Source organism: Chenopodium album, chromosome 23 (genome assembly GCF_948465745.1).
Source record: "Chenopodium album chromosome 23, dcCheAlbu1.1, whole genome shotgun sequence".
Lineage (NCBI taxonomy): Eukaryota > Viridiplantae > Streptophyta > Magnoliopsida > Caryophyllales > Amaranthaceae > Chenopodium > Chenopodium album.
In genome coordinates, this window is record NC_137856.1 from 35,346,296 (window position 1) to 35,408,607 (window position 62,312).

The window sequence follows — 62,312 nt, forward strand, 5'->3', positions numbered from 1 at the left end:
ACTGATCAGTATAGTCATTGTGGTACAACTGATCAGCAAGTTACTATCTGCTACATGTGCTGAGTTTGCAGCTTTGTAAATAATCAATTAAAGACACAAGTACAAGTCAATTATGTGAAGACAGTCAAACTGTGTTATTGAGATCTTCTGAAATAAATTATACAAGTACAATCAAATGTTTTCCATACATATTGGAGAGTCTGTCACACTATCTGTCACCATAATGGCGTCTAGCAAAAAACCTTTCAGGGTTAGGTCCTATGATAACACAGGATTAAAAATAAGAATTATTTCAGAGATGATGTGACACTGTTATATTTGTGTTGATTGCTAATTTTCATTGTTTGTTTACTTATTCAGGACAGCATCATTACAACCTCTACAATCTCAGACTATGATTTGGGAGGCGAAGGGGATCTTTTCAAAGCACCTGAGCCCATAATTGAAGAGCCAATTGGGAGCCTCGATCCTATGACAGCAGCTATTGCTATGATCTCTTCAGTGGAAGATTCTGGGCTCAAAGTTAGTGACATGGAATCCCTGCAAAATGAGCAACTTTTATGTGACGTGTTCGATGGATGCCAAAATGAACTGTTGGCGAAAACTACGTCTATGGAAACTGCTGTCTCTGATGTTCTGGACATCAAATTTCCTCTCATGATGACAAATGAGGTCCAAACTGAAGAAAACAAATCACTTCCTGCTTTGCCCTTTTCAAAAAGTGGTAGCTCGGGGTCTTTAAACTCGATGGAATGGGTAAGTAGCACCACAATCAGGCCGAATTTCTTAGATTTTCCTGAACTGGATTTTGGAGCTGCTTATGGGATGAGGAGGGCATTCAGTGAAGGAGACATAAAGGTTAGGTTGAGAAGTCTTCTAAATATTCCCTCAATTTGCTTTCCCTGTAATCCCATGAAACTCTCTATTGAGAAACCTGTTAAATCATACATGAACAAGAGATATTTCTCACTATTTGCTGATCTGATTAGCATGCTTTCTTTGAATCTCTTTTGATTGCATACGGGAACTTGGCTAAGTTAGTGTAAGAAAAAGATATGCTAGATGATTTATTGTGGTAAATGCGTGAATCATGTTCTGTATTGAGCAAGGAGCATATACAAGCTTTCAGACCATATAGAAACTAAGAAATGTTTAGATGTTTCTCGCCATTTCCACAGGATGGGGCTAGGTGATTGATTCTCGGTTTTTATGACAGACTCTAGCTAATGGGAATGTTAGTCTCATCCAATCTCCACTCCAGCGGCCACTGCTGATTGGCAGTTGCACTTCTGAAGATCGCCTGCAGAAGCTTTCCAGATACAGAAACAAGAGGTCAAGGAGGAACTTTGGCCGGAAAATCAAGGTAAATTGGTGATCATTATGGGTTTTTCTTGGCAAGCTTAAGATTTGCATTTTTCTTTTGAGAATATGAGTCTTATACGGTATACCTGCTTCAGTATGCCTGCAGGAAGGCTCTAGCTGACAGTCAGCCAAGGATTCGTGGAAGATTTGCAAAGACTGAAGATGCTGATTGCAAGAAGCAATGAGTAAAAGGACATCAGATCTTAACGAGCAAATGTAGGAAAGAACATAGAGATAGACGACTTTTGGAAAATAACAGCCTTAGTATCGTTAGTGGTCTAAAGGCATAGCATCTATGAAGTATATGATACACCTATATATCAGGGTTTGCCTAATAAGTGTTAGACCACTAACCCTTGGAAAAAAGAAAAGGAAAGTAGTAGGTAATCGTTTAATTGTTGTGATAAATTCCTTTCTAGTTTTAGCATAATTAGCTGCTTAGCTTAGATTTGTACATAGGGAATGAAATAAGGTTTATGATGCTAATACCCTGTTACTATCAGCGTGTATCCGTGAATGGAAATGTCTGTTGTTACTAGTTCTTTCCCGTTACTGCTGTTGGTTCTTTTTGCGAAACATATATTTGTGATCACAGGCGCAATAACCGGGGCTAATATAGGTATGTTTGCTATGCTATCAAAAAATTGACAGGAGCAACTTGGAATCTTGAAACCTCAGCAAAATGGGAGGTTTTTGGCTAGGTTAATATATACAGTACATATAGAATAGAACAGACAAAAGTATGCATTAGGTTGAGACTAAGTCAAGTGGGTCAGTTGATGCTTATGTTTCTCAACAATTATTGGTGAATGATTTGTTAAAGACAAGGTGTTAATTAAGACTAAAAAATCAGAAGGAAAGAAGGTTTTGTTTGCTACTTGGTAGTGTTGGTGCTCTGAATGCAACAGAAATAGACCTTTAATTCAGATTTTGTGTTTACTCCGTATATTTTGAGCCACTAACTAGTACAGGCTATTTGCTGGAATATTATGCAGAATCTTAACATGAAAATACTATCCATTTACTTGTCAAAACGCTAGGATTTACCATTTCTTCAGAAATTTGTATGTTTTTGGTCCTGTAAATTTGTACAATGCCAGCATGCCAAGTATATATATCCACGTAAGGAAAGCCGAGTATCCATACGACTTTACGAGTACTTAAGGTGAGAGTAAGTATCAATAAGGCACCAACAACAATACCAGAGCTATAATCTAATTCAAATTTCAAAGTGTGTAAGAAAACCAATATTGATATAATGAACTCTAATCAACTGATTGGATATTCATGTATCTTAAACGTTTCATTATCACTCAAGAAGCTCAATGAATTGTTTACCTTGAATACAACACTTCAATATAATTTGTATAAATATAGTTCAAAATATATATGTTTTACAGTTCATAATTCATACAATTCCAGCTTATTTGAAATATAATAGGAGGGTTACATTTTAGGGAAAAAAAATTATTTCAATTCCAAGCTAACAACATTTGCTAGATCGTAAGCAGGATGAATCTTGACATTGCCTGGTTTCTGTCAACCTTTATCACAATTCTTCATTAGGAAGTAGAAACTAGCAAACCATGTAAAATGTCCATTTTAACTAGAGGTGTCAATTTGGGTCATTGGTTGGGTTCAGGTCGAGTTTAGTTGGGTTGAGTCATTTTGGATTTAAGTAATGCTAAATTAAAATGCCTTTGTTGATCATTTTTAAGATAGGACCACTTTGGGTGGAATCCCAAATGTTTCGGATCGCGTTAGAACTTGCAAGAATATGTTGGTCTAACAAAGAACTTCTCTATAAATTGGTCTAATCAAAGATTAAGCTTTATAGTTCAGTAAAAGAGTCATCATCATGTAGCCTTGCCAAACATATAACCAACCATATACTTTGCAACTTGTACTTTTATAGTTCAACATGGCAAAAGAGTCTGCTTCTCTAATTATGCAATTTCTTCTTCATTGTCTTCATCACAGGCTCATGGCCTTCTAAACTTCAAGAACCATCTCTTCCATTCCCCATCTTCTCCATGCGCCGAGGCTGCGACATCCTTTTCTTCCTCATCTCCACCTTACCAAACCTGTTGTAAACTTCACAACTAGACACGGTTTTTCAGACCAACTACAGAACAAGAGCAAGTGCCTTCAAAGTACGATGTTGACACTGAATTTGATCTACACTTTTTGAAGCCAATAATTCTTATGGCTCTATGTTGACACTGAATCAAATTGACGGGAGTTTTACATCAATCAAAGGCAAAGCCAAGATCGCGACAAGGTCTAAGACACTCGACGAAAAGGCAGAAGGTGAGATTCTAGGCAGACGAGTCCTCCACCACTTTTAAGCTAAGTAATCCAGCCATACACGGTTGTCCCATGTTAATTAATCTAGCAATTAATGGAAATATCATTGGAATTAGTAGGGTACAAAAAAGGTTAAATGAATTACGACTATATTAAGAAGTAACGCTACCCTACAAATTCATTCAAACCCACAACTATACTCGTACAAGGCAGCATTCAAGTATTGACCAAACTTAGAATCACACGGACCACCATAAGTATTGTTGCGTTTGCAGCTTGCTCTCTACCCCTTGTCCTCCATAGGACAGAGCTGAGGAACCCGGAAAAAAGGCCGTAAGTCTCATACTCATATCATCAGATGTCGAATTTTAATGGAAGATCAGTCTAGATCGGTCTGCCTGCCTCTTCTCCGGTACACCGGAGTTTTCCGATACCAAAATAATTTATACTATATGATCGAAGCTAAAATTATACCAAAGCCTAATTAAAGTTGTACAAGCTTAAACACGAGAAAGTCAAAATTATCACCTAAAGAATAACATATTAGTGCTGAAGGGTGTCTTTTTGGTAGACTTTTCCATTGTTTTCTTGCTTTCATCATCATTTTGGGATACTCTTTAGCCCTTTGACAATTTTTTTTAACATCCAACTATTTGTTTATCTCATTCAAGTATTCAACCATTATCATCCCCCAGCAAAACTTGTTATCGCGAATTCAGTTACTACTTGACATTAATGTCACAAATTCCAAAATCCAAGAATAAAACTCCAAAACCATGAAAAATGGATGTTTAAATGAAATTAAAAAAATAAAATAAGGATAGATAATCTCAACCACCTTACCCAAAAAAAAAAAAAAAAAAAAAAAAAAAAAAAACCCAAACACCGCGAAATTGCTTGTTTACATCAGGTTAAAACTGAGAGAATTGGTATAGAAATTCTTAACCACCATTCTTCGAACAAACCATGTTTGATTGAACAAAAGCTTAGTAAAATCCATTTTATAACCCAAATTATTTGTTGCCTTGATCCCCCACCAAATAACAAAAATTACTGTAGCAAATTATTTAAGCTACAAACTAAAAACTACGAATAATTAAAACCGTACTATTTTTAGAATCGTGAACATAAACTATATAAACAACCACGAACTTGCCACCTTCATTGCATAAACAGAAAATAACGTTAGAATAGAATAAAATAAAAATAGAAACCTCTTGCCATTAAAACTGCAGCTTAAGGCCAGTAACAAATTTACAACCATGGAAAAACCAAAATCGAAAACAGCTAACATCATCGTATGAGTATCAATCCTTCAATCTTCGAACCACCATTAGTTTCAACATGCCAACAACAATCGGACTGATCGAAATTGTGTTACATTACGAATTAACCTCGAACTAATGCTAAAAGCTCGATATAATGCACACATAAACATTACTCCGTATATATTATACATAGTCCCGTAAGTTTTTCTTTCATTCTTTCATGGCAGCCATGAAATTGGTTACTTTTGTACCTAGGATTCATATAACATTAAATTTAACCGTATCATTAAATTCACACTATATTATATAGTTACATAAATTTAAGACTACTCATGAGTGTCACAAACAAGAAATAATTTCATTCCTCAAATTCCAAAGTTTTTGGAACCAAAAATTTAACTCAGTCACCTTCATCCATTGTTACATTTGCTGAAGAATTACAACAAACTAAGAAATAAAAATTAGTTAATTTATAAAATTAATTGATTAGAAATTAAAAAAAATAAAGGAAAATTAGAGTAACGAGTTGGTTTTTTCTTTTCACGGAGGATAACGCCGACCCATCTTTCTCTCTTTACTTTCTCTCTCCTCTCAGTAGTCAATCCCCATTCTTTCTCTCTCTACTTTCTCTCTCTAAAACTGATGAACATTTTTCGATTGATTTTCATTTTTAATTTTAGGGATTTTTAATTGTCTCTGTTTACATCAAAATCAGCGAACCCCCATAAAATTAGATCCCTTTTCTCTTTGTCTCTGTTTAATTCAACTTTTTCTGAAAAAAATTTCCCCCAATTTCCCGCCTAATTCTGGTTCTTCTTCAAATTCCCAGAAATTGAAGAACCCTAATTGGCATTTTCTCTCTGTTCTACTGGTTTTTGTAATTTTTTTTATTTGTGATTGAGTGGTGTGTTAATTGCTCCTCTGTTGCAGCATCGGCGGGATTTTTTTTTGGGGTGAGATTTGATATGTTAGGGTTTGTTAATTAGGGTTTCGAATTCGAAGATTGGTTGTTTTCGGATTCGAAATTCTGGGTTTGGGTTTGATAGTTGAGATGATTATCAAACGGAGCTTGAAATCGACAATGCCTACCCTAAAACGGTGTCGTGTTATTCAACCTTCGAAAACTGAGGATGAAGATAGCAATGATAGGAAGAAGCGCAAATCCAAGAGCTATAATGGCAGCAATAACAATGGAAGCAATAGTAGTAACAGTAATAATAATGGTGGGAATTACTTCCCTTTGAGTCTTCTCGGTGAAGTTGCCGCTGGTGTCATTCCTTTCAGTGGATTTCATCGGATTTTCTCTGATAACAATAACAATAATGCCGATTTCCGGGGTTTCGCTGCGTCTTGGTGCAGCGAGGTTTCGTGCTCCCCTGCCGAGGAGGAGGATGAGGATGAGGATGAGGACGAAGATGATGATGATGAGGAGGAGGATGAGAGGAGGGGGAGTATGAGTAAGGTGAAGACTCGGCATGTCGCCGAGGTGGCGAAGGAGAGTCCGAGACCGCCATTAGTGAGGACCTCGAGGGGCCGAGCTCAGGTACTTCCTTCTAGATTTAATGATTCAATTCTAGATGATTGGAAGAAGGAGAAGACTAGTAAGAATAATAGTAATGCTGCTAGTTATAGAGAATGTAATGGTGATTTTGATTATGATACTAATAATGATGATGAAGATGATTATGTTGGTGTTAGGAAGAATGAGAAATTTGGGGTTAAAGCTCAAAAGGGAAAGTTGTGTGGGAGTAAGAATAGGGGTAATGTGCATAAATATGAAGATGATACTTGTGGCGTTTCGACGTCCACTGAGGAGTGTGGATATGGTAATGGTTTCTATGATGATGAGGGGGAAGATTATGGGTGGAGAGGTGGGAGGTCGACGAATCATGATGTGAGGAGGTACTCGAATTCTCGGAGTACTCTAACGTCGATTCGTGATAGAGGGCATTGGATGGAATATGAGAAATCTGCTGTTGGTTTTCATGGTAATAATGGCAGGTTGATGAGGGATCATAGAAGAGAAAATGGTGTGATGGGTATGGATGAATTTGTTCCAGGTGATATAGTGTGGGTAAAATCGGGGAAAAATGATCCAGCTTGGCCAGCAATAGTTATTAATCCAGCATCGCAAGCTCCACGACAGGTTTTGGAATTCCGTGTTCCTAGAGCAGTTTGTGTGATGTTTTTTGGTTACTCACAAAATCGGAAGCAAAGGGTAATGATGAATTATCTGTTTGTTATTAATGATATTGATAATTTTGTTTTAGATGCATTTATGATTGGAATCTAATAAACTACCTTGCTATGCAGGATTATGCTTGGGTAAAGCGTGAAAGGCTTTTTTCATTTGCAGATAATGTGGACAGGTAATGCTCCTTGACTTCTGTTTTTGTGTAAATCTGAATTTTTTCGTGCTTGCATGTCTGCTGATATTGGGTTCTCTTTTGATGAATTTAGGTTCCAGGAGCAAGCCTGCCTGAATGGTTGCGAGCCCAGCAACTTTCACAGGGCGCTAGAGGAGGCTTTTCTGGCAGAAAATGGATTTATGGAAACATTTATGCAGGAGATTAACATGGCAGCTGGAAGCGGTACTTGCATGAATTCCATTTCTAGAAGGGCACAGGGGGGTTTGGGCACTGGTTCAAAGCAATACCAGGAAATGCACCATTATAGCCAGGTTAGTCTATATCTTTCTTTGACTCTGATTTTTGATGATATCTTTATCTGCATATGTAGTGCTGTCTAGCAACCTGGGAGTTATAACTTATAAGTCATGCTTCAGGAATCTGGGATCGTGGAATGTAAGGAAGGCATACTCACTGAGTGTGGTTTGGTTATCTCTTAGTTTGATAATTAGTGAGATTTTTTCTCTTCTTATTTTGTGAATGAACAATATAGATGGTTCCTACATTCCACATACTCACTAAGCGTGGTTTGGTTATCTCTTAGTTTGATAATTAGTGAGATTTTTTCTCTTCTAATTTTGTGAATGAACAATATAGATGGTTCCTACATTCCACATACTCACTAAGCGTGGTTTAATTATCTCTTAGTTTGATAATTAGTGAGATTTTTTCTCTTCTAATTTTGTGAATGAACAATATGTATGGTTCCTTCTGGGACTTAAACTAAGATCCTGTATACACACTTTTCAAAGAATAATTTCATTATGACAAGCCTTGTGATGTCCTAGGCACCCTGGCTTAGTCCTTTTTGAAGGATAGTATCTTGCCCTGACTGGTTTAAAGAGATGGCTCACACTGAAGTACTACTATTGAACATGCTATTACTTTTGTGGAAGTTCTGTGCAATGAGCCATCTCTTTTTTCTTTTTAAGTACTTGACTATGCTTACTATTACATACAAGTGATAATATACAGTCAAAGTTTTGTGAGTTTGACCTTTAAAAGAGAAATGGTGCAACTAATTAGTAACGGAGGTACTATATACATAGTACAATATTAGGCCAAAGAGATTTTTAGTGGATTAAAGGGTTGATCTTAGTCCTCTATTCTCACTAGCAGTGTTGGGTGTGATTTCTTCTCTTTGCAAATCCTAAGTGAAAGGGGTAGAATTAAGAAAAGTAACCACACAAGCCCTGATTGAGGAGGGAGTAATTATTTGTGGGCATAGGGTGTGGTGGAGGTGCCGAACAAATTATGCAGTATTCACACTCAGGATGGGCATAGTGAGCTCACTTCATAGTGATTGAAAAAAATTCTGGGAACAGAAGTTGTTGAAGTTTTAACTAATTTGTCTGCGTGTTTGAGGGGCTGAGCCATTTTTGTTTCATTAGTTTCAACCAAAATGTTTTCGACCTCTAAGTTTAAACTTTTTCAATGCTGCAGAATGGCTTTAAGAAAGCAAAAGACACACCATCCTGTGCAGGATGTGGTGCTGGCCTTCCACTTAAGATGAAGAAGGCAGGAAAGGCTTCAGGTTCTGAAGGCCACTTCTATTGTACAGCTTGTGCTAAGGTTGGTAGAAAATGCAAATATCTTTCATTTTACAAGCTCTGTTCTTTTTCTATCAAGCTTTTATTTTACCGGAACAAACCCAGTTTGTTCTGATGGCCTTCTCGCCTGATCCTCTTTGTTTATGTGATTGTGTGTGTAAAGGTATGCAGGTGACATTTGTTGTATATGCTTGTCTAATTGATTAATTTTTCCTTCCTATTTCAGTCACTAAGATTGAAACAATACTGTGGTATTTGCAAAAAGATTGGAAATTACTCAGACAGTGGGAAATGGGTAAGACTACCTACATCTTGACAGTGTATGCGTTTTTCATGTTTGAGATCATTAAAGCAATCTTGCTATCAAGTTAATTTGTTTTTGGACGATTTTAATCATCAGGTGAGATGTGATGGTTGTAAAGTTTGGGTTCACGCAGAATGTGACAGAATCTCAAGCAACCTTTTCAAGGTTTCTTTTCCTTGCTGAGCTACATTGAATTTCTAGTTATTAAATAGAAGGTTTAATGTTTACTCTTGATGATGGCAGGATCTTGGGGCGACCGATTACTACTGCCCTGATTGCAAAGTGAAGTTCAACTTTGAGTTGTCAGATTCTGAAAATCAAATTCGAGTCAAGTTAGTATTTTTCTTGTTAAGCATAATTATTTAATTTGAATTTTTTCCCATGTATAAAAGAAATTACTTCCTAGAATGATTTTCCCTTTCTTTCAAGGGCTCTTTCTTGGGCAAAAAAGTTTAACGGCAAGTGCTCTTCTGTTCTTCAACGCAGGTGCTATAAAAATAATGATCAGGTCAAGCTGCCAGACAAGGTCAATGTTGTTTGCTCTGGCATGGAAGGCGTATATTTTCCTAGCTTCCATTTGTGAGTACTCTTTTTATGGCATGGAATTTTGAGAAGTGTTCTATCTCTTACAGATATTGCTCTGGAAAATGTTCTAGTTTCCTTGTTTTCATATGGTTTTTGATTGTATGTTGTGGTTATTGTTATGATGATCTACCCATTAATCATAAGATATGATAAAACCCGTGAACCATCTCTTGACCATAATAATCCACTTGGTAGGTCTGAAGAGTGAAATACCGCATGGTTAATGACCTTTTGTTCCTTAACATGCACTTATTTATTTTCTCAAATTGGGCTGGTCATGGGAATGCTCAGGTGCTTCTTGATGTGGACTCTAGCTATGACTTTAAGCTCAAATTCCATTGTTATGTTGTGAGTTGTGACAGTGGCAGATGGCGCTGTACTATGTTGGTTGATCTTGATGCGTTCTGACATGTTTGTTAATTGTTTACATACTTTCATTATTTCAATTTGATTTCTCTATTTACTTTTGTCTGGGAGAATAAGAATGGTTGTTGAATGTAGCATAATAAATGATGAAAGTGGGTCGTGAGATAAAATAGGACATGGCTTTGGAATGGATGAAGAAAAGGAATTGATCTGATGGAGGGGGATAAAGTGACTTTAACCTAAAATGATAATGAGACTTCGTCTAGGACATCCTTAATAGAACTACAGAAGTTTAATAGTATGAATTATTATAGTAAGGGAGTTTTTTTGTTTATTTGTGTGTCTGTGGTGAACTTGGATATAGCTGAAGCCTGTACTGCTGTATATCATGTAGAAAATATCACTGCAAGATCAAATTACCACATGTTTTAACTGAGTGAAATAGACTTTGTAATTAAAAAAGTTTCAAAATCCTGAACTCAATAACCTATACCACTAGTCCACAACTTCATTATGCATTGTATCCAACATCTCATGTTCCTTTGATTTGCATAGTTAAATTTATGGACTACATAAAATCTATTGATGAGAACATTTTAGTGATTTTCTATACCTCTACCTTTGTTTAGAGTTGTGTGCAAATGCGGATTCTGTGGGTCAGAGAAGCAGCAACTTAGTGAGTGGGAAAGGCATACTGGTTCGAAAGTGAAGAACTGGAAGACGAGTATTAGGGTCAAAGATTCGATGCTGACACTGGAGCAATGGGTATGTACTTCAGCACTTTATATGCAACATTTATAAGTTTTTAGTCCTTTTGCCCACGTTGCAGAAATGTTGCTAATGTGTAAAGTAGCTTGTACCAGCAATAAACTTGCAATCCGCTATCTTGCGCCAAAAGTTCTGTATTATGTTAGCTTGAAGGCTTTGTTACCATTACAAGTGCTTATTATGGCATGGAGGCTCATTTTCAAATGTTTGGAATATTAACATCTATCTGTCTCTTTCAGCTGCTCGCAAGAGCACTATAACTACTATAGCCTGTAGTTTAATCACTTAATGACTTATCCATCTACTTGGCAGCTGTAATTTAATAAGTCACTGTTGTTGATTACATATATTGATATACTAAAACTTGTTTTTTCCTTCTGTTTCTTCAGATGTTGCAGATGGCAGAATTTCATGCACAAGCTGCTGCTTCTGCTAAGCCTCCTAAAAAACCTTCGCTAAAGGTTCGAAAGCAGAAATTGCTATCTTTTTTGCAAGGTAATTGATAATAATAGGATACCAATCAATCGATCAATCAAAGCTTTACACCCATAATCGGGGGATAATAATAGAATATGTTTGCTATTATACATGGATAGAAATAATGTATCTATTTTGATGTTGACTGCGTTTTTTTTGCATTTACAGAAAAATACGAACCTGTTTATGCTAAATGGACCACCGAAAGATGTGCTGTCTGCAGATGGGTTGAGGATTGGGATTATAACAAGATTATTATTTGTAATAGGTACTTTGCCTGAAATCTGTTTGCCTGGGTCGTTTACATTGTCTAGCAAGGATAATGGCGGGGGCTGTGTACACTTTAGCCTTCTGAATATTGAGATATTCCCTTGTTAACGATTTTATAAAATTAAATCATTTTAAATTTAATCATGTTTAGATGCCAAATTGCTGTCCATCAAGAGTGCTATGGAGCTAGAAATGTTCGAGATTTAACATCATGGGTATGCAGAGCATGTGAGACACCGGAAATTGAACGCGAGTGTTGCCTTTGTCCTGTAAAAGGTATGCTAGCACTTATTTCAGACTGAATGTTGAAGGGAGACGATGCCTTTTTGCATTAAGTGTTATTTTTGTTGGGTCATTGTTTGTTTCTGATTTAGGCATTGGTGATTGTGGAAGCATGTGATCAGGATTGATCTGTACTGATTGGCTATCTTTTTGAATTGGTTTCACAGTTTAGCTTTCCTTTTATGAGTGTCTTGTTCATTATTTTGGAGAGGTGGCCTTGCTTTGACTGAACTATAGCATGTCAGCCTCATTGATGGGGATCCAATTCACATCACTCATATATTGAACTCTTCCCCCCCCCCCCCCCCCCCCCCCCCCCCCTCCCTCTGCCCCCTTTCTGTTCTTTTCCTATTGAATACTTATTCAGAATAAGTTCATTCTTGGCCGTGGACTTGTGTTTTGGAGTCAAGCTCACGGAATGACTTGTCTCTTATACAGGAGGTGCATTGAAGCCTACTGATATTGACACATTATGGGTTCATGTTACTTGTGCCTGGTTTAGGCCTGAAGTTTCCTTTGCAAGTGATGAAGAGATGGAGCCTGCTATGGGAATATTGAGCATTCCATCAAGCACTTTTGTAAAGGTATCTCATGAATTTATGGTGCCATTAATCTCGTATTATCTTTTAAATGAAATGCCTTAAAGGTCAATTACTGGCATTTAACACTATATTCATGTAATCTGGAAGCACTTAGAGGGTCTTTTTTTTTACTTTTTATTTTTTTGTTCATGTAATATGGCTCATATACAGTATTCACCTTTCTGTTTTCATGAGCTGCAGGTGTGTATAATTTGTAAGCAGATACATGGTGCCTGTACTCAGTGTTGTAAATGTTCAACTTACTACCATGCCATGTGCGCATCGAGAGCTGGCTACCGCATGGAGGTACTGGATTATTTTCTTTTATCGCTACTACATCACTTGTTAGCAATTTTGTTATGAGGTTGTAGAATGGTCTTAGAATGAGAATACTTTTGAACTAAATGTGCAATTTTTTGGTGCGCACACACACACACACACACACACACACACACATATATAGTGTAGTTAATAGTATGCAACTGCTTTATCACTTAAAGATTAATGAAATTGTGTAATTGGCGTCATCTCTCTCTGTTTTTTTTTTTTTTTTTTTTTTTTTTTTTTTTTTTTTGTATGTGAGTGAGTGTGTGTGTGTGTTTGTGCGCTCATCATCTTGTCTCCATTCAACCGCCTTTCGAATTGTTTACTTTTTGGTATTTCATTCATATACCCTGATGAACTCTGTCCATTAATTTTTTTTTTTTTTTTTTTTTTTTTTTTTTTTTTTTTTTTTTTTGGGTGAAGGAGTTGTAGTTATTTTAGTTAGTATTAACAAATGAGTGGCATTTTTTTTCCATATTACCAAAAGTTTTCTTTACATTAGTGTTTTTTTTTACATGTCAGCTTATGTGTTGAGTGTTTTATTTTGGGTTATTTTTAATAATGGTACTAAATTTGCCAATACCTTTTAATTGCAGCTTCATTGCTTGGAGAAGAGTGGGAAACAGATTACTAAGATGGTTTCATACTGTGCTTACCACAGGTATTTGATAAAATAAAAGGGGAAAAATGGAAAGAGGAAGTAAGAGAATCATATTGCCTTTTGGACTAATTCTGTATATAATTGATGCAGGGCTCCTAATCCGGACACTGTTTTGGTTGTACAAACGCCGACAGGGGTTTTCTCCACCAAAAGTTTACTTCAGAGTAAAAAACGGTCTGGTTCAAGGTTAATATCATCTACGAAGTCAGAACCTGAAGAGGCTCCAACACAGGTCAGTGAAGCTGATCCAGACTCTGCAGCACGATGCCGAATATACCAGCGTTCCAAAAACAAGAACTGTAAGGTAGGCTTGAATTGTGTCAAACTACCACAGACAAATGCCTACTATCTCTTTTGGTTTAATTAAATTATATAAGTTTAATTGCAGTACAATTGCAAAAGACTTGTAAGTATCTTATGTTGTGATTTTGTGCTAACTAGAGGGCAGAAGAAGAAGCTGTTGCTCACAAAGTTAGGATGCCTTGTCATCATTCTTTGCGAGAGATGGAACGCGTGAATGCATTTAAAGTAAGCATTGTACTTCTTTAATATATTCCCATTGATGTTTGATTGTATACCCTATCTTTATGTGGGCCTGAGACAATTCTGAGTTAGGCAAATTTTCATTTCCAATTTTGCAGGTGGTAGAATATCCCAAGACATTTTCAACTTTTAGAGAGCGGCTATACCATTTACAGGTGAGGCTCATATTGTCAACTAATAGCTATTGGCTATAGTTTCTTAAACTTGATTGAGTTGATTCTGAAGCTTAGCATTTGCACTGAGTGCAGAAAACTGAGAATGATCGAGTTTGCTTTGGTAGATCTGGAATACATGGGTGGGGGCTCTTTGCTCGCCGTGACATTCAGGAAGGAGAGATGGTCAGTTATTTTTGTTTAGTTGCATAGAATGGTGAACTGCTCTTTGGTGGTTTCTGCCCTTTAATATACTATGCTATCAAATTTTGAAGCTGCCATAGTTTTCTGTCACTGCTAAGTACAATATCTGTGTTTTCAAATACCCTCCATGTTCCTCACACCTTAAGTTACATATTCGTGACTTATTAAAATTGGTGCAGCCTATGCATTATCATCTTTGTTGGAGGAGTTATATAAATTGTTATGATATGCATGTGCATCTGCTTTTTGAAAATAAAAGCATAAAGTATGACACTCAGAACCAATTTCTCTAGTTCTAAATCTCCACATGAATCTTTTGGAAATATGCTTCTAAAATCACATTGAGTTTATCATTTTGATTGTACATTATGCATCAGATATTTTGGGAGGACATGTAGGATATAGTAATCAATCTGCATTTCTCCCTTCATGAAATAATTGTGGGCTTGTTTCTTCAGAAATAGATTGTCTGACATGCACTTCTCAGGTTCTTGAATATCGTGGAGAGCAAGTGAGGCGCAGTGTTGCAGATTTGAGGGAGGCTCGTTATCGGATAGAAGGAAAAGATTGCTATGTGAGTTGCTTGTGGTCTAGTATTTTGGTGCACTAAAACTCAGTTTCAATTTGACAATAAAATTTTTGTTTTGTATTAAAGTGACAAACAATTTCTTCACCAAATTATCTCGTGCTTCTTAATCATGTAGAAGTAAAGTCTCCACCAAATTATCTTGCGCATTTTAATTATGTACAAGTAGTTGGTGTCAATATGTTTCCTAATTATTATGAGAACAGCTGTTGCATTCACAGTTGCAAATTTGCAGATAATTAAACCTTATTAGATGTATGCCTGAAACCTTATCATAGCCACCTGAATTATGACTTAACATTATATGTGGATCTTACAGGGTAGTATAATGGGGGACGGTGAACAAAAGGACATTGGATGTAAATAAAAAATAAAATTGATATTAATTATTCTTTTTAGTGTGGCCTTACTTGACTTGATTTGATACTACTTAACATGTTTTTAGAGTTTTTCTTTTCTTAAATGGAACATGGGAATAAACTTGCAATTTGTACTTCTGGATTTTATTAACATGTTTGTACTTAACATGAATTGTTCTGAGTTTTCTGACAATCAATACAGTAGGAGCTGATTTGTATCAATATTTCTGAAACAGCTGTTTAAAATCAGTGAAGAAGTAGTTGTGGATGCTACAGACAAGGGAAACATAGCTCGCCTAATCAATCACTCGGTAAGTTATTTTTACACAGTTACTGTATTGCTTCCATCCCTTGTTTATACCTCAGCAAAGTTCTCTCTCCTTTTCCGTAACTTATGTGGGGTATGAGTTATGACCGTATGACCTATTTATTGGGAATTTGGGACTTCCTGCTTTTATAGAATGATATATCTTGTAAGCAAATTCTATGGAGCTGGGAAGGACCTATATAAAGTTTAAGAGGAACAAGTTTAATTTCTCCTTTAAAAAAAAAATAAATAAATAAATTATTGCTTACTGAAGTATTGTTTCGTCTATAATTGCAGTGCATGCCAAACTGCTATGCAAGAATTATGAGTGTAGGTGATGATGAGAGTCGAATTGTTCTTATTGCCAAAATGACTGTTCCAGCTGGTGACGAGCTAACGTACCTCTCTTTCTCTTCCCCCTTTGCACGCACTTGCGTATTATTAGTTTTCACTTTGTCATGTCTCTGCATATTTTTATTTATCTTGGAATGTTCATATGGCAGGTATGATTACTTGTTCGATCCCGACGAGCCTGATGAATTTAAGGTGCCCTGTTTATGTAAAGCTCCAAACTGTAGAAAGTTCATGAATTAGGCTACAGCATACACATTGTTTCTCCTCGCGGAGTTCTAACCTGCTCGTCTTCATCACCTGGATTTTTAGGCTTAACCTATTTGTAACCCCTTTTTGGCCTCTTACCAAATGTGTATAATCTCTTCTTTGTTTTAATAAAAGTGCCCCTTGAAAGAAAAAAAGAAAAGAAAAGAAATGGAACAAAAAGAAAGTATATGTAGTGTGTTTATTAGGTAGGTAGTCTTGATGTATATGGTTAGTGCACATTTTTTTTGTCTTAATTTTGTTGTTAAAGCATTTTCCTTATGCAAATAGCTTAAATGTAATAGTTGGCTTCAGAGCCTTCAGTTCTCTTTGTTTCCTCAATACAGTTATACATGTGATGATCTTTGAAAAAATGATAATCTATTTCTGTATTTCCCAGCTTCATCGTTCGGAATACTAGATTTTAGTTTTTGTCGGATCCGGAGGTCACTCTTGAGCTATTATGAAGCAATTCTATGTCTATATTATAAAGTGCAGGTTTCAGAAAGAATTACAGATTAAACCATTAACTTTTTACAACAGCAGTTAGAACCTACATTCCAGCATGGTTCTTTAGAGTAGCAAAAACTTACAAAGCTGAAGATGCTAACAAATAAGCAAATACTTATCAGCAATTATGCTTGCATTTTTTCATGGATTGCTTAGCAAAAGTTGAAGATGGCTTGGTCATATTATAGTCAAAGGATTTTCATAGATTGAAGTCGAAGTAGTTGGTTCGTTGGCTCACACAATTTGTCATCGCGCTTGGTTGAAAAGCTAGTGGTGCGAAGCTACCGTGTGCTGGATTATGACTGGACGCCTCTAAATCAGAATCCGGGCCAAAAGCGACGCATGCGCAATTTCTACCGAGCGGCAGGTTGAATCCTTTGCAAACGACTTAAATACGCGACGGAGTATTGTAAGTGGCAAAGTGGTCTTGCTACACGATCCACTGAGATTCAGCCCTATGTTGTTTCGATCCGTTCCTCCCCCCCACCCTATTCCCTAAAAACACCTATATTTTGGAAAACGAGGTTAGCGATGCATCTCGTATGCTAAAAAATGCTAAGTACGGGATTAAGACAAGTCACAAAGCCTAAGTGTTGGGATGTTGGATGGTACAAGGGGCCGTGTGGCATGTTCACAAGACAATTGCACCCAAGGACAAGGCATATCAGGTACTAGGCACTATTTACGACTCCAAGGCCCTTAAGACATGATGATTAAGGATGAATTACATGGTACAAGGCATGTCCACGATGCATAATCTCGCCAATTGAAAAAATGATATACGAAAGCAAAATATGAGTGCTATAATACACGAAATCAGAGCGATTTAGGAGGTGTCGGGACCCGGTGTTGGAATTTCACGGAACATTACGAGATTCCTCACGAGGTCATATAATATTGTTTCGACCCATATCTGACCATTATTCGGCTACGAACAGGCCTCGTGAAAGCTTAATGGCAATACAATAGACATGTACAAAAACGGGTAAATTGACCGTTTTAAGGCAAATTGGATGGTTCCACCCACCCAATTGGACTCCCGGAGGGTGTTAGGGACCATAGTAAACATCTGGGCAATTTTTATTTTTGGGCGAAAAAAGGTCAAAAAATTCCAAAATTGAAGGTTATAATCTACGCTTTTTTAAGAATTTTTGAGGTTACGGGACCCGGTGGCGAAAAGTCTTGAGACCCTAGGGGATACATCTTAGGGTCATATAATACAGTCTGGAACCATTTATGACCATTATATAATATCATAAATGTCCGTGGTAGGCTTGAGCTCACGAAATCGGTGCAAGTTGTGGACTGGTAAATTGACCGTTTTAAGGCAAATAGGATGGTTCCATCCACCCAATTGGATTCCCGGAGGGTATTAGGGACCATGGTAAACATGTGGGAAATTTTTATTTCCGAGCGAAAAAATGTCAAAAAATTCCAAAATTGAAGGCTATTATCCACGTTTTTTTAGGAATTTTTGAGGTTATGGGACCCGGTGGCGAAAAGGCTTGAGACCCTAGGGGATATTTCTTAGGGTACTATAATATCGTTTGGAACCATTTATGACCATTATATAATGTCATAAATGTCCGAGGTAGGCTTGAGCTCACGAAATCGGTGCAAGTTGTGAACGGGTAAATTGACCGTTTTAAGACAAATTGGATGGTTTCATGCACCCAATTGGATTCCCAGAGGGTGTTAGGGACCACAGTAAACATCTGGACAATATTTATTTTCGGGCGAAAAAAAGGTCAAAAATTCCAAAATTGAAGGCTATAATTCACACTTTTTGAGGTTACGGGACCCGATAGAGAAAAGTCTTGAGGCCCTAGGGGACACATCTTAGAGTCATATAATGCTGTTTGGAACAATATATGACCATTACATGTTGTCATAAATGTCCATGGTAGGCTGGAGTTCACGAAATCGGTGCAAGTTGCGAATGGGTAAATTGACCGTTTTAAGGAAAATTGAATGGTTCCACCCACCCAATTGGACTCCCGGAGTGTGTTAGGGACCATGGTAAACAGGTGGGCAATTTCTATATCCGAGCGAAAAAAGTTCAAAAAATTCCAAAATAAAGTTCAAAAAATTCCAAAATTGAAGGCTATTATCCATGTTTTTTGAAGAATTTTTGAGCTTACGGGACCCAATGTCGAAAAGTCTTGAGACCCTATAGGATACATCTTAGGGTCGTATAATATCGTTTGGAACTATTTATGACCATTATATAATCATAAATGTCCGTGGTAGGCTTGAGCTCACGAAGTCAGTGCAAGTTGTGAACGGGTATATTGGCCGTTTTAAGGCAAATTGGATGATTCCACTCACCCAATTGGACTCCTAGAGGGTGTTAGGGACCATGGTAAACATCTAGGAAATTTTTATTTCCGGGCAAAAAAAGTTCAAAAAATTCCAAAATTGAAGGCTATTATCCACATTTTTTTAGGAATTTTTGAGGTTACGGGACCTGGTGGCGAAAAGTCTTAAGACCTTAGGGGATACTTCTTAGGGTAATATAATATCGTTTGGAACCATTTATGACCATTATATAATGTCATTAATGTCCGAGGTAGGCTTGAGCACGAAATCGATGCAAGTTGTGAACGGGTAAATTGACCGTTTTAAGGCAAATTAGATTGTTCCATGCACCCAATTAGATTCCCAGAGGGTGTTAAGGACCATGGTAAACATTTGAGCAATTTTTATTTCCGGATGAAAAAGGTCAAAATTTTCCAAAATTGAAGGTGGAATTTTGAGGAATTTTTGAGGTTTCGGGACCCGGTGGCGAAAAGTCTTGAGGCCCAAAGATGCCGTTTGGAACCATATATGACTATTATATGTTGTCATAAATGTCCATGGTAGGCTAGAGTTTAGAAATCGGTGCAAGTTACAAACGGGTAAATTGACCATCTAAAGGCATATTGGATGGTTGCACCTACCCAAATAGACTCCCAGGGTGTATTAGGGTTCATGGTAAGCATCTCGACAATTTTTGTTTCCATGACAAAATAAGTGGAAAATTGTCCAAAATTGAAGGCTAATACACTATTTCGGATCAATTTTTGACTTTTTTCGGAAAATGAACTTAATGTGTTGGATTACTCATGGGGTCATATAAAGAGGTTTGAAACCATAAGACACAGATAAAGATGTCTATAAATTACCAAGAATAAGTTTTGACTCTATTTTGAAATTCATGAAATATAGTGATGCAATATAAGTGTAATAATGTGATATGTGACTTGAGTATAGTGATGTCAAATATTTATAATGATGTTATATAATTAAATTAAAGTGATGTGAGTTAGCTATAATGATGTCATAAAGGTAAGTATATTGATGTCAAATACGTAGTAAGTACATTGAAGTGATGTGTCTTGACTATAATGATGTCATGAAAGTATATATGAACTGATGCAACTTGACTATAATGATGGCATGAAAGTAAATTTTTAATGATGTAATATCATAATATGATGTGACTTGACAAGTGTGATGTCATAAAGGTATAATTATGCTACATAAGTAATGTAATATGAGTAAAATAGTGATGTGATGTTTAAGGGTAATAGTAATGTGATTTGGCACTAGTAATGAAAATGAACACATTATATGATACTCCCTCCGTCCCCTTTTGATAGTCTCTTAATGGGCAAATTTTAGTCCTAAAACGTTCACCCCATTTGCTTTTTCCAACAACCATTAATATTAATTTTTTTAACCAAAATTCCCTCCAATTTGCAACAATATTTGTGCAAATTTAAATTTCCCGTGTATATTTTGTTTTCCTATGTACTTTTATTACTTTCTCTCTCTACTTTTTTGCATACTTTTTCAATGTACTTTTATTATTCTTATTTGTGTTTCTTAATTCCCGTGAAAAATGCCCAAAAGGGACTATCAAAAGGGGACGGAGGGAGTATGATGTTCCAATTGACAATAGTGACTATTCATTGTTACTATTCACATGTGTATTGATTGATATGATGTGTTATGTGTTATGTTAATTGATATTTTTGAACAAACTATTCATATTTGTAATGTAAGTATCATATCTTATCTCATGTAAACAACCACCAACAACCCAAACTGTCTCCCAATCACCCTGTTTTGGGGTCAATCACCATAATCTCGGTCCTAGTTGAGAACCTCGAAAAAAACACAATAAGGGAAATATGGGATGTAAAAAGTGTAAAAACCCACCCCCCCTCTTATTTCCCACATTTTCCCCATCTTTTGGACTGTTTCATCAAATTTTCGTATTTTTCCAATTACAGTCTTTTTTCCTGTATTTTCCCTTTTTGGAGCCCACAAAAAATATTTTTTGGGAAAATAAAAGTGTCAAAATGTAGATTAATACCCATTCTTTGTATTCCACCAAAAAAGGGGTGTTATTATCACATTTTCACAAGTTTTGATCCATTATTGTGTTACTGTTAGTCGGGTGTTCACTTACGTACATTTTACAAGAGTCACAATATAAAGCTCTATAAGGGAAGGTAGGCAACTCAATGTTGAAAAGCACTATACGTCTTGGTAGACGGCAACAAATTAACTCTCTTCGGTCAAAATAAGTTTATGTAACTTGCCTCTCTGAATCAGAACAATTGCCGAGTAAAACAAACCAACCCTTTTGAATATCCTACCAATATAATCTCCTCTTTTTCATCAACATCAAATTCAACATCTAAACTTAACCAATTTGTTTTTATTTCTAGTAAAACCTGCAACACATCATAATAATGATGATTAAGGTAAAAATTGTCACCAGATGGTATGAAGAGGGATTCAATGGCTGGACCTGGGTATGAAAGGGGTATTTTGGTGTAATTAAGGATGGAAATTCCATTGTTTGGAGACTACTTTGAATTGGGTTAAGGGTTTGATGGATAAATATGGAAGAATGTGTTGAACTATGTGATCATTTGGATAAACATCTTATCTTCTAGTTTTGTTGCTACCCATATCTCTAACCTTGTAGAGTTGTATCATTTGACCTGATGGTATGATATCTTACTTTTAAGTACTCAAGTCAGTGACTGTAGTGTGAAAAGGACAGAAAAGTTGGACCAAGTTGTCCACATTGGTGTTGAGACCAAGGTTAATTCCTCTGTTTTTTTTACTTGACATGTACTCTGTAAATTTTTACTTGAAATGTACTCTGTAATTGTGTAGGTTGATGTGGACCCTTGATCAATACGGAGTACTAGATTATCTATTATCATCCCCATCACCATCACCAAGTATACTGTAAAATATTACTTCATACTTCATATTCTGTATATATTTGATAGTTGAAATATATATACTACTTGTACATACATTAAAACAATTGTAACAAGTAACTATTTTTTTTTTTTAATCTTTGTTTTAATCACTTACAATGCTCAAAGTGAAGTAAGTGAAAAATATAAATAGAAAATTATTGGTATTTAACAAATCCAAAGGGAAAGTCTAATACTTGTCTGAAATAATCTCTTAAAATTTGCCCAAATATTTCTTTTTATGCCACCCGGTTGCAATGATCATTGAGCGACAAAGAAGCCTCAGACTGGATTAATACCATGTCTACATATAAGCGACGGATTAATTGCCAATAAGGTACAGATCAATATTATTTCTAAATGCAGTTAATTATTTGAAACTGGAATAATGATTAGATGGAACAAGTTGTAAACAAAGACTTTCATAGTTCAAAACAGATGTCAGTTGCGCCATTGAGCTTCACATCTCCACAGACACCGCCACGGTTGTAATTGTCAAACTATCTTCTGCCAAAATAATTCATGCTACCTGCAATCCTGCATCACCGAATAGGAACCTGGTTAGAGACAAATCTAAAGATTTACGATCTCAGTGGTAAAGTTGCATAAACTGTGGAAGAAACAAACCCTGCAGTTGACAAGTGTGTAACAACATATTTCTCATACCAAAACCAAAAAATTTGTAAGCTAAATCAAAGACAACATATCAAGGAAGATGCACATTGGAAACAGAACGTCAAACATTTTACAACAGCAGTTAAACCTAATAGCATTTCTTCATGGATCACATAGCTTAGCAAAAGTTTACAAAAGCTTTGTCAATATAACTGCAAAAACAGTTTCATAGATCAAAGTAAAGGTTGTAGGTTGCATCTTCAAGTTTCATGTCTTGGTGGACAGCATGTCAATAGGTTTATACAACCTGCCTAACTGAATTATCAGAACTGCTGTTAGAAACCAAATTGTAACAGTCAAGCTTCGAAAATTCAATACTAGATGAGGCATGTTGAGACTTGAAATAAGGGTAACTAGTGAAAAATTCTGACAGTACTGCTTCCAATAACTGCAATTGAGTCGCATCTATTACTATATTTGATAAGAGTAGCATCTTAGCAGTAGCGTTAATGCGTTATAGGAGACACTTGACTAATTCTATTCTTCCTGATAAACAATAAGAGACTAAAATTTAGCATTCTGTACTTGACAGTCAGAAACTAAAATGCAGGGCAATTAAGTGCTCGAACAAAGTTGATCAAACAAGTGGAAGAAGGCATCTTTTAAGCCTAACAAGCATATACCACGTATTCAACCATGAAATCAAAGTGGCAAATATACATCCATTGTCATATTTAAACAGCTTGATTTTAACTTTCAAGAATACAAAAGACAATGGATTTAAATTAAAAAGTACCTCTCCTATTATATTCATCGAATCTGTAGTAGGATATAATACCCCCTACCGAGTTAAACAAAAGGGACACTACCGAGTTAGAGACAAGAAAATAACTTTTACGATCAAAACCACTTTTTTTCCCCTGCACAATTCATAATCCATTGCTTCAAACTTGACGCCGCAAGTAGTAATTTTAGATATCTTCGCATCCTTTCAAAATTCAAATAGAGACCTTTGGAATTAGCAATGACATTCTCATCGTAGAGTTGATGACAAGACCTAACCCTATATGAATCCTGATCACCTTCTAGTAGAACCCTCACAAGACTCGTATTTGAATCATGCCTAATTTCGATGAGATATAATACCCCCTATGGCCCTTGATAAAAGTTTACACAAAATTAATTTGCTGAAATAGAGCTACATATCCCATAATTAGTTATTTGGCTATCCAAGAGTTACCTAATCTGAACAGAATAACTACTCACTCAAATATAATTCGACCCAAATGTACTTAAACCAAATAGCTCAAATCACTCCAAATAACAAGTCACAGCCATAAAAGCTTATACTGTTCAAAAATATATGCATAAGACACATCATGGTCTGTAACAAGTAATAAACAAAATTACTCCATGCAACTCAAACCATAACAATTTAGAACATCATTTAAACACATACATTCATTGATTTCATTCCATCATGGATCATTGATTAACATAAAGTTAAATAGCTGAAAACAGATATTAGTCTTAACAAATAAGTTATACACTTTTAACATATTTAAAGCAAGAAGTCAGAGAGGATGTTCTTAACATAACAAAGAGTCTCATAGTCCAAATCAGAGGTCAGTTACGCTATTAAGCTTCACATCTCCACAGACACCGCCACAGCACAAAAGCAAAACCGAAAAAGTCATAAGCTAAATTGAGACAATGAGCTAAAGGAAGCAGGTAAAACAGAACAAATAAAAGGCAAAGGCATAGAGGGTACCTGTTCTAAAGCATTGGGCAACTCCACACTCCACAGGAGGAAGAGGTGAAATTTGACTCGGAACATAACTCGCCATATAAGTGCTTCCCAGGTTTTCATTAGTTTCAAATGTCACAATTGATTTCTTTGAACTCGAAACAACCAAGCATGGCACCCAGCAACGAGGATAAACAACAAATATCTTGCCAGCCTCTGTCAACCCGATCAAATCATCAAACACAGTCTCTCTCAAATCAGAATACAAACCCTTAACCACCCTTCCCGGTCGTTTCACAATGTGTATCACCAAATCATCATCAGAGTTACGAACGCCAATGGATAAGCACCCTCCCATGACACATAAGGCAGCATTCTCGGGTGCTCGAATAGCCAAATCAGTGAACATAGCAAAAGTCTCAAGACCCAAATCAAAAGAAACTATTTGTACATCCCCATTATCATTATCATTTGCCTTTCTCCAATACAAAGTCTCATTAACCAAACTTGATCGACCCACTAATCTACATTCACCAACAGGTCCAACACCAAATTCAATCCTACTCCAACTATTAGTCCTTAATGAAAACACATAAACCGAATCGATCTTGGCTCGAGACCGGAACTGAGCGATTCTAACCACCTTATAATCATCAATAGAAGATACATAACCAAACCCCCAACAAATATCCCTAGAATTTTGCTCCAAAAATTCAAAGTAATATATATAAAATTGATTAATTTCAGGGTTCCATAAAATGAAATATTTTCCATTCATTTCACCTAAACAAATCAACCCATTACATGATCCTGCCAATCCAATACTTTCCCTCCTACCAACACGAAAACCAGCATTTAATTCAACCAAATTATATTGACTAGTACGAACATATTCAACCTCAACATCATCTTTATCATGATTATTGCATGTATAAAGGTAAAATGTTTTCCCAGATTGAATAAAGAGAGTTTCAATTGGAGTAAAAGGGTCACTATATATTGATTGTTTGATACAATCAAGAAAGAAATTGACATTGAAATTCCATTGCTTTGAAATTAGCTTACATCGGATTAACGGTTTGGAGGGAAGCCGCGTAAGAATGTGTTGAGTTATGATTTCATCAAGAAGTTGTATTTCTTCAACATCTTCTCTTCTTTTCTTGCTGTTGTTGTTCTTATCGCTTTCTTCCATTTCTCTCACTGTTTCTGTTCACTTTCAAGAATGAGGTCTCTTTAACCCGATTGACAAAACTGCTTTTTTATATTTCCAACGTAACGGTGATAAATTTTGTTTCGATAAAAAAATACTCCCCCGTCCCCTTTTGATAGTCCTGGATCAATTTTAGTCCCAAAATGTTCACCCTATTTGTTTTTTCCAACAACCATTAATATTAATTTTTTTATCAAAATTTCCTCCAATTTGCAACAATACTTGTGCAAATTAAAATTTTCCATGTAAATTTTGTTTTTTTTTTTTAAAATCCATTGGAAATAGTGTAATTAGTCAATTTAATAAATATGAAAGTAGGTAGGAAAATGTAGGATTGATTTACCGTTTTCAAACTTCTATTTATGTTGAAAAAAACAATCACGATGTTACAATTAGTTTTGGCAGGAATTTTTTGTATAAGAGGTTGACCTGTGGATAATAATGATAACAGCGGGAATTATTTTAGTTATAGTTACAGATGGTGTATGTTGGAAAGCCTACCATAATCTAAATGATAGAGTTGATCACTAGTCATAAGTAGACAAACCGGCCCAACCCAAATCTTTTGCCCATATTAGGCCAACTTTTTTTGGCCTAGGCACATCCCTTAATCACCTTGCCCTTTCATCTCATAGACTCAAAACACACCAAGTCTTCCATTTCAAATTCTAATTGCAAAACAATCATTTGTTTTGCTCACATAGCCACAAAGGAGTTAAATTTCCTAGTGAACTTCTAGGAAAATGACATCCTGTTGTTTGGTTGAAACTAAAAGAAGCAAGAGTAAAATGCAAGCTTAGCATCTGAGCTCACAAAAAGTCAAGCATATAACCGATAAAAACAATCGCATTATAAAGTCTAGTAATGCCATGGAATTTCAAATGACAGGTTAATTAGGTGCTCTAGTTAAGATCATAGAAGAAGGATACACATGAAATACCATGGATATTCAAACATTCTGAATTTATTAGAATTCTACATCAATAGTTAAATGTACATCCCCTTAACGATCAAAGCGTCAAAGCGTACCGTTGAGTGGCATAAATAAACGGAGAAGCATTGGCGCATAGGGCCTATGTGCCAATGAAACAGATAGGATGACATATTTGTAAATAATGGGAACATGAAAAAAAAACGGTGGTGTAAAATTTGATGGCAAAATGTACCACTACATGTATATCTGTATAATGGTACATAAACTACATAGAAAAAGCTACATGAGCCAAAACAAAGAGGTTCTAACCATCAGAGTTATATGTAAATATAACAAGTCAAAAGGATCAACAAAATTTTCAAAAAATCATAGGGTACCAAAAATATTTACACAGGTTGATGATATTATTCCAGTTAAAACTTCCACATCTAAGGATATTGATAGCATAACTCGTTGAGTTTCTCATATCGGCTACAAACAATCTTCTATCAAAAGGAATTCATGCACCTGCTTCACAAAATTAGAAAAATCTGCTATTAGAAATATTCAGTGAAACTTGAAACGATGCTGCTGTATACTCCATAGTAATATTCACAATACACAGTTGGTGAAGAAATATCAACTATGGGACACTAAATTCAGCAATGAATAAGCTTTGTTTCGTGGCCAAGAACCAAAAAAGGTTTACATTACGCGTCAAGATACAGAACTGATAAAGCATAGTAGTAAATTACTTCTTACTAAATGGCAAGGATAGATATAGATGTTACCTGGCCTGATGCATTGGGTATCTCTTTAGAAGGATGAGGAGAAATTTGACTCGTAACATCACTCTCTATTCGAGTTCTTCCTTGATATCTAAACTTCACAAGTGATTCTCTTGAACTTAGACCAACCAAGCTTAGATCAACCAAGCCTGGCACGTTGGGACTAGTATGAGTTACAAGAATCTTATTGGTCATTGTGAATCCAATCAAGTCATAAATCCGTCCCAAGTCACATTTCAGACGAACTGAATGCACCCTTCCTGGACCTCTCACAATGTCTATCACCCACTCATTTTGAGACCTAAAAACACACTTAGCCAGGCACCCTCCCATAACACATAACACAGCACCCAACGGCAAAAGCATGGCCAAATGTGGGAACATATCAAACGTCTCATGAGCAATATCAAAGGCAACAATCTTCATGTTCCCATAAGGATTATGATTAGCAATCCAATACAATGTCTCATCAACCAACCTCGGCCGTTCTATTAAAACATACGAGCAATCAACAAGATCAAATTCAATCTTTTTCCATAAGTTACTTCTTAGTGAGAACACATGAACAATAGTATCAACGAGCAATCCAATTTGGCACTGAATTACTCTGACAACCTTATAATCATCCATCGATGAAACATACCCAAATCCCCAACGAATGTGAGGATGCCAATTACTACTAGAAATGTCCAAAACTTCAGAGAAATATTTGTGGGATTGATTAGTACTAGGGTTCCATAAAATGAAATATTTACCATAAACTTCTCCTAAACAAACCAACCCATTACATGATCCTACTAAACTAACAACATCATTTCTAACATCAAAATCATAATTATTCAACTTAATCAAAGAATCTTCAGTGTTTTTAGCAACTTCAGCAACATTATCATCAAGATTATCACAAGAATAAAGGTAAAAAGAATTCCCAGATTGGATAAACAGGGATTTAATTGGGGGAATTGGGTGAGAATAAAGGGGTAAATTGGTGTAATTAAGGATGAAATTGGAAGAAGAAAGAGAAAAATACCATTTTTTGGAAAGAAGCTTGTATTGAGCTAAGGGTTTGATAGGCTGCCATGGAAGGATGTGTTGAAAGATGAGATCATCAGGCAGATGTATTTGGATGTCATCATTTTCATTGTCTTCCATTTTTTATTTCTTCATCAATATTCGAACTTTCACTCTCAATTGTTGAATAAAGTTTAACCTTTCACCTCTGTTTTCAAATATTTGTTCTGCTTTTCTCCAAAAAAAAAAAAAAAAAAAAAAAAAAAAAAAAAAAAAAAAAAAAAAATTGTTCTGCTCTTTGACTCTTTGTTTTACACTTTTACTGTACTACTATACACTGGAAATCGTAATTTATTTATTTATTTTTAGTAAAAAAAAATTCAAAATGTTCTTATTATTGGGATCCTATTTTTAAGGAATTGATAAAGAATGTCATATTTTGGTAAAATTGTATTTATCTCTTCATATTTTGGTAAAATTGTAAAATTCTCCATATTCAGCTATTTTATTTCAGAGAGAGATTTCTTTCTCCATATTCAGTTATTGTAATCATTTCAGAGAGAGATTTCTTTCAAAAAAAAACCAAAAAAAAAAAAAGAAAATTTGAAATTTGAAAAAAATGATTTGGGATTCAGAATTTCATCTATATTTCGTCTTTTACACATAAATATAGGGGTGTTTGTTTAGAGGGATGGGGATTAAAAGAGGTTGAAGATAGGGATAAAAACACCCCTTAAGTCCTTAACCCTCCATTGCTATTTTCAGAATTATTTATCCTTGTTCCACCTTTGTATTCCCATCTTTATCCTCCTTCCTTATCCTTCTTGTTCCTATCTCTCCAACCAAACGCCCGTATAAGTAGGAAATACATTTCTTTGACTTTTTCACTATCTACCTACTCTGTATTTCAATTTTAGTCAATGAACATAAAAGTTGAGCATTGATAAATATATTAGTCAAATTGATGAATTTTTACCATACTCGTGATATTCTTAGTCCCCTACATAATTTTTTATTTAATTATTTAGCTTGTTTATTTAGTCTCATATAATGAACATTCACATTAGTTCATCAATTTGATCTCCCATTCGTTACGCTTGGTCCTACCAATTTTTATTTTATCATATCAACTTCATTCAGCAGTTTCAACCAAACAATAATAAGATAGAGGACATACTATTTATAAGCTTTTTCATGCAACTTTATCTTAATTCATACAACTCACACCACTAACATTCACAACATCATTACACATATACTCCATCATGGATCATTGATATAAACATAACATTGCATAGCTCAAAGCAGAGGTTTATAGATTAAGTTCCTAAAACCACTAACAATTCACATCAGCAAAGCGTTCGTTTCAGTCCAAAACAAGGGCAGTCGCGTCATTGAGCTTCACATTTCCACAGAAATCGCCACAGCAGCCTACTGTCTTCAGTCAAAATGTGTTATGCAACCTGCCTCAGATCACCAAATAAAAATAACCTGCTGTTAGAAACAATCTAAGCAGTGAAGTTAAATCAACTCGATCCAAACCCTGCAATTGTTTAACTGTAAAATTGTTTGCAACAACAAAGGTTTGGTACGGATGGTACCAGACCCAAAAAGTCATGAATTACAACAAGACAATGAAGTAAAGGAAGCAGGTCATACTGAACAAATAAAAGGCAAGGTCATAGAGGGTACCTGTCCTAATGCATTAGGCAATTCCACTGGCGGATGAGGAGAAACCAGACTCGAAACATAGCTGTCCATATAATTGCTCCGATGTCTTCCATTAGCTTTAAATGTAACAATTGATTTATTTGAACTTGTAACAATCAAGCATTTCACAAAGCAACCAGGATAAACAACGAATATCTTGCCAACCTTTGTCAACCCGATCAAATCATTGATACTATTCTCGGTCTTGTCCAAATCAGAATAACAAACCTTAACCACTCTTCCCAATTGTTTCACAATGTGTATTTCTAAATCAGTATCAGAGTTGAGAACACATACGGATAAGCACCCTCCCATTACACACAAGACAGCATTCCCGGGTGCACGAATAGCCAAATCAGGTAACACAGCAAAAGTCTCGAGACCCAAATCAAAGGAAACAATTTGCACATTTCCATTAACATTATCATTCTCCTTTCTCCAATACAAAATCTCATTAACCAACTTAGATCGACCCACTAGTTTAAACTCACCAACACTAAATTCAATCCTACTCCAACTGTTAGACCTTAATGAGAACACATGAACTGAATCAACCTTGGCCTGAAATCGAAACTGAGAGATTCTGACCACCTTATAATCATCAAGAGAAGATACATAACCAAACCCCCAACAAATTTCTTTAGAATCTCGCTCCAAATGATATTCCAAGTAATATTTATGAAATTGATTTTTCGAATACAAAAAATACTTATGAAATTGATTAATTTCAGGGTTCCATAAAATGAAATATTTCCCATATATTTCACCTAAACAAACTAACCCATTACATGATCCAACTAATCCAATATTTTCCCTTATACCAACATCAAATTCAGCATTCAATTCAACCAATTTATATTCACTAGTACGCATATATATAACATCAACAACATCATGATCATGATTATTGCAAGTGTAAATGTAAATTCTACCACCAGATTGAATAAAGAGGGATTCAATTGGGATAAAAGGGCGACTATATATAGTTGGTTTGATATAATCAAGGAAGAAATTGACAATACGATCCCATTGCTTTGAAATTAGCTTACATCGGATTAACGGTTTGAGGGGAAGCAACGGAAGGATGTGCTGAATTATGATTTCATCTGGAAGATGTCTTTCTTCAACATCTTTCATTGTTTCCTTGCTGATCTTCTTATTGCTTTCTTCCATTTCTCTCACTTGTACTGTTTGTAATACCAGTAATTTGAAGAATCAACTCCGAAAAAGAAAACTGCTTTTCTTGAGTTTCAAAGTAAGCGTTTACTTTTTCATAGGAATGAATTTTGAGGGAATAATTCAAGTTTATCTAACACATGAAAATACATTTCCTTTCCAAATATACTCCATCCGTCCCCGAAAGAACGACTCATTTGGCCTAATTTTAGTCACAAAAAGAATGACCCATTTGCATTAAAACACCCATCAATTTGCAATAATATTTGTGCAAAATTAGCTTCCCCATATAAAAATTTGATTTTCCATGTAATTTTATTACTTTCGCTCTCTATTTTTTTACAAACCCCATATAAATTTATCTTTCTAATTTTACTTCTTTTTATTTAACTTTCTTAATAACCGCGTAATCAACCCAAATGGGTCGCTGTATTGGGAACGGAGAGAGTATTATTTTACTTTTATTTTTTTTGAAATACGTAGTAATAAAAGTGAAATAATAAAGTGCTAAAAAAAATGCATAAATTTATGAGGGGAGATTAACTTGGAATGATATTAAAGGTCAAAGTATTCCATTTCACATTTGAAGCAAGTAATAAATTAACTTTGAAAAAAGAAATTTTTGTTTTGATAATAGGTGAATGTTTTTGTTAATACGAATAGAGTTGTATTTAATACAGAGCATGTATGAGGGAAATTGTGTAAAAAAAAATAAAATTGAAACATAACCATTAAAAGGAATGTCAAAATTAAAAGAACAAAGGTAACCCTAAAAGTAGAAATCAGAAAATAATAAATAGTAAAAATCTCCACTTAAATTTTGATCAAATTAAAAACTGTGGACTAACCTAGTTATTATTTTATTAATCTACATACAATATTACCCTTGTACCTTTTTTTTTGAAAAAATCGACAACAATAATCCCACATTTGATGGACCTTCTCATATTAGGGTGTGTTCTACTCATCTGATTTTTACTAATCAAAATTTATTTTAACTTATCTGAACTTATTAGACATTATTAAAACTTATTTTAATTGTAATTTGTACATAGGTAACCCTTAACAAAACTTATTAAACCTGATCTGAACTTAACTGAACTTATCTATGTACAAATTATAACTAAAATAAGTCTTAATAAGGTCAAATAAGTTAAGATAAGTTTAGATAAGTTCAATAAATTAAAATAGGTTCAGATTAGTGAAAATCTGGTGAATGAAACACAACTTAGTCCCACCTTTTGATTAACTAAATATAATCCCACATTTTGATATAATCTTCTTAAAATGGTCCTTTGACAATATGACCTACTACAACAGGATGTATATTTATGTGCGTGGCTGCCAAGTATGTGAGGTCATAGCTCGAGTCATCCACATACTATTTTTTTTTTCCAACGACAAGCACCAGTCCTTACAAGAGCTGACATTACAAGAACTAACATCAAGTCTAAGAGGAGAATTATACCAGATATCAAGACCTCTTTGCATTTGACCAGTGCATGAACTAGAGTTTCAGGCTCATTGCCACACATGAGACAGAGTTGCATTCAAGTTGCTTATATGTCATGAGATGTATTTTTTTTTAATAAAAACTGATTACTTAACTGGCTGAGTCACTTACAATATGATGATTAGAGTGAAGAAAAGTATAGGGTTACATATTTCATCACAAGTGACATTGTAATGAAAGATATATAGAAGCACATAACATAATACACATATAAGACATTCAAGTAACACAATCAATGGGACATAGCATTGAAAACTTAAACTGGATAAACCAACAGTACTCATAATTCACTGATCACAATATCCATGGCATACTAGCATGGCAAAGAGCATTCGACTGTTTGAGTCCAACGGCATAGCAAAGTCACAAATTTCGAAAGTTTAAAGTTTTAGCATTAGCATTTAGCAGTTCATGGATCATGTCATAACAAAAATGTTACATATAGACTAATAAACAAACAAAAACAGAGGTAGCAAAAATCTGAATTTTGCATCTTAGCACCATACTTTCTTCCATCAAAATTAGTTCATGCCATCATCATCACGCTGCTTGAGCTTCCTTCAGTTGCCTAGATATATAACTTCATGTCTGATTAAACTAGATTACTAGAGGATGGCATCTTCTAGTATATTAAAGTCGTCCACACCAGGAGGATTCTCCGGCTGGAAATCTTCTAGTATAATGATGTTGTCCGGATCTTCTAGTATATCAAAGTCATCAATCTCCCAGTATAATAAAGTCATCCGGATCAGAAGGATTCTCCTGTTGATATACCGGCCAAGTCCCCTGTTTTAAAAAAAGATGATCAATAGACAGATTCAAAAGAATATGTAATTATGAACAATCTAAGTACATAGTAGTTCTGTAGCTTAATTTTTGTTCCACCAGTTTATATGACCCTTTGCAAGAAGAAATCATATGCATTAAAAGTCATTAAACAAAAACAATTACGTCTGCCAAATATTTTTATTAATTTGATCAAACGAATACATTCCTTGCTATTATATAGAAATCCAAAATTTTAAATGAGGTGATGCCATAGTAGCATCTATCTTCACAATGCAAATTTGTATTGGACTAGTTTGAGCCTTTCTATCACAATCCATCATAAATTATTAAATAAAATACAAGGTAAAATAGCATATTCATCACAAAGATGAGAAGGGATCCTCACACATTCAAAATATTCAAAAAAGAAAGAAACTAAAACAAACAAAATAGAAAAGGTACCTCAGCAGGTTCATTAGGCAGCTCAGCTGCAGGATGAGGTGAACTTTGGGTAGGAACATAACTCTCAACAATAAACAACTGATTACCAAACGTTGCAAGTGTTTCCTTTGAATATCGATCAAGCAAGCCAAGCGTTCCAGGCTTAGAACGAGTAAAAAAGACTTTGCCAGTCTTTGTGAACCCAATCAACAGCTCAAAATTCCGAAGGTTGCACGAAAAACGAACAGAACTCATCCTTCCAGGATGTTTTATAATCTCAAGAAACATATCATTTTGATAGTTTGAACTGTACTTGGATAAACACCCTCCCATGACACATAACGCATTGCTAAATGGAGGAATGATTCCCAAATGAGGGAAGTACTCAAATGTCTCCCGGGCCAAATCGAAGGCAATGGTTCGACCACTACACATACTCCAATACAAAGTCTCATTAACTAATTTTGCTCGTCCTATAATCATATCACCAGCCTCTATACAACTTCCAATTTTCGACCAAATATTGGACCTAAGTGAATAAACATGAACTATGGCAACTTCTCCATTCCGATATGCAATTATCCTGACTACTTTATAGTCATCAATAGATGATACATACCCAAAACCCCAACTAGTTGGGGGTATTGGCCTAATAGATTTCCAATAATCAAAGTCAGCAGGGTAGTATTTGTGGGATTGGTTAGTATCAGGGTTATATAAATAGAAGTATTTTCCAATTTTTCCACCTAAGCAAACCAACCCATTTGAAGATCCAACCAATTTAATCTCATCAACCTCTGTTACTGTATTTTCATATTCAAAATCAACATTCAAATAAACCAATTTGTCTTCAACAACTTCATCATTATCAACATTTTCATCATCATGATATAGATTAGGACAAGGGTAAAGGTAAAAAGAACCACCAGATTGAATAAAGAGAGATTCAACAGGGGTAAAAGGGTGACTAAATATAGATTTATTGAAGTGATTAAGGATATAATTAGGTTGCGAAATGGTAGAATTCCATTGCTTTGAAACTAACTTACATTGAGTTAAGGATTTGATGGGAAGCCATGGAAGAATGTGTTGAGTAATGAGTTCATCTGGAATATACCTTTCTTCAACATCTTCTCTAGCATTCTTGCCATTAATGTCTTCCATTTTTAAGCTTGTACTCTCAAATAAGATTTTACTTTTTTGGTTTTTTTACTCTTACCACCTTTTACGAGAAATTCCAAGTTGATATCCTATATTAACAAAGTACTCGTCTTTTCACCTGGCTATTGGAATTAATATTGTAAAGTCATGTGGTACCATTAAACATCCCGTTTTCCACACCAGTTGACCTCGTTAACCATCTTCTTCAATTTTGGGCATTAGGAAGCAATACAGGATATAACTTTGATCAATCATCATGGAAGCTATAAAACACGCAAATTAACAAAATAAGGATGCATAAAAGACAGCACTAATCATATAAACATCAAATTTTAATTTTAGTATACCACTCTGAATTGAATAGTACAGAGAATTCAAAAAAGAAGATATGATGTCATCCAAATTCTAAACAAGTAGATTGATAACAATTACAAATCCAAATCAAACAAGTTTTTCACCAATTTCTCCCAATTCAAATGTTGTTTTTGTTAAGCAAGCATTTCATGAAAACAAAGAAAAAAAAAAGTCAAAATTAATCATAACCCAAACCAAATACTGAAAATCGACTAAATCCCTCTACAATTACGCTAATCCCCTAAAACCCAAATCGGGTATCAATAAATCAAGACAAGTAATTAGCTAGAGATAAAATGAAATTCGTAATTAATAAGAACCCTAAACCCATTAAAAAATTTAATTACAAAGTACGGTATTAGTTTGGCAAATGATCAAGTAACCAAACAACTGACCTAAAAATTATCGGTCCAATGTATGAGCTGATTTTTGTTGATGGTCAACCAGAGAGAGGAATTCGGAACAATTTGTTTATCTGAGTTTTAGTTTCTCTCTCCTGCTTTCCATTAAGTTTGCACAATGAAGAACATCGAATACACGACGTCAAATGGAGTAACAAAACGGAATGTCAATAGAAAACTGCGGAGTCCACATCAGCAATGTTTTTTTATTTGGGTTTTTCTATATAATAACCCTGTTTTTTTTTTTTCACTTTTCTACATTGTGCCCCAACATATATGACTTTCTACCCTGTAATCCCAATATACTTTTTGTTTCCATATGGAAATCTTGCCGTTATCCTGCCGTTAAAAAATTCTGTTAGTGGGGCCCACTCTCCATTTATTAATATTTTTTTATCGAATTGCTATTCCGTCAAAGGTTTCGGGGGCTATTTTGGTCCCTAGGATACCAAATTGAGTGCAGATTTGACCAAAAAAAATAGCGTAAATGTCTCGTTTTGTGTGTTAAAATGTCAATACGTAAATCGAGACATTTCTTAATAAGCAAAACGAGGCATTTACGTTATTTTTTTGCCAAATCTGAGTTCAATTTGGACCCCTAAGAACCAAAATAGCCCTCTAAACCTTTGACGGAAAAGCAATTCGATAAAAAAAATATTAATAAATGGAGAGTGGGCCCCACTAACGGAATTTTTTAACGGCAGGATAACGGCAATGTTACCATATGGAAACAAAAACTATATTGGGGTTACCGTGTAGAAAGTCATATATGTTGGGGCACAGCGTTGAAAAGTGAAAAAAACACGGTTACTGTATAGAAAAACCCTTTTTTTTTTTTAGTGAATAAAATCCGAAATTCAGGGCATTAATTTTCCAAAACCAAATATTGAAAATATGGGAAAAACCGGCCAATTGACCACGTTGGTATTTAAAAAGGCAAAAAAAAATTCCCTTGACAATATGGTAAATAAAACTAGACATGGCAATCCTGACCCAGACCCGATGACCCGACCCATGACCCGAAATTGACCCAAAAACATTGACCCGAAATTAACCGGATTCGACCCATACCCGACCTGAAATGGAGTTGACCCGATCCTGACCCGACCCGAAGTTGATCCAAATTGTTTGACCCGAACAGACCCAATACCCGAAATTGACCCGAACTAACCTAATACCTGAAATGACATGAACTAAAATTACCTTATAATTGAACTTAAAATGTTTTATACTAAAAATAACTCAAATTGTTCATCTTTAATCGTTAATAAGCTCATAAACTGAATTGGTAGTGTTGTTAAAGCAATAACAAAATATATACAACGTATAAAATTATTGATTTGAGCTTGATTCACAAATGAAACAACCCAAACATGACCCGAACAGATTTTGACCTGACCCGAATATGACCCGAACATACACCCGAGATTGACCCGACCTGAACATACCCGACCCGAAATTGACCCGACCCGAATTAGACTCGATTCCTGACCTGAAGTTGACCCGAAACCCGAATCGACCCGACTGATGAGTCATATTTATATAGAGTTTATAGGCACGTTTATGCTAGTTTTATAGTTGCTTTTTGAGTCTTTTATCACTTATTAGGTTGTAATTGCATAAGTTGTCCATTTTGTGCTTTATTACGCTTCGTTTGTGTTTTCTTAATGTTTCAGGTAGCTTCTATAACTATTTGGACGCTTTCGGAGTGATTTTGGAAGAACCGGATAATGAAAGGATGAAAAGTCGATGAATCGAGGTTGTTCAATGAAGGATATATGTTTGTGGAAGCTTGTTTTGAGATTTATATGCATGAGGAATGGGTATAGCATCCACAAGGGTTGTTATGCACTTTATGGAAACGAATTTGAGTTAGTAACGGAGAAAAACGATGTTTTACAAAGTGGCAAAAATGACCTTTGTCCACTCTTTTGATCATAACTCAAGTTCTACCGATCGGATTGATGCGATTCAAGTTGCGTTGGAAACTAGACTTAGAGAGATTTCCAATGATAGGTTGCACGCCCCTACACGCATCCTAGATCTCGAGATACAAGCCTTTGAAGTTGACCCTGCAAAGCTGCCAATCAATCGCCCAGCCATCGGGCGATGGCCGTGCTGTGCGAGCAAGAGTGAGCTGCTGGTTGGGGCGATGGAAAACCAGCGCCCGCTGGTGGAACACCACCTTGTGCAGCTCGTCCAACCATCGGCCACCCATCGCCCGATGGGTGGGGTGTGCGCGCAAGCTACTAGGAATCCTACATCGATTACAACTCTTTCAATCGACCAATCATATCACAACTTGTGTAATTGCTATTTTTCTGATTTTATTTTATTTATTTATCTTTAGATTAGTTTTAGGATTTTATAAATACTCAAGGGATATTATTTTTCCCTTATGCCTTTTATATCTTTTATTATTTTACGTTCTTTTTAGTTTTCTCTCTTGAACCCTAGTTTCTCAAGGCATCTCCATGGATTCTTCCATGGATGATTCTTGGGTTTATTATTTTAATTCATTGAGGTATTTTATTTCTATTTTCTTGCTTTTATTTATGTTTTATTCCTTAGATCTAGTTTTTATTATTTATTTCATGTTTGAGTAGTTTTATTTCTAGGGTTTGGGAATCCATGTTTATATTATGAATCTTGATTGATAATTTTAATATTTTGATTATTGATTTCTCTAATTGATAGTGTTTTATTGTTAATCTTGCAACCTGATCAATTGTATGATTAATTCATGTTAATAAGAGTTTGAATCGAAAGATCTTACTTTTAGAGGCTTACCTACAATTAGCAATTCTGATTATGTTAGCGACCGAACTACATATGTTGAATTGAGAGCGTTAAGACCCGACCGTAGACTTAGCAATTGCTCTAGATAATTGATTGATTGAATTGTTATTGATTTTTGATAGATTTAGAACTATAAACATGGTGAACCATAACCCTAGGTCTTTTTATTATTTGTCTTATTCCTATTTTAATTTAGACTACTTCTCTTTCCCAATTTCGTGACATAGGTTAGTTTCTCCAATTTCTTAGAGGTTAGATTAATACCATCTCCCTGTAGATTCGACCCTACTTACCCTACTACATTGTTAGTTGGTTTTGTTAGGAATTTATTTTTGACAGGTGTACGACAACCTATCACCGACCCATACCAGACCTGAATGTTAGCTGACCCGAAATGACCCGACCCGAAAGTGACCCGACCCAGACCCGACCCGAATGACCCATTTGCCAGGTCTAATTATAAAACTTACTTCGACGCCAATTTGGTAATAAAACTAACTATATATTGGATGGTTTACTTGATTTTACAAAATCACTTCAAGTTGTGAACGGGTAAAATGATCGTTTAAGGATATATTGGATGGTTCCACCGACCCAATTCGATTCTTGGAGGGTATTAGGGACCATGTTAAACATCTCGGCATTTTTAAGGAAATTTTGAGGTTTTGGGGCACAATGGCGAAAAGTGTTGAGACCCTAGGGGATATATTTCGGTGTCAAATAATGCCGCTTGAAACCATATATGATCATTAAAATGTTGTCATAAACTTCCGTGGTAGGCTTGAGTTTACGAAATAACTACAAGTTGTGAACGGATAAATGACCGTTTAAGGGCATATTGGATGGTACCACTGACCCAATTAGATTGTCGGAGGGTAGTAAGGACTATGGTAAGCATCTCGGAAATTTTTATTTTCGGGCGAAAAAAGGTTGAAAAATTACAAAATTGAACGCTATAATCCGCGTTTTTTCAGGAATTTTTGAGGTTTAGGGGCCTGAGGCGAAAAGCCTTGAGACCCTAAGGGATACATCTCGGGGTCATATAATGTCGTTTGAAACCATATAATGATCATTATATGTTGTCATAAACGTACGTTTTTTTTTGAGGGATTGTCATAAACGTACGTGATAGTCTTGAGTTTGTGAAATTATTGCAGGTTGTGAACAGGTAAAATGACCGTTTAAGGGCATATTAGATGGTTCTACCGACCCAATTTGACTCCCGGAGGATATTAGGGACCATGGTAAAGATCTCGGCAATTTTTATTTCCGGACAAAAAAAGGTCAAATAATTACAAAATTGAAGGCTACATAATTCACGCTTTTTGAGTAATTTTGACGTTTCGGGGCCCGGTGGCGAAAGGCCTTGATACCCTAGGGGATACATCTCGGGGTCATATAATTCAGTTTGAAACCATAAATGAGCATTTTATGTTGTCATAAACGTCCGTGGTAGGCCTGAGTTTACGAAATCACTACAAGTTGTGAAGGGTAAAATGACCGTTTATAGGTATATTGGACGGTTCCACCGACCCTATTTGACTCCTGGAAGATATTAGGGAACATGGTAAACATCTCGGCAATTTTTATCTCCAGGCGAAAAAAGGTCAAAAAAATTCAAAATTGAAGGCTATAATCCACGTTTTTTAAGGAATTTTGAGATTTTAGGCCCGGTGGCGAAAAGCCTTGAAACCTTAAGGGATATATCTCGGGGTCATATAATGTAGTTTGAAACCACATATGATCATTTTATGTTGTCATAAACGTCTGTGTTAGGCTTGAGTTTACGAAGTCACTACAAGTTCTGAACGAGTAAAATCACCGTTTAAGGGCATATTGTTGGTTCCACCGACCCAATTGGACTCTTGGAGGGTATTAGGGACAATGGTAAACATCTTCGTAATTTTTATTTTTCGGGCGAAAAAAGGTCATAAAATTACAAAATCGAAGGCATCCACGCTTTTTTAGGAAATTTTGAGGTTTAGGGGCTTGTGGCAAAAAGTCTTGAAACCCTAAGGGATACATCTCGGGGTCATATAATGTCGTTTGAAACCATATATGATCATTATATGTTGTCATAAACGTCTGTGGTAGGCTGGAGTTTACAAAATCAGTGGAAGTTGTGAACGCGTAAAATGACCTTTTAAGGACATATTGGTTGGTTCCACCGACCCAATTGAACTCTTGGAGGGTATTAGAAATCATGGTAAACATCTCGGAAATTTTAATTTCCGGGTGAAAAAAATTACAATATAGAAGGTTATAATCCACGTTTTTTTAGGAAATTTTGAGGTTTTAGGGTCCGGTGGCGAAAAATGTTGAGACGCTAGGGAGTATGTCTCGGTGTCATATAATGCCGTTTGAAATATAAAATATATATTTTTAATCTCAAAACAATTGTTTACAGCGACTTCAGCATTATTATTATAATATCAATTAGTACAAGAGTAAATGTAAAAAGACACCAGATTGAATAAAGAGAGATTCAACAGGGGTAAAAGGGTCACTAAAAACAGATTTATTTAAGTGATTAAGGATATAATTAGGGTGTGAAATAATAGAATAGAATTCCATTACTTTGAAACTAACTTAAATTGAGTCAAGGGTTTGATGGGAAGCCATGGAAGGATTTGTTGAGTTATGAGTTCATCAGGAGTATACCTTTCTTCAACATCTTCTCTAGCCAAAAGATATATACAAAATATATCTACTTTAGATAAATTTTATACAAACTTCTAACCAAAAGATTTATACAAAATATATCTACTTTAGATAAATATATCCAAACACATTTGGTTAGGTTTGGCCTATATTAAATTTGTGTCAAGCTAACTTATTGTGTCCCGTCGAAACTTAATTTTTTTTTTTTTTTTTTTATTTTTTTTATGGGTCGGTTATTGACACTATAGCTAATATTAAAAAATGACCATAATTTTTTGTTAAATCTCTAATATAGCTATGTGAGACCTTAATAAACTCGTTTTGTATATTCTATTGGTATAATTTTTCTTTTAATTTATACGCATATAAAATAGAGATATGTACGTTATAGGAAGCATTTTAAAGACCGTGAAAAGCCAAGTAGTGAAAACAAAAGTAGAATGGAAGGAAGGACAAAAGTAGAATGGAAGGAAGGAGTATTCATATTTCATTTGTCTTAAAAGATTGCCCAACATCCGACGAGTAAGACAAACCCGGCCAATGACCCTAGTTGACTTAAATTTGCTTTAAAGTAAATAAAAAAAGATAATGAGATAAACCTAATAAATTAAGTGATTAAATAATTTGAGTGTAAATTAAATTTTAAAATAAATTTCTAAAAAAAAGGTTTCAGAATGAGATTCATTACTACAGCATTTAATACAAGTTATGCAACCTAAAAAAAGATGTTGGTAAACATGTTTAAAAATGTGGCAATGAAAGTAAAAAAAAAGTAATGGTTACAATTCATCATAAGATGACACATTAAACGTACTCGTAATTCATTGTTCACAACATCTGTAGCATATATCATAGAAATTTAGCGTCCATCAGCAATTCAGCATAACAAAAGTCACAAATTCATGAATTAATAAATTGCAGCAGTTTTACAATGGATCATGGCATAACAAAATGTGACTGATAGACTAATATAGTAGCAAAAGACTTCCATATTTAATAAACAGTGGTAACACAATTCTGACTTTCTGAGTCTTGCATCTTAGCACCATACTTTCTTCCATCAAAATGAATTTATTCATGCACCATCATCATGCTGCTTGAGCTTCCTTCACTTTCCTATATCGATAGAGAACTTCATGTCTGATTAAACTCGTTCGATTCTAGTATCATGATGTTTATTAACTGTGGATATATTGGCCAAGTCCCCTATTTTAAAACAAATATGATCAATAGACAGATTGAAAAGGGTCTGCAATTATGGACAACCTAAATACATAGTAGTTCTGTAGATTATTTTTTGTTCCACCACTTTATACAACCCTTTGCAAGAAGAAAACATATGCATTAAAAGTCATTTAACAAAAATATTATGTCTGCCAAATATTTTTTTGTTATTTTGATCAAACTAATACATTCATTGCTATTACATAAAAATCCAAAGCAGACATATATTCACAATGCATTTTTGTTGGACTAGTCTGAACACACATTTGTATCACAAACCATTAAAAGGTAAAATAGCATGATTATCATGAAGATGACACAGGAACATCACATTAATCAAAATTAATACACTTAAGATGAAAGAAACTAAATTAACAAAAATACAGTATAGAAAAGGTACCTCAGCAGGTTCATTAGGCAGGTCGGCTGCAGGGTAAGGTGAACTTTCGGTAGGAACATAACTCTCAACAAGAAACAACGGATCTTCAAACGTTACAAGTGGTTCCATTGACCATTGATCAAGCAAGCCTAGCATACAAGGATTAGAACGAATAAAAAAGACTTCGCCAGCCTTTGTGAACCCGATCAGCTGCTTAATATCCCTAAGGTTCAAACCATTTGGAAAATGAACAGAAACCAACTTTCCAGGATGTTTCATGATCTCAATAAGCACACCACCTAGAGACATTGAATTGAACTTGGATAAGCACCCTCCCATCACACATAACTCATTGCTAGATCGATGAATTATTCCCAAATGAGGGAAGAACTCGAATGTCTCCCGAGCCAAATCGAAGGCAATAATTTGACCACTACCAACAATCCAATACAAAGTCTCATTAGCTAATTTAGGTCGACCAGTAATCAAAACACGTTCCTCTAAGCCATATTCAAGTTTGGACCAAATGTTGGACTTAAGTGAATAAAGATGAATCATATTAACTTCTCCATTAAAATGTGGGATTATCCTGACTACTTTATAGTCGTCAACTGATGATACATACCCAAAACCCCAGATAGTTAGGGGTTTTGGCCCGCATAATTTCCAATGATCAAAATCACCAGGGTAGAATTTGTGGGATTGGTTAGTTTTAGGGTTATATAAATAGAAGTATCTTCCAATTTTTCCACTTAAACAAATCAACCCATTTGAAGATCCAACTAATTGAATTTCATCATCCTCAAATTCTGTATCTTCATAATCAAAATTAAAATTTAATTCAACCAAACCATCTTCAGCAACTTCATATTTATCAACATTTTCATCATCATCAACATTTTCATCATTATCATAATAAAGACTAGAGCAAGGGTAAAGGTAAAAAGAATCACCAGATTGAATAAAGAGAGATTCAACAGGGGTAAAAGGGTGACTAAATACAGATTTATTGAAGTGATTAAGGATATAATTAGGTTGTGAAATGGTAGAATACCATTCCTTTGAAACTAACTTACATTGAGTTAAGGATTTGATGGGAAGCCGTGGAAGGATTTGTGAAGTAATGAGTTCATCAGGAAGATACCTTTCTTCAACATTTTCTCTAGCATTCTTGGCATTGCCATTAGTGTCTTCCATTTCTAAGCTTTTACTCTTAACTAAGCTTCTTTGTGATGGTGGTAACTCTCTCCGGATTTTCCTTTTATTAGACAAATGTAGTTGAGGAAATGAATTATTGAATTGAATCAATTAATGAAGTAAAAAGCACCCCTCTTTTTTAATTGAAACACTGCCCTTTAGATAAAATTTAAGTCAAACTTTAAAAATTGACCATGTAAACTCATTAGTATAATTATGTGAGACATTGTTAAAAATTGACTTTAAAAATTGTTATGTGCATAGACATATATACGTTTTACGCATTAGACATCGTGATAAGTCTGGAAGAGTAAATAAATTAGGACAAAAGAATGGAGTACTCCGCATTTCATTAGTTCTAAAAGATTACCCAAAATCCTACGAGAGTCGGTGAAACCAGACCTATGACCCAAGTTGGTTTGCTTTTAAGTAAATAGAAGAAAATAATGAGATACACCCAATGAATTAAGTGGTTGAATCTTTTGAGTGTAAGTTTTAGATTTTTCTTAAGAAAAAAAGTTCCAAAAATCAAATTCATAACTTCACCATTAAATGCTACCTAAAGACTTTATCAAAAAATAAAATAAAAATAATAATAATAAAAAAAAGATTGCTACCTAAAGAAGGTTGTTTGTAAACATAATTTAACTATGGGGATGAAAGTGAGGAGAAGGAATAGTCACAAAATGCGTAACACATACTAGAATTGGACCGTAACATATTACACAGACATAGCATATTACTATAGTAGCATGGAAGCTTGCCTGATTATGAACTGCTAGTAATTCACATCAGAATAAAATTTACATTTCTTGATTGATCATCACATTCATAGCTTACTAACATAACAAAGAGTGGAGGCCAACGGCATAAGCAAAAGTCACAGATTTCATAAGTTACAAGTCGTAGCATTAGCACCTTCATCAAGGATCATGTCATAGTAATATGTTATATATAGGCTATATATACTGGCAAAAGACTTTCATATATTATAGACTGAGCCACTGATGTAGCATAAATCTGAGTTTTGCATCTTAGCACCATACTCTCTTCTATCAAAATGAGTTCATGCCACCATCACCTTGCTTCTTGAGCTTCCTTCTTCACTCGCCTAAATCGATAAGTGTATTTCATAACAGATGAAACTTGAGGATAGCTTCTTCAGACACCGGAATCTACCCTTTCTTTATAATCCTCTCTGTTTTTTGATTTCTAGTCATCTGGCCTAGGAAGATTGCCAAGTTGTGTGGCCTAGCAGGGGGATCTTGAGGTTGGTATACCGGCCAAGTCCCCTAATTTAAAACAAAGATGATCAATAAAAATACTCAACAGAACCTAAACAATCTAAGTACTTTTAAAAAAAATAAAAAAGAATAATTCACCACTTTACATGACTATAGGAGTATACATTTAAAGAAGTCATTTAGCAAGTATATTATTTTCACCAATGATTTTTGTTATCTTGATGGACTTGATCTAATGAATAAATTCATTGCTATTAGATAAAAATAATCCAATTTTTTTTATGAGTTGATGTTGCTATAGGAGTATTTATTTTCACAATGCAGTTGTATAATTGTATTAGTAATTTGAACATTCATATTACAGAACCCATTCTATCAAATAATATACAAGGTAAAGTAGCATGTTTATCGCGATAAAGATGAGGCGGGAACATGGCATAGTCAAAATTAACACACTTGTAAAGACAAAAGAAACTCAAACAATGCAAACAGAACATAGAAGGTACCTCAGCAGGTTCATTAGGCAACTCAGTTGCAGGATGAGGTGAACTTTGGGTAGGAACATAACTCTCAATAAGAAGCATCTGATCATCAAACGTTGCAAGTGTTCGTTTCGAGCATTGATCAAGCAAGCCTAGCGTCCCAGGATTAGAACGAGTGAAAAAGACTTTGCCACTCTTTGTGAACCCGATCAATTGCTCGCAAGCCTTAAGGTTCAATTCACATGAATAACAAACAGAAACCACCTTTCCAGGATATTTCACAATCTCAAAAATCAAACCATTTTGAGAGTTAGAACTACAGTTCGAAAAGCACCCTCCCATCACACACAACATATTGTTCAATCGACGATTGATTGACAAATGAGGGAAGAACTCGAATGTCTCACGGGCCAAATCGAAGGCAACGATTCGAGTACTAAACATACTCCAATATAATGTCTCATTAACTAACCATGCTCGACTGAAAATCATATCATCATCCTCCAAACCACATTCGAGTTTCGACCAAGTGTTAGACCTTAGTGAATAAACATGAACTATGACAGCTTCTCCATTATGAAATGGTAAAACCCTAACAACTTTATAATCGTCAACCGATGATACATACCCAAAACCCCAACAAGTAATGGGTTTTTTGCTAGAAGAATTCCAATAATCAAAATCAGCAGGGTAGTATTTGTGGGATTGGTTAGTAACAGGGTTATATAAATAGAAATATTTTCCATATCTTTCAGCTAAACAAACTAACCCATTTGAACATCCAACCAATTTAATCTCATCAATTGGACTATCAACTTCAAAATTAGCATTCAATCTAACCAAATTGTTATTAGCAACTTCAACATTATCAACATCAACATCATAATCAAGATTAGTGCAAAAGTAAAGGTAAAAAGTATTACCAGACTGAATAAAGAGGGAATGAAGAGGGGTAAAAGGGGTACTAAATATGATTTCATCTGGAAGATGCTTCTCTTCAACATCTTTTCTTGCTTCATTGCCATTGCCATTGTTATTGTTGTCTTCCATTTCAAGTAAAGTCAGGTCGTTTGTGATGATGTAAAGATGGATACTCTCATACGCATAATCTCTCCGGTTTTTATGGTTTGTCACCTTTTTATTGTAATACTCTAGTCAAAGCCACCTAGTGCAAATTTGCTTGAAAATTTGTGCACTGGCAAATGCACAAGTTTAGGATCAATTTCTTTTTTGTTTGTTGACCTTCGTGGTCTTCTTTTCTTCACTTTGTACAAGTATAAGATATTTGGTTTTATTTGTTGAAATTAACTCTTTTATTTTTACAAAATAATTTTAGTCATATTAAATGCAAAGTATAAACTTTCGTTTAAAAGGGTACTAGATGAAGCCCGTGCTATGCACGGGTCGATCTAATTTTTTTTTTTTAAAAATATTTTTAATATTTATGTGATTACATTTGTTATTTTATTAGTTGTACGTAATATATCATTTTATTCGTATTTGTTTTATAATATTAGATAAAATTTCTAATCTCAAAAGATAATATTTCGTATTTAATTAATGTAACCATTAAAATCTCATTGGTCAATTATGCTTATGTGGCACTTGAATTATTTATTAGATATAACTATAATTTATAATCCTACGTCGCACGTTAACTAATCTTAGGTGGCATAATCCTATTGTAACGTTTTAAAAATATTAATCCTATGTGGCGCTCTAATAATTTTTTAAAAATAAAAATCCTACGTGGCGCTCTAAAATCTCGAGAAAAAACTCCCCTTTATATATATAATATATTAGATTAAATTAGCTTTAAATATATACTACGTATAATAAATTATTTGAGTCGATTTAGAATTGAATTTGTTCTAACTCGTGCTCACAAAGGTTTCAAGTCGAACCCCTTTTGGGTCACTCACCTTGATAATGGCTTGATTAGAACCTGCTCTACCAATTATTATTTTTTTGTGAAGAAGAATCTCTAACAATTGGTTGTTGGTGTAGTGGTGATTGGGACTTAACTTGGTAGGGAAGATCCGTGTTCGATCCCTCACAAAAACAATTGGAAGGGGACTAAAACCTAACCACCTAAAACTGATCCCAAATCCGAATTAGCCCATAAGATGAACCGGGTGGAATACCAAAATAAAACCTACCATAAGTGTCAAAATTAGGTCCGGTCGGAAACAAATAAATACAAAGTAACCAAATCTAAAATTTGATGTGCATATATGAGCACAATAATTCTACATGTCTCATATATGTGTAATGAAGGACTTGACTTGTTCCTTAACGATGTCCCAAATTGACTATAAGTTGCTTAAAAGTGAATTTATAATAAAACATACTTCTATAATGAGAAATTGATTACATAATTCACGGTCAATTTAGACACCCACAACTGATCTTTGGTGGTCGGAATTTTGGGAATAATGACATAATTTATTTTAGTTTTGACAATATTGTGCAAAATCACACTTAGTTCAATAGTTGGGTTACCTGGGTGTGAGTTCAAAAAAATAATAAAAAATTGAGATTCATAACTTCACCATAACACTACCTAAAAAGTTGTTTGTAAACATGTTTAAAACTAAGGTGATAAGGTGAAAAAAAGGTTAGGAACACAATTCATAACAAGAATACAAGATGACACTTTAGAAATATATACTTTACAAGCATAAACAGAAACACAGGACATAACAACTATAGAAACTTGAACCTGATGAACCCAATAGTAATAATCATAAGATTCATAGCTTTAATACCATAGCTTAGAGTTTTGGAGGCTAACCGCTTAGTAAAAGCTACAGAGTACAAAAGTTACAAGCTGTAGCATTAACATTAATAAGCAGTTCATGGATCATGGCATAACAAAAAGTTAGATATAGATTAATAAACTAGATAAAACAGAGGTAGCATAAATCTGAGTTTTGCATCTTAGCACCACACTTTCTTCCATCAAAATTAGTTGGTGCTACCATCATTACGCTGCTTAAGCTTGATGTACCTGAACCTGAGGATCTGGTTGATATAGCGGCGGCCAAGTACCCTATTTTAAAACAAAGAAGATCAATAGAAATATTCATAAGGATCAGCAATTATTCAATGTTTCATCACTTGAAAAAACGAAAATTACTCAAACAAACAGAACATATATAGAAGGTAGGTACCTCGGGTGGTTCATTAGGTAGTTCAGCTGCAGGGTGAGGTGACCTTTGGGTAGGAGTATGAATAGCAATACGAAACTCCTGATTATTGAAGGTTTTAAGTGTTCTCATAGAGCGTTGATCAATCAAGCTTAACACCCCTGGCCTCCCTCCCAGAGTCTTAGCGTAAAACACTTTGCCGGTCTTAGTGAACCCGACGAATTGTTTGCGATCATTGAAATTCAGATCACATGAAAAAGCAACAGAATCCACCCTTCCAGGATATTTCAATATCTCAAATTTCAATTCATTTTCAGAATATAAACTCCATTTCGATAAGCACCCTCCCATTACACATAACCCATTGTTCGCATCAATCACATGTGCATCGAGTGCCAAATCAATTGTTATCGGATATTGTTGTACCAAGTACTCCATATATTTGGGAATATTGTTGTACCAAGTACTCCATATATTTGGGAATCAAGGTTAGCCTAATTTGTTGGAGGCTCTACTTCCACTCATGTGAGAGAGTTTCGATTCTCACCCCTAGCAAGTAGTTCTCCAATTTCATCCCCTACTTGCAAGAAAACTCTCCTTTACTTACAGAAACAAAACAATACCCTTAGCTTCATAATTATACCCTTAGCTTCATAATTATGATTGGTTTTACACCTATGTATGTAATGTGTCTCATTTTCTTTTTAAGCTCCTTTCTTGAGTTAGCCCAATACAAAGTTCTAGTTATGGTTTGGGGATAAAATTTTACCCTCACAACTCTTACCTTCTAACCCAACATCTATCTTTCTAACTAACTCAGTTACTTCTTTTAACCAAAAATTAAAAAAATTAACTCAACTCTTTTAGTGCAATTAAAGTACTGTAAAAGAAAACGAAGAAAAATAGTTGACTGGCCAATTGAATAAGCCAGGGGCTTAGATTAGACGTCAAGTGATGAATACACAGGAGTCAAGTCATTTTTTCAAAATGCCTCTTTTAATTGAGTTAGTCAAATTGCTTGTGCCCCAAGTCTACTCGTAGTACAATTAATCGATGTACGTCTCATCACATTTTTTTTTTTTTTTGACAACACGTCTCATCACTATAAATTGCTGTAGTTAGGTGAATTAAATGAGAGAGTAAAACTATATTTATTTTTGAAGGAAATGAGAGATTAATTGGTCTGGTGTGACCTCAAATCATTATTATGAATTTAGAGTAGATTTATATATGTTGAGTTGAACCTAAAATAAGTTGAGGAGAAAATTGGTGCAGCTTTGAGACTGAGGGATAACTCATATAGTCATGTGGTTAGAGCTGCTATCTCAATTTTAAGAAATCTTGGAATCGATGCTTATAAACCGCCCCTGTGGCTCTCTAAACACCAAAAAAAAAATTTATGCAGCCTTAAATCATTATTTTTTTACTACTTATTATCAAAGTCCAATAAGTTACCTACGTGGCTACATGCTAACTCACGGTAAACACAAAATTTTTTTTAAAAAATTAGGCCATTACAATGGAAAGTAAAAAAGTAATTTATGGATGGTGATATTTTATTGTGGCGGCTTAATAATATTTGATTTTTAAAAATTTTGATAATGGCCTTAAGCTTGTGTGAAGTCAAGGAGAATGAAAGAAATTTTTCTAATTAAGATATTTATAATTGTGGACTCTTAGGCAATTTTTGAAGTAGAGAAAGGTAGAGAGAAAAAATAAAGAGGGCTCATGTCATAGAAGAGAGATAGAGAGAATTTACTAAATCAAAGTAAAAGTGATGCATTTAAATTAAACTTTCATTTTTAGTAATAAAGATAGAGAAAAAATAATACGGACTCATGTAATACTTTCATTTTTAGAAAATATTGTATTTAAATTAAAACTTTTATTTTTTAAAAGTGATGCATTTAATATAAAGGTCAAATCTTTGCGTTTTTGGTATGCCGCATGAGAGTAAAAAGATCATTTTTCTATATTTTAAAGACGTATTATTGGACTGTCAAATTATACGACTAGAATGTCAGTGGTATAAAATACACTTTCAGTGATACTTAAAAAAAAAGTCCACTTGAATTTCAATAGTAAAAAATACACTTTTAGTGATAGAAGTCCTCGCTCTTTTTTATCCCATTTGCACGTTAATGCAGGTTGGGGGGGGGGGGGGAGGAAAAAAGTGGGACTTATACCGCCTTTTTTCACTCTTCATATCTCTGTCTTCCTTTCTCTCTCTACTTTGTACTTTTATTATTTATTTTTAATATGGAGTGATTGCTAGATAGACAAACCTCTGTATAACTGTATTTTGATATTTTTAAAACAAAATAAACAATACCCTTTATGATTATAAATTAATATTTTCACCTTACTTAGACTTAGCCCCATATTATTTTTGGTTTTGAGATATAAATATTACTCTTACAACCCGTACATCTAACTCAACACTTTTCTTTCTTATCAACTTTTTATATAAGTAAAAATTTAAATAAGTGACTACTACTTGAACCACTACCTACAATAACGATTTTCAAAGAACTGTTACACCTGTTGTTAGCGGTTTTAGATGAACCTAAATAAATAAATAATAATAAAAAAAAAATAGACACCCACAACCAATTCTAGTTGGTTGGTATTTTGGGAATTAGTTTTTACACAAACTCAATGATGAAATTTATTTTAGTTTTGACAATAATGTGCACAATCACATTTAGGGCCTGTTCTCTTACGTTGAAATTTAGTTCAGTTCAGTTCAGTTCACTTCAGCTGAGTTCAGTTTAGTTCAGCTGAGTTCAGTTCAGCTGAGTTCAGTCAATGAAAACAGGCCCTTAGTTCAATAATTGAGTCACTTAGGTGTAAGTTTCTAAAAAAAGTTCAATTGAGATTCATTACTCTTTTTTTTTTTTGTTTTTTTGACGGGGAGATTCATTACCCTTTTTTTTTTTTTTTTTTTTTTTTTTGAATAGAGGAGATTCATTACTTAACACTACCTAATAAGTTGTTGGCCAACATGTTTAAAAATATAGTTATGACACTAAAATTTTAAATAACATGATGACACTTTAAATAACAAGAAGACAGTTTAGAAAGCTAAGATATACAAAGTAAACAATTGCATAGGACATAACAATTATGGAAACTCGAATCTGATGAACTCAATAAACATAAGATTAAAAAACATAAGATTCAAAGCTTTACTAGCATATCTAAGAGTTGGAGGCCAACCGCATAGCAAAAGTTACAGATTACGAAAGTTACAAGTTGTAGCATTAGCATTAAGCAGTTCATGGATCATGATTCATGGCATAAACAAAAAGTTACATATAGACTAATAAACTAGCAAAAACAGAGGTAGCATAAATCTGAGTTTTGCATCTTAGCACCACACTTTCTTCCATCAAAATTAGTTCATGCTAACATCATTATTCATTACGCTGCTTGAGCTTCCTTCAACTTGTCTAGATCGATATAGAACTTCATGTTTGATAAAACTAGAGGTAAAATTAATCTAGATGATCGAGTTAGATAGACTGTATATGTTGTTCGGACCAGGAGGATTCACCAATTAGATATCTTCTTGTATTTTAAAATCCTCCGGATCAGGAGGATTCTTCGGTTGGACATCTTCTAGTTTCATATAAAGTCGTCTGGATCAAGAGGGTTAGTTTTCCAGTTGAAAATCTTCTACCACGACAAAGCTGTTGAAGGACCAACTCAACCAACAGCTTAAGCTAATAGTCGAGGCCTAAGAATATGTTTTATACTCTATCAAAAGAGATACATCGCAGGCTCCGGTTGTTGATATACCGGCCAAGTCCCCTATTTTAAAACAAAGATGATCAATAATTCAATAGACATTCATCAGGATCTGCAATCATTCAATGTTCCACCACTTTAAAATACGAAAATTACTCAAACAAACAGAACATATAAAGGTACCTCTGGTGGTTCATTTGGCAATTCAGCTGCAGGATGAGGTGATCTTTGGGAAGGAGTATGAATATCAATATGAATCTCCCGAGCATCGAAGGTTGCAAGTGTTCTCTTAGAGCGTTGATCAAGCAAGCCTAACACCCCTGGGTAATTCCGAGTGAAAAACACTTTGCCAGTCTTAGTGAACCCCACGAATTCTCTGCAATCCTTGACATCCAAATCACATGAAAAAGCAACGGAATCCACCCTTCCAGGATATTTCAAAATCTCAAATTTCAATTCATTTTCAGAATATGAACTACATTTCGATAAGCACCCTCCCATCACACACAACACATTGCTCCGATGCCTATCGGTTAGCAAATGAGGGAAGAATTCGAATGTGTCCCGGGCCAAATCGAAGGCGAGGTTTCGGCCTCTAATCAAACCCCAATACAAAGTCTCATTAACTAAATTTGCTCGACATGTAATTGTATCACCTCTCTGAATACAACATTCAACTTTGGACCAAACGTTGGACCTTAGTGAATAAACATGAGCAATGGAAACTTCTGTAGTCTGATTATGATATAAAATAATCCTGACTACTTTAAAGTCATCAGTAGATGATACATACCCAAAACCCCAAAAAGTAAGAGGTTTTTTTGTACAAGAATTCCAGTAATCAAAGTCACCAGGGTAGTATCTGTGAGATTGGTTAGTAATAGGGTTATATAAATAGAAATATCTTGCATTTTTTTCACCTAAACAGACCAACCCATTTGAAGATCCAACCAATTCAATATCACCCATTATTTTCATATTATAGAGCATACCCTCCCCTTCTAAATTAGGATTTAATCTAACCAAATTGTTTTCAGCAATTTCAGAATCATCAACATTTTCATCTTCATTGTCAAGATTAATACAAAAATAAAGATAAAAATCATGACGAGATTGAATAAAGAGGGACTCAAGAGGGGTAGAAAGGTTACTAGATATCATATGATCAAGGATGAAATTGACGTTAAGACCCCATCGCTTTGAAAGTAGCTTACATCGGATTAAAGATTTGATGGGAAGGCGTGGAAGGATGTGTTGAGCTATGATTTCATCTGGAAGATGCTTTTTGGCATTGCCATTCTTGCGTTTCTTCAACATCTTCTCTAACATCTTCTCTAGTACTCTTAACATCTTCACCATTTTCAGGGTTTAATTTGTCACTCTTTAGATACTAGGAAATGTGAAATGGTTTGAAAAAATGAAGTTGAATGCAACTTTAAATAGCACCTTGGCATACATCATTAATGCAGTTTGGTGGGGATTAAAATGTGGCGTTTGACCGTTTGACTGTTTGAGGCAAGTTTGCACCTACGGAATAGGTTTTTTTTTTGAAAGACAAAGAAAGACTTTTTTTTTTTTTGAAGGGAGCCAAAAGACACTTAAAAAAAGTCGAATGGTTTACAAAATTATACATGGATCAAACCACGTCAAAAAAATTTGGAACAAGAAAGATAAACTTCAAAAAAAAAAAAAAAAAATAGAAAATCAAATGTTATTGGATACAATTATACCAAGTACTCCGTATTATTTTTTGTATATTTTTTTTTAGTCATTGACTTTTGTTGACCAGTTTGGGATTGAAGAAAGTAAACAACACCTACAGTTGGGATTATTAAAAGATAATGGAGCAAAGTTGGGATTATTATTTTAAAAATTTCCCTTTATTTATTAGGTATATCTCGTTAAATTTTTATTTGCTTTTAAGCAAATTTTAGTCAACTTGGGTCATTGGTCGGATTTGACTTATTGTAGGATTCTAGACAATCTTTTAGGAATGATGAAATACGAAATACTCCTACCTTTCGTCCTAATTTGTTTTTCCCTTCTCACTTATCACGGTCTCTAAAACACGTAAAAATTATTAAATTTTACTCAATATACATACAACAAGAGAAATCCAACAAGTTCTCACATAATTATGATATGGAGTTGTTAGCAAGAATTAATGATCAATTTTTAAAGTTTGACTTTATTAGCTAATACAAAGGGCAAATAAATAGGAATGGAGTGAGACAGTGAAGTGAGAGCGTTTCAATTAAAATAGAGAGGTGTTTTTAAATTTGTTCTGTACGGGATCTTATTATCATAATTCGATGTATTTATATTTACTCTTATGCAACTTTAAAGGTCATTTTACCTAGTTAATATCCTAGAATTTAATTCTAAATTTGATCATATAGCCTGTGGTTCTTTGTCAAGCGTAGTGGTAAGCTGGTAATTAATATCTTAATGATGGTTGTTCGTTTGCTATAATATTGTTGTAGTTATCTTAATTAAACTAGGGAAGTAACCCACCATACAAGGCAATCGAGCTTCTTCGAAAGTTATGTACTGCTTAGGAGATGAATTCATATCAACCAGAGCTAATTCCAACTCTTAAAGACCACAAGTGACTTGCCAGTCCTTGTGAATCCCACCAGGCTAGAGTACGACCCGAGTTCGAGTTAGAGGATAGTGAAATCGAGCTCGAGTACGACCAAAAGTTCAAATTGAGATTCATTACTTCACCCTAGGACTACCTAGTAAGTTGTTGGCCAACACGTTTGAAAATATGGTGATGATGACACTTACCATAACAAGATTTCACTTTAGAAAGCTAAGATATACAAGTAAACACAACAACACATTACACAGGACATAACAATTATGTAAATTTGAACCTGATGAAATCAAATAGTAATCATAATTTATAAGATTCATAGCTTTACTAATTACTAGCATAGCTAATAGTTTTGGAGGACAACTGCATTGCAAAAATTACAGATTACGAAATAAAGTCACAAGTTTTTTTATTCTGATGAGGTTACAAGCACCAATAGATAGAAAAAGAACAAGAAAAACAAAGCAATAAGCAGAGATAGCATTAGGCAGTTCATGGATCATGGCATGCATAAACAAAAAGTTACATATAGACTAATAAACTAGATAAAACAGAGGTAGCATAAATCTGAGTTTTGCTTCTTAGTACCATACTTTCTTCCATCAAAATTAGTTCGTACTACCATCATTACGCTACTTGCATAGAGAACTTTATGTCTGATTAAACTAGAGGACAACTTCATCCAGATGAGTTAGTTCGGACCAGGAGGATTCTCCGGTGGGACATCTTCCAGCATAATAAAGTCGTCCGGATCATCTAGCATATTAAAGTCGTCCAGATCAGGAAGATTCTCCGGTTGGACATCTCCTAGTATAATAAAGTCGGCCTGACCATGAGGATTCTCCAGTTGGACATCTTCCGGAATAACAAAGTGAACCGGACCAGCAGGCTCCGGTTGGACCGGTTGTTGATATACTGGCCAAGTTCCCTATTATATAACAAAGATGATTAATACACAAAATCAAAAGGATCTGCAATTATACTCAAAACAAACAAAACATAACAGAACATAGATGATATGGTACCTCAGGTGGTTCATTAGGTAGTTCAGCTGCAGGATGAGGTGACCTTTGGGTAGGAGTATGAGTATCAATACGAAACTCCTCATCATTATTAAAGGTTAAAAGTGTTCTCATAGAGCGTTGATCAATCAAGCTTAACACCCCTGGCCTCCCCCCCAGAGACTTAGCGTAAAACACTTTGCCGGTCTTAGTGAACCCGACGAATTGTTTACGATCCTTGATATCCAAATCACATGAAAAAGCAACAGAATCAACCCTTCCAGGATATTTCAAAATCTCAAATTTCAATTCATTTTCAGAATATAAACTCCATTTCGATAAGCACCCTCCCATCACACATAACCCATTGTTCGGATTAGCATCCATTGCCAAATGAGGGAAGAATTCGAATGTGTCCCGGGCCAAATCGAAGGCGAGGCTTCGGCCACTAATCAAACCCCAATACAAAGTCTCATTAACTAAATTTGCTCGACCTACAATCATATCACCTTCCTCAATACAACATTCAACTTTAGACCAAATGTTAGACCTTAGTGAATAAACATGAACTATGGAAACTTGTCTATTCTCATATAAAATAATCCTGACTACTTTAAAGTCATCAGTAGATGATACATACCCAAAACCCCAACTAGTACAAGGTCTACTCGAACAAGTGTTCCAAAAATCAAAGTCTCCAGGGTAGTATTTGTGAGATTGGTTAGTAGTAGGGTTATATAAATAGAAATATTTTCCACCACCATTACCTAAACAGACCAACCCATTTGAAGATCCAACCAATTTAATATCGAAGTAGCCTAGCCTACTCTCCCCTTCTAAATTAGCATTTAAACTAACCAAATTGTTTTCAGCAAGTTCAACTACATCAACATTTTCATCATCAAGATTAATACAAAAATAAAGATAAAAATCAAGACCAGATTGAATAAAGAGGGACTCAAAAGGGGTAGAAAGGTTGCTAGATATTTTATGATCAAGAGCGAAATTGATGTTATGACCCCATTGCTTCGAAAGTAGCTTACATCGGACTAATGGTTTGATGGGAAGGCGTGGAAGGATGTGTTGAGTAATGATTTCATCTGGAAGATGGGTTTCTTCTTCAACATCTTCCATTGCATTCTTGCCGTTGCCATTGTTAGGAGTATCATCCATTTTCTAACCCCTTTTAGATGGTAGCAAATGTGAAATGGTAGTGGTTTGAAAAAATGAAGCAGAGTGCAACTATAAATACTAGTAGCACCTTGGAGTACATCATTAATGCAGTTTGGTGGGGGTTAAAAATGTGGCTTTTCAGGCAAGTTACTTACTAGAGGGACTAGTTCATTTCACTTACTTTAAAAGACTTTTTTTTTTTTTTTTTTTTGACAAAAGTTTAAAAGACAAATTAAGACTCTTAAGAAAAGTCGAATGGGTTAAGAAATTATACATTAATCAAACTAATTTGAAACAAGGAAAGTTATTCCTAAAGATTTTTTAGACTATAAAAAAAAAATCAAATTTCATTGGATACTATTGTACCAGTTATTCGTCCTTTTTAGCTATCTAAAAAAAATGAAAGAAATTTTTTCAATTACCACCCCTAAAAAGGCACTTTGTCAATTATTAATACCCTTAAAAAAATAAAGTTGTTAACTAATATCTTGTGATTTATTTGTATATATGATTATTACTCAAGTCATTTTTTCACGAATTAGCCTAATTATGACTTAGTAAAAATCGATAATTTGCAACATATTTTACTTTGATGGGAATAATTAACAATAATTGCTGAGAGTGATGCTCAAAGGGTGGTCTCAGCAATTCGTGGAAGGCATCATGGAGTTTCCCCTATTTTCCTGTTCTATGAAGATGTGGTTCTCTCTAGCTCTATGTTTAATTACTTTAATTGTTCTCATGTTAAGCGTAGCGGGAATATTCTTGCTTGCTCATAGTGTGGCCCGTTGGGATACTTATAACTCATCGGAACGTATTTGTATGTCTTCCTTTCCCCAAAGTTTAATAACTTTGGCGGAAATTGATTTATTATAATAAAATCCCGCTTGCTTGTTTCAAAAAAAAAAAAAAAGGGAATAATTAACAACTTTTACTTCTACGGGTAATAACTTGCAAGACACTTTTTTTAACGTAATACTGTAATTTTTTTTAAAAAAAATCCAAAACAAATTCATTTCAAATTAAAATATGGGGTTAGAGTTGTCAAAAATAAATATGGGGTAAGAGTAAATACTTTGTACTCTGATAGAGTGATAGGGGTGGAACCGACTTTCAACCTGAAGTGAATAAAAAAGCCAAGGGAGTAAAGAGAGACAGAGAGTTATATTACTAACGACGTCAAGTGATGAATAAACCGGCGTTAAGTTTTTTATTTCAAAATTCAAAGAACTTGTGCCCCAAGTCTACTGTAATGGAGACGGAGAGAGAGTTATGATACTAACTGTTTCTGTCTGATCCCGACTCCTCCAGGAACTCGGACCTGAGATTCTGATACCCCTATCGGCAAGCTGAGAACCTACACAATGAGAAGAAGTTAGCTAACCCCGGGGTGATCCGGGGATAACCACTCCGATGATAAAGTCAGAAAGTGTTTGAGAAGAGAAGATAAGTAAGAGAGAGAAAGTAGAGAGAGATTAGAGAGAGAGAGAGTCATTAATGTCCTCATTAATGAGGTCTTACCAACTATTTATAATAGTTTACCTTGACAGGTGGCTCTCATCCATGCAGAGCCTTTTGTGCCAAGTGTTGAGCTTCTGTTGCCACGTGTTGAGCTTCTCATCCATACAGGCCGACATGTCTTCATTCTATAACATATCAGCATCTTCTCTATAATTATTAAAACCTGGTCGTGTGCTTTCGCAAGATATCGGTCATGCCCGGATATCATCCCATACAATTAGCCCCCCAAGTGAGGACGTATGATCATTCATCATCGTGCTCAGTTAATCATGAGAGACAAGCTGAACCTAACAAAACAAACTTTGGGTTCTGCATCTCATTCTTCAGACTCTTCCTTAAATTGGAAATTTTATTGTAACAACGTTTCTTGTACTCTGTTAAGTACTGCGTACTAACAAAGTTTCATTACTAATCTTGCCGTTGTCAAAATTCATTTTAATCGCTAGCTCTATGTTCTTTTGCTGAGAAGTGTCAATTTAATTTGCTACTTTCAGTACTTTTTGTTATTATTATTCGCAAGAGGATAACTTTTGTAAACTCCGTTTTCCTCCCCAAGTGACCTTGTATGCCGATAACATACAAGGTCAACTCATTATAAAAGACCTGGGAGCGAAAAACTCCGTTTTCCTCCCCAAGTGACCTTGTATGCCGATAACATACAAGGTCAACTCATTATAAAAGACCTGGGAGCGAAAAACTCCGTTTTCCTCCCCAAGTGACCTTGTATGCCGATAACATACAAGGTCAACTCATTATAAAAGACCTGGGAGCGAAAAACTCCGTTCTTCTCCCCAAGTGACCTTGTATGCCGATAACATACAAGGTCAACTCATTATAAAAGACCTGGGAGCGAAAAACTCCGTTTTCCTCCCCAAGTGACCTTGTATGCCGATAACATACAAGGTCAACTCATTATAAAAGACCTGGGAGCGAAAAACTCCGTTTTCCTCCCCAAGTGACCTTGTATGCCGATAACATACAAGGTCAACTCATTATAAAAGACCTGGGAGCGAAAAACTCCGTTTTCCTCCCCAAGTGACCTTGTATGCCGATAACATACAAGGTCAACTCATTATAAAAAACCTGGGAGCGAAAAACTCCGTTTTCCTCCCCAAGTGACCTTGTATGCCGATAACATACAAGGTCAATTCAGTGCAAAGTGGACGTTATGGTAGTGTAATCGTTTTTCTTCTCCTCTCTTTTTTTTTTTTTTGTTTGTTTGGGCGGGAAAATTTTTACACGTGTCACAAATCCTGCCGCTGCTTTTTGAAAAAGTTTGTCAATTAACAGCCGTCAGATCTCTGAACCGCCTTTCACTTCAATTGGCCTTTCAGTTTCTTCTCTTTAGATCAAAATTCCGCCATTTCCTCATTACTTCGCTTTTTTTTTTTCTAGTTTTTCTCTCGAAAAAGTTTAAGTTACCGACCAAAGTTCTTTCCTTTCTTATCTTCTTCGCGTTCGGTTTGTGCATTCCGTCTCCTCGGGCGTATCTTCTCTTTCTTCGTCGTTTCTTTATCAGTTAGAGGCGTTAAATCCGCGATTTTCATCGAAGGTATTTTTGTACCCTAACCCCTGACTTTTCATGCTTTTTTTTATTTTCTTATATTCAATTAAATGTCTGAAGATAGTGTTGAAGAGAATTTTCCTAACCTTAGTACTGCTAGGCGTCGTTTAATTAGGCAATCTTTAGGCAAAGAAACCGGTAGTAATCAGGGTAATTCGTCTTCCCTTTCTGATAACATTGACTACCCTTTTGAGACGTTAACTTCTGAAGAAGAAAAACGCGCTTTTATGATACATAGGACCATTGCCCACCGTGAAAGTGCCCTTCACCCTACTAACCCTGATATCCCTGCCGATACTGAAATTCTTGACGTTGAGCCTGTTAATGTCCGTTATCACTTACGCAGCTTTACTGGGAGACGATATTTTAATCAATACGGCACTAACGTTGGCAATATAGGTATAAACACTATGCCAAGGGTAAAGAGTACAAGTTATCAACCCCGAGCCGCCGCCCGTGAAGCCGCTGAGGCCGCCAAAGCAGCTAAGGCAGCTGAGGCCGTCAAGGCAGCGGAATCTAGCAAAAGACCTGGACAAGGTCAGGTTGTAAGTTCTTCTGAAGAAGAACTTGAGGATGATATCCCTTTGACACCTGAAGAAGGTCCGTCATCTCCTGTTCATGATTCTGCCGTCAACTCAGTTTTAAGAGATGACGACGCTCAGGAAGACAGTGTAAATAATGAGAGTAGGGATAACATTGTTGATTTAACGACTGAGGTTATCCAGGAAGAGAATCTGGACGAGGGGTATAGTTCTGAGACTGAGAGGGCTGAGTTCCGACAACCTATGGTTCTTGCCAACGACGGAAAAGTAGCAAAGGAAAAGATAAGTGAAGCTTTTAGGAAAACGGCAATTACAAAGGACTATTGTCGTCGTGCGAAAAAGTTCTTTAACTTACCTGATGGGTATGAGTTGTCTCTCCCTCCATCTGGAGCTTCAGTGTTGGATTGTCCAGCTGGTTCCGTTGCTGTTTACATGAAGCACTTGGATTTCGGCCTCCGCTTTCCTCTACATCCCTTTGTTGCTAAAATCTTGAAGGCTTGGAACGTTTGCCTGGTCCAGTTAACCCCTCAAACCATTCGTGCCGTTATCGCTACAGTTTGGGTTATGCTATATCGGAACTTCCCTCTAACCCTTAATGTATTCAGGCGGCTTATTACCCTAAAGAGAGATGGTCAATCAGATGGGTGGTGGTCTTTATATACCCTACCTCATAAATATACCGTCCATCCTAAATTATCTAGCTGCAAAGGTTGGAAGGATAAGTTTTTCTTTATGTCAGTCCCAGAGGATTTTCCTTTGAGGAGAACTTTTTTCAAGCCTCATCCCCACTTTGATTCAATCCCCGAGAGAGATCTCGGGAAACATGAAGAGAGGGCTGTCAATTACTTTGACATCTCTGAACATGATGAAGGTAACGGCAAGGTCCGTCTAATTCCTGCGGTGTGGGTGCCGAATGTGAGTTACATTCTGGGTGTGGCTTTCTCGTGTCGGTCTTTGTTGGACTGACCAGCATGGTATAGCTTATCCTTCTTAGCTTTATTATTCTTATTCACTAATTATTCATTTTCTTTTTTCATAATGAAAACGGCGTAGTTTACTTGTTTAGTGTTACTTTCCTTACCCTTTTATTATTTTTTTTTTTTATATATTCGCATTTAACTGATTGAATTTACATTCCTTTTTACCAGGTATTGATAAGTTGGATAACAGACAACTCGGCCTAT

General features: G+C 35.1%; 8 protein-coding genes across 8 annotated transcripts in view; 2 read left to right on the forward strand and 6 right to left on the reverse strand.

Moving 5' to 3' along the window:
* LOC145607893 (uncharacterized) overlaps positions 1-1,900 on the forward strand; it is a 3,566-nt gene extending 1,666 nt beyond the window's left edge. The window contains exons 2-4 of the mRNA XM_081663488.1: positions 361-858; positions 1,217-1,363; positions 1,458-1,900. Of these exons, the coding sequence (XP_081519614.1) occupies positions 361-858; positions 1,217-1,363; positions 1,458-1,547 (735 nt within the window). The 3' untranslated portion in view covers positions 1,548-1,900. The remainder of the gene's footprint in view (positions 1-360; positions 859-1,216; positions 1,364-1,457) is intronic.
* Positions 1,901-5,486: 3,586 nt separating this feature from the next.
* LOC145607760 (histone-lysine N-methyltransferase ATX5-like) lies at positions 5,487-16,660 on the forward strand. Its single transcript, XM_081663351.1, has 23 exons — positions 5,487-7,155; positions 7,251-7,306; positions 7,398-7,617; positions 8,789-8,917; positions 9,122-9,190; positions 9,296-9,364; positions 9,443-9,531; positions 9,686-9,778; positions 10,780-10,915; positions 11,308-11,413; positions 11,564-11,663; positions 11,817-11,941; positions 12,386-12,531; positions 12,730-12,834; positions 13,449-13,513; positions 13,604-13,817; positions 13,955-14,041; positions 14,155-14,211; positions 14,305-14,394; positions 14,900-14,986; positions 15,594-15,668; positions 15,962-16,062; positions 16,168-16,660. The coding sequence occupies exons 1-23, from the start codon at positions 5,989-5,991 to the stop codon at positions 16,256-16,258; spliced, it is 3,477 nt and encodes a 1,158-aa protein (XP_081519477.1). The 5' UTR covers positions 5,487-5,988; the 3' UTR covers positions 16,259-16,660.
* A 5,572-nt stretch (positions 16,661-22,232) lies between these two features.
* LOC145609250 (F-box/kelch-repeat protein At3g23880-like) lies at positions 22,233-25,624 on the reverse strand. The gene is made up of 2 exons (XM_081664780.1): positions 24,422-25,624; positions 22,233-22,572 (listed from the first exon to the last, which is right to left on the reverse strand). Exons 1-2 carry the CDS (start codon positions 25,587-25,589, stop codon positions 22,556-22,558), a joined length of 1,185 nt encoding a protein of 394 aa, XP_081520906.1. The 5' UTR covers positions 25,590-25,624; the 3' UTR covers positions 22,233-22,555.
* A 1,178-nt stretch (positions 25,625-26,802) lies between these two features.
* Positions 26,803-28,549, reverse strand: LOC145609518 (F-box/kelch-repeat protein At3g23880-like). Its single transcript, XM_081664978.1, has 2 exons — positions 27,312-28,549; positions 26,803-27,048 (listed from the first exon to the last, which is right to left on the reverse strand). The coding sequence occupies exons 1-2, from the start codon at positions 28,458-28,460 to the stop codon at positions 27,013-27,015; spliced, it is 1,185 nt and encodes a 394-aa protein (XP_081521104.1). The 5' UTR covers positions 28,461-28,549; the 3' UTR covers positions 26,803-27,012.
* A 913-nt stretch (positions 28,550-29,462) lies between these two features.
* LOC145608914 (F-box/kelch-repeat protein At3g23880-like) lies at positions 29,463-31,289 on the reverse strand. Its single transcript, XM_081664499.1, has 2 exons — positions 30,012-31,289; positions 29,463-29,782 (listed from the first exon to the last, which is right to left on the reverse strand). Exons 1-2 carry the CDS (start codon positions 31,200-31,202, stop codon positions 29,774-29,776), a joined length of 1,200 nt encoding a protein of 399 aa, XP_081520625.1. The 5' UTR covers positions 31,203-31,289; the 3' UTR covers positions 29,463-29,773.
* A 1,799-nt stretch (positions 31,290-33,088) lies between these two features.
* LOC145608969 (F-box/kelch-repeat protein At3g23880-like) lies at positions 33,089-35,974 on the reverse strand. The gene is made up of 3 exons (XM_081664547.1): positions 35,838-35,974; positions 33,949-35,351; positions 33,089-33,504 (listed from the first exon to the last, which is right to left on the reverse strand). Exons 2-3 carry the CDS (start codon positions 35,089-35,091, stop codon positions 33,436-33,438), a joined length of 1,212 nt encoding a protein of 403 aa, XP_081520673.1. The 5' UTR covers positions 35,092-35,351; positions 35,838-35,974; the 3' UTR covers positions 33,089-33,435.
* Positions 35,975-42,703: 6,729 nt separating this feature from the next.
* Positions 42,704-44,103, reverse strand: LOC145607487 (F-box/kelch-repeat protein At3g23880-like). Its single transcript, XM_081663123.1, has 2 exons — positions 42,928-44,103; positions 42,704-42,781 (listed from the first exon to the last, which is right to left on the reverse strand). Exons 1-2 carry the CDS (start codon positions 44,101-44,103, stop codon positions 42,704-42,706), a joined length of 1,254 nt encoding a protein of 417 aa, XP_081519249.1.
* Positions 44,104-52,884: 8,781 nt separating this feature from the next.
* On the reverse strand, positions 52,885-54,087 carry LOC145607488 (F-box protein CPR1-like). The gene has a single exon (XM_081663124.1). It carries the CDS (start codon positions 54,085-54,087, stop codon positions 52,885-52,887), a length of 1,203 nt encoding a protein of 400 aa, XP_081519250.1.
* Between the last annotated feature and the right edge of the window lie 8,225 nt (positions 54,088-62,312).

Excerpts from the sequence above, each read along its gene's own strand:
- LOC145607487 (XM_081663123.1), bottom strand. The coding sequence starts at position 44,103 with ATGGAAGACACTAATGGCAATGCCAAGAATGCTAGAGAAAATGTTGAA. Across the intron at positions 42,782-42,927 it reads TGCCTAATGAACCTGCTGAG|ACTAGTCCAACAAAAATGCA; the intron begins GTACCTTTTCTA and ends ATGTGTGTTCAG.
- LOC145607488 (XM_081663124.1), bottom strand. The coding sequence starts at position 54,087 with ATGGTGAAGATGTTAAGAGTACTAGAGAAGATGTTAGAGAAGATGTTG.
- LOC145608969 (XM_081664547.1), bottom strand. The coding sequence starts at position 35,091 with ATGGAAGACATTAATGGCAAGAATGCTAGAGAAGATGTTGAAGAAAGG. Across the intron at positions 33,505-33,948 it reads TGCCTAATGAACCTGCTGAG|GGGACTTGGCCGGTATATCA; the intron begins GTACCTTTTCTA and ends TTTTTAAAACAG.
- LOC145607760 (XM_081663351.1), top strand. The coding sequence starts at position 5,989 with ATGATTATCAAACGGAGCTTGAAATCGACAATGCCTACCCTAAAACGG. Across the intron at positions 8,918-9,121 it reads ATTGTACAGCTTGTGCTAAG|TCACTAAGATTGAAACAATA; the intron begins GTTGGTAGAAAA and ends TTCCTATTTCAG. Across the intron at positions 11,414-11,563 it reads ATTGCTATCTTTTTTGCAAG|AAAAATACGAACCTGTTTAT; the intron begins GTAATTGATAAT and ends TTGCATTTACAG.
- LOC145608914 (XM_081664499.1), bottom strand. The coding sequence starts at position 31,202 with ATGGAAGAAAGCAATAAGAAGATCAGCAAGGAAACAATGAAAGATGTT.
- LOC145609250 (XM_081664780.1), bottom strand. The coding sequence starts at position 25,589 with ATGGAAGAAAGCGATAAGAACAACAACAGCAAGAAAAGAAGAGAAGAT.
- LOC145609518 (XM_081664978.1), bottom strand. The coding sequence starts at position 28,460 with ATGGAAGACAATGAAAATGATGACATCCAAATACATCTGCCTGATGAT. Across the intron at positions 27,049-27,311 it reads TACCCAATGCATCAGGCCAG|GTGCATGAATTCCTTTTGAT; the intron begins GTAACATCTATA and ends TTTGTGAAGCAG.